Here is a 72,089-nt window from a genome sequence, read left to right as displayed (position 1 = left end):
TTTCCAAATGTCTTTCATTGAAATACTCAACCGTCTTCAAAAATAGCGCTCTAACCAATGAACTAATCAGGAGCTTTCTAGCATCAAGGATTGCGTTGTTCCAACTTTCCGCATGGTTGGTGGTCATCATTCCAAAATGTTTTCCTCTATCATATGCTAAAGACCAATTACTTAATGGTTTATGCTCAAACCATTCTGCCCTCATAGGTTTAACAATTGTTCCCATATAAAATCAAACTTCTTCTCTTGCACCTGAGCCAACTCAACTAACCTATTTTTCAATCCCTTTCTCCTATGTGCAATAGAAAAATTTGTAGCCAGGTGTCTAATGCAGAATCTATGATGGTCAAGGGGCTTGCACCATCCTGTCTGTTGCATAGCAGCAATAATCCCAGCATGTCTATCAGAAATGACACAAATCTCATGTCTCCTACCTGCCACAAATCTCATCAATCTATCCATGAACCACCCCCAACTAGAAATATTCTCGAATTCGACAATAGCAAATGCAAGTGGAAGAATATGACTAAAGTCATCCACTACCACAGCACTCAATAGTACACCCTGATATGGACCGTATAGGTGAGTCCCATCAATGCATGGTTTGAAAGCCCAGAAGAGTCTCTTGAATGTCACTTCTTGTTCCAAATAAAGACATAATATACTCGTTAACTACAAAACATTATATAAATATGAAAAAACATTTAAAAATGTATACGATACTAATATAAAAAAATAGAATACCTCTAAGCTCCCACAATCTTCCATCTCATCCTCCTTAAAAACCCAATCAACCTTGGTTCCCACATTAAAATATTGCAACGCTTCCATCACAAAGGGAAGGTCTTCATATGATCTTTCCCAAGATCCATGTTCTTTATCCATTTCTAGCTTTTTGGCATCTCTAATCTTCTTTCTTCCCGGTTGCTAACCAAAAATACTTTTCACCATGGCCATCAATACATTTTCCTTAACGTGGGATCGACTACGATTTGATCCTTAACTAGTTCAAGAATATCATGAGATGTCAAATTAGGATGGTCTTGGGTAACTGATAAGTGGATTTTATATCCATTTAGAACGTTTCATATCGGTTTAAGTTGATGATTTGACCTCAAGTATGTGGTGTTTTTAATGCATTTTGTGTTGAGTCTATGCAGGGCTTTAGTTGGAGGTAGGAATGGACTTCTATATGCTTTTATGAAGATAAAAGATCAAGAAATGAAGTGAGAGCGCTTGCGAGAAGATCAGAACGAGAAACAAGAAAACTGAAGAATTTTTTCCAGTAGCTAGGCGCGCCTGCGCTTGATCTAGGCGCGCCCGCACTAGGTCGGGTAGACAGAATCCTGATTTTAGTACGTTTTGGATATTCTGAGCGGCCAAGTCAACCTGGAGCATATAAATAAAGAAAATGAGACGAATTAAAGAACAAGGAACAAAGGGAGAACTCTGGAAAACCTAAAGCACACAAGACGGCTAAGAAGAAGAAGATTTAGTTCTACATCGTTATTTTATATTCTTCTAAATAGGCGATACTTTGGATGCTTGTTTCGAATTTATTTTCTAAACCATAATACTTTAATATTCTCTTGTAATATTCAGAACCTTTTTACTATCATGTTTTAATTGGAACCCATGATGACGAGCCGTTCGATTAGAACTGATCGTTATCGTGAGATTCTAACGGATTTATTTATGGAGTTTAGTAGTTGATTGCCTAAAGTTTTCAGTGTGTGATGAATTATTGATTTCCTAGTATGGTTGTGCTTAATCTTCTTGGATGCGTAGCTAACATCTAAGTTGTTTGTTAATCTCTATTGAATGTGAAAGTGTATATAGAGGTTTAGAACTTGACATGCTAGCATAGGTTTATGGATGTTTTGTCATGCATGATTCGTAGTGTAATTTTAACCATCTTACGTTGTCCTATGTGATCTCAATGGATAACTTGCTCTTAAACCGTTATGTTTTCAAATCTTATAGATATATAGGGTCTAAGCATAATTGGTGTCTGCTCAGCTTCTATCTAATTTGTGGATGCTGAGTAGTAGGGTACACGTATATCGAAAGATAGTGTGCACTGATTTCGTGTTATCTGATTAGTTATCATCACCGTCACATACTATGATTAAAGGCATAAACTCTGAATGAAGTATTTAATAAAGTTAGAATCTCATATTTTATTTCATATAAGTAACTTGATTTTAATCTCTTAGTTAATTCATTCTAGCATAATTACCTTTAGATAATCAAACTCAATTTGATACTTGTCTTAGCAGTGAATAATAATCATACATCGTTGCATAAGTGCACATTCCGAATTAAACCAATCTATGTGGAAACGAACTAAACTTAATCTTATACTACTTGTGACCACGTACTCTTGTGTGTTTTTGTGCGAACAAGGTTTTGACGCCGCTTCCAGGGATCGGTGTTAAATTTAGTTTATGTGCTTGTCATCAGTGGTCGTTAAAGTTCACTGACTCGGAATTATTTCTCTTACCAATTTTACTTTGCTTGTGTGTTTCAGGTATTCGAGCGAGCGTGTATGCGAACACGTTCTCAATCTCGTAAGGACACACTAAAAGAAGTAAAAACAGAAGTGATCATTATAATGGGAGAACCAGCAACAGAAACGAAATCATTGAAGGATTATTCTCAACCGAAAATAAATAACATTCAGTCTAGTATTGTCAGACCAGCCATTGCAGCTAATACCTTTGAAATCAAGCCTGGCACGATTTAAATGGTACAAAATTCAGTCCAGTTTGGGGGAGCTCCAACGGAAGATCCCAATATGCACATTAGGGATTTCATCGAGATCTGCGACACCTTCAAGTTCAACGGTGTTTCGGAAGATGCTGTGAAACTGAGACTTTTCCCATTTTCTCTGAGGGATAAAGCTAAGAGTTGTTTGCACTCTCTACCAGCAGGTTCTATTGCGACATGGGAGAATCTTGCTTAGAAATTTCTTACTAAATTCTTCCCTATGGCAAAAACAGCTATAATCAGGAGTGCTCTTACTCAATTTGCACAACAATCGGGAGAATCTTTATGTGAAGCTTGGGAGCGCTACAAGGAGATGCTTAGGAAGTGTCCTCATCATGGAATGCTTGATTGGATGGTAATCAATTGCTTCTATAACGGGTTGGGAGCACAGTCGAGACCCATGCTAGATGCAGCATCAGGTGGAGCCTCATGGGCCAAGAGCTATGAGGAAGCTTATGGGCTAATTGAAATGATGGCTGGTAATGAATATCAAAACCCAACTCAGAGACTGCCACAAGGCAAGGTAGCAGGAATTCTGGAGGTGGATACAGCTACGGCTATAGCTGCTCATCTAAAGGTGTTGACTATGAAAGTCGATTCTCTGACCAATTATAGAGTTCATCAAATATCAAGTGTTTGTGAGCTTTGTGTGGGGACACATGTGACGGATCAATGTGCTATATCTAGTGAGTTGGCATAGTTTGTGAGCAATTTTTAGAGACCACAACAACCAGTTCTTGCCACTTATCATCCTAACAACCAAAACCATCATAATTTCATATAGAGCAATAATCAGAGTGGTATGCAACATCCACAACAGCCTTATCAGCAGTTTGGAGCCAAGTCATTCAACCCTCCTCGTATTCAACAACAGTATGCACGAAGGCAACAATTTCAGTAACTGGTAATGCAATAACAATCTCATGGAAGTTATAACACCCTCCAAATCCGGGGTATAGATTTGGGGCATTATTAACAACAACTACCAACTATACCTGCACAAGCGGAATATAAATATAATAATTACCCCGAACTATCACTACTCAGGATCTTTTAAGGTTTGAGTTTGAAAAACAAGAATCATGCACTATACTTATTACAAACCCAACTAAATAAAACCTGTCTTAAGAACTCTCTTTATTATAAAACTTTATTCTATCTACAATTTCACTACACAATCTTTTATTCAGACTACACAAAACTTTTATTCAACCCAACATTACTACTTATCCTGCTACACCTGATCTGGCAATTCAAAACTCTCTTCGGAAATAGGAAGGAACACTCTTGGTATAAGAGGGTCCCGCTGCTTGACTCGCTTCTTGACAATGCGGGTCCTGATGGGTTTCATTCTCTACCTTAACTGTAAAACAATATGAATGACAATAAAAGAAATGAGCCAAAATTGCTCAACAAGCCTGCAACAATATATATAGATATATTATAAAAAGAGAGAAATAAATGAACCAATAAGCTGTTGGTTTGAACAACCATCTGTATCTGTATATGATAATAATTTGCCAACACTGGCGAGTGCCAAATGAACAAGACTGGAACAAGAACCAACATATGCACTATAACCTGCTGATCAGTCAGAATATAGTGCGGATCTATACCCAACTGCATAGACCCAACCAACATTAGGAGTACTCAGGCAACTATGGCCTATTAAATAATGGTCTGGGTAAAACCCAGCCCGTAAAGTAACCATCCAGTCCAAGGCTTAGCATCCGGAATAATCGAAATGCTATTGATATATCCCAACACCAGGATATACCAGACTATATGTAACAAGGGTAAAGGAATTGAAATATGGACAGGGAATTCAATAAATTGGGTAAATCAAGAATTGAAATGAAATGGAACAAGTGATAATAAGTAGGTAACAGTGTATATGAACAATGATTATCAAAGAGATTCGATACGATAGAAAGGAAATATAAATCACTATTCTGAATTTAGAATAGGGGAGAAACTTGCCTTGCGCGTACTTAACCTGGTTTATCTCACTGCCTTTTGACCCTAGCTTGTTCTGCCTTGCTAACACTGAACAAATCATGGAAAGATAGGTGTTTAGATAATTTACTACATACGTGTATCTTGAATTGATATCACGCAACCTTATCAGTCTACCCATGCGTTTCTATCTGATTCGCATATATATATATACATACATTTATACAGCACATCTATTCACATAATCACATAAAGCACGTAGCACGTAAAGCACATAATTAATTTCTAGATTTATAATTATTTTTAGAATCAATTCTGGGCTTATACTTGCATTACTAGTCGTATCTGATTTTATTATAATTTTTCGGGATTTATTCAACTCAGTTATACCCCTATTAGGCCTATGAACTATTAATTATCACAAGATCACTCTCTTCCGGAAGAAATTATAACTTACAACCATTTTTATTGGATTCATCTCATTTTTCTGAGTCTAGAGGTCTTCGTTTTGCTCAAATCGGACTAACGGTTTAATTATTATGAATTAAACAAGATTTAATTAATTAATAACTAATTATAAATAATGAATTATAATTAAATAATCCTTAATTATATTTTTAGATAATTATTTAATAATTATTGCATTTTAAAATAATTAATCCCTAATTATTAGGATTAATTACAATTTATTACACTAATTTACTAATTATTAATACTTACTCGATCAGATCGATTATTTACAAATAATCAATCGATCTATTAACGGATACGCTATTTATCGAATATCTACTATGTGCTCGAATTATAATCTAACTCAACGATTAATTACTCGTATAAATACGAGCTACTCGTAATCCTCACATAATTATCGAACTATTACATTATTACTGAAACTTATACGATTCGTTAATTAATTAACTATCGGTATTTAATTATACGATACAAATAATCACTACAATATTATTCGAATAACTATCGCTCGAATATTAATTCTAATTATCGAATTACTATTCGCATTATTAACTAATTATTAGATTATTAATCATATCACTTCATTATTTCTAATTCTTATTTGTTAATTAATTACCTAATTTATTAATTACCCAATTATTAATTAATTAGATAACTAATAAATAATTAGATAAATAATTAAATAACTAATTAAATAAATAACTAATTTTGAATTTCTAAATTAATAAAATAATTTAGAAATTATTAATAATAATTTTCAGAATTTAAATCTAATTTTTCTTAGATTTATGGAATTAATAAAACTGATTTATGTTTTTATATAAATAAAATAAATAATTAAAATTTCAGAAACATAAATCAGGAAATTAGATTGGGTTTTATTGGATCAAACCCGGGTAATTTTTCGGGTTGGAAACCGGGTTCACGGGTCGAAATTCGGGTTATCGGGTTTTTAAGAACAGCCCACCGGCAACGACGCCGGTGAGTTTTCTGACGAATCAATCCGGCCAAAACACGGCGATTCCAGGTCAATTCTTCTGGGGTTTCCTTCGCTAACACTCACAGGCCAACTTCCTTTCCTTCTTCATCGTCGTTCCATCGAGAACTTAGCCGGAAAGCTCAAGAACACAGTGGCGGCGTTAATTCTCCGGCGAGCACGAAACAGGGTCGATACAACGTCGTTTGGTTCGATTCAAGCCTCTAATTCATTCAAAATTTCATCAGCAATCCAACCATATCAATATCATGATCTAATAACCCTCGTAACGCATTCTCCGACCAAACCAAGAACTATTCCGGCCAAACTCCGTTTTGCTTCATTCGTACACAGAAATTTACAATCCATAGCTCAAAATAAAGCTTAAGGTATAAACAATCAAACCCCTATAACCACAATAACCTCAGATTCATACAAATACAAAAACGAACTAATTAAAACTTACATAAACCCTAGAATAATAACTAACACCTAGAGCAATCGTTTGTTCAATTAAATAGCACAAATCAACTGTAAACAAGTATATGAAACTATACCAAGCATCAAATTCAACCCAGAACCCCATAATCAAAAATCCCCAATTTCAGTCCAAGAACCCTAAAATACAAATTGATAATCTAAACAACAAAACATGAAATTGATGGTAGGAATAGAAAGTACAGATCAAGAGCTTTGTTTTGGTTACTCACATGATTGAATTGGACAACAGAATCACCTTCAAATCTAGAGATTAATTCTGCAGTTGTTCTTCACCCACAAACTAATTTCTTGATTTTTTTTCTGGATTTTTAATAATAATTAACTAATTAATTAATAATAAAACAGCTATTTATAGTACTGAAAATAATACCCCTAAATAAAATTAAGGGGCTAATTACACTCCTAATAAAAATATTTGGCCCCAATTTTTATAATTTTTGGGTATTAATATTGAATTTTTAAATATCCAATAAATACAAAATAAATACTAAAAATTCCCAAAAATTATGAAAAATACAAAAATACAAAGAAAAATGATATATGATAATTTCATGATCATATAAAAATAAAAATGTGATTTTTGTGGGGCTTTTGGTACCCGAAGGGGTCCGGAAAAGTCGTTTTTCGCGAAAAAGGTCAATTTGTAAAACGTCTAGGGGTTCAAAATAGCGATACGGTATAGGGCATTTTTGGTAAAATAGGGCCAATGATTTTGTTTGAAATACGGGCTTTTAAAACATAGTTTTGAGCTGTACAGGTTTTGATATAATATATATAACTGACGATAGAACACTCAATAAATATCCACAACACGTTTGTATCAGAACAAACAACACGTAACACATAGCAGTTAGGGTTTAATGACTTAACACATTTAATCACATAATAATACACATAATTTATCATTAGTATAATATAATACATACGTAATTCCTCGGTCGTTACAGAAGTGCTGGTCAATCTGCTAACGAAAAATCTGAATTGGAGGAATTGAGGCTAATATGTAAAAGCCAAGCGGTTTCGATCAAAACTTTGGAGAATCAAATAAGACAAATTGCTAATGCGCTACTGAATCGACCACAAGAAACTCTTCCTAATGATACGGAAGCTAAACCAGGCAAGATGGAAGTTAAAGAACAGTTGAAAGCAATCACTTTGAGGTCTGGAAAGGTCGTTAAACATCAAAAATCTGAATCTGGAAATTTTCGGCAGAAGCCAAGCGCTCCCGCGCTCCATACAGGCGCGCCTACCCCTGTACCAGAAATTATAAATTTTGATGATACAGCTGATCAGAAGGATGGCGAAGTGGAAATGAAAAAAAAATCTGCTGAACACACTATTCCTGAGCAGAATACAGGAGACAAACAGATCTATTCGCCTCCTTCATATCCTAAAAGACTTCAGGAGCAGAAGTTCGACAAGCAATTGCCAAGTTTCTGGAGGTTTTCAAGAAATTGCATATTAACATACCTTTTGCGGAAGCTCTAGAGCAGATGTCGAGCTATGCTAAGTTCATGAAGGGTATTTTATCTCGGAAGTTGAAGCTTGAGGAGTTGAAAATTGTTGCTCTAACGGAAGAGTGCAGTGCGCTGCTGCAACAGAAACTGCCTCCTAAACTTAAAGATCCAGGAAGCTTCACGATACAATACACCATTGGAGAGTTATCTTTCGACAAGTGTTTGTGTGACTTGGGAGCTAGAATCAATCTGATGTCATTATCTGTCTCCAGGAAACTTGGTCTGCCTGATCCAAAACCTACAAACATGTCCTTACAACTGGCTGATCGGTCCATCACTTATCCGCGAGGTATAGTGGAGGATGTCTTGGTTAAGGTGGATAAACTCATCTTCCCTGCTGATTTTATCATCCTAGACTTTGAGGAGGATAAGAAGATTCCTATTATCTTGGGAAGATCATTCTTAGCTACAGGCCGAACTTTGATCGATGTGCAAAAGAGAGAACTTACAATGAGGGTTCAGGATCAGGATGTCACATTTAATATCTTCAACGCAATGAAATTCCCTACAGATGAAGAGGAGTGATATAAGATAGAGTTGGTCGACTCTGTATTGAATTCGGAGCTTGATCAATTGCTAAGGTCAGATACCTTAGAGAGAGCCTTAACAGGGGGATCTGATACTGAAAACGAAGAAAGGGCAGAGCAATTTCAGTTTTTGAATGCATCTCCGTGGAAGAGGAAGTTGGATTTGCCATTCGAGTCTCTTGGATTAGCAGAACTGAAATATTCTCAGGAGCGTCTTAAACCATCTATTGAAGAAGCTCCCACACTTGAGCTCAAACCACTACCTGATCACTTGAGGTATGTTTTTTTAGGTGATGCATCTACTTTACCTGTTATTATTGCATCTGACCTTTCAGGTAGTGATGAAGACAAGCTCTTGTGAATTCTGAGAGAGTTTAAATCAACAATCGGGTGGACTATAGCAGATATTAAGGGAATCAGTTCTTCTTATTGTATGCACAAAATTCTGCTTGAGGAAGGAAGTAAACCTACCGTTGAACATCAGAGAAGACTCAATCCTATCATGAAAGAGGTGGTGAATAAAGAAATTCTTAAATGGCTGGACGCAGGGATCATATATCCTATTTCAGACAGTTTGTGGGTGAGCCCGGTGTAGTGTGTGCCTAAGAAAGGAGGCATTACAGTTGTGGCTAATGAGAAGAATGAGCTCATCCCTACTCGGACAGTCACAGGGTGGAGAGTATGCATGGATTATCGGAAGCTGAATAAAGCCACCGGGAAGGATCACTTTCCACTTCCATTCATCGATCAAATGCTTGACAGGTTGGCTGGTCACGAGTATTATTGCCTTCTAGATGGGTACTTAGGCTATAATCAGATTTGCATTACCCCAAAAGATCAGGAGAAGACCACTTTTACTTGGCTTTATGGCACTTTCGCTTTCCGTCGAGTTTCTTTCGGGCTCTGTGGAACACCTGCTACTTTTGAGAGATGCATGATGGCCATATTCTCTGACATGATTGGTATTAATGTGGAGGTGTTCATGGATGACTTTTCTATTTTCGGGCTTCTTATGATGAGTGTTTGCATAATCAGGGCTTGGTGCTGAAAAGGTGTGTTAAGACCAATCTGGTGCTTAACTGGGAAAAATGTCACTTCATGGTACAACAGGGTATCATTCTTGGGCATAAGGTATCTAGCAAGGGGCTAGAAGTGGATAAGGCGAAAGTGGGGGTTATTGAAAATCTTCCTCCACCAATCTTAGTTAAAGGAATCTACAGTTTTCTTGGTCATGCGGGTTTTTATCGGCGATTCATTAAAGACTTCTTCAAAATCTCTAAACCCTTGTGCAATTTGTTGGAGAAGGATGTTCCCTTCAAATTTGATGAAGAATGTTTAGCTGTTTTCAAGAGTTTGAAAAAGAGTTTGACTACAATACCTGTAATTACTGCACTTGATTGGGATGAGCCCTTCGAGATGATGTGTGATGCTAGCGACTTTGCAGTTAGAGATGTTCTTGGTCAGAATAAGAAGAACATTTTCCGTGTGGTTTACTATGCTAGTAAAACCCTTCATGGTGCTTAGATGAATTACACTACTACGGAGAAGGAGCTTTTGGCAATTATCTACGGGTTCGAGAAATTCAGATCTTACTTGCTTGGGACAAAAGTGACGGTTTATACTGAGTATGCTGCTATTAGATATCTGGTGTCGAAGAAAGATTCAAAACCTTGATTGATTCGATGGATTCTCTTTCTTCAGGAATTCGAGTTGGAAATCAAAGAGAGGAAAGGTACAGAAAACCAGGTAGAGGATCATCTATCACGTTTAGAAGATCAAGGTAAAGCTTCACAAGATAACACGTTAATCAATGAAACTTTTCCTGATGAGCAACTTTTTGGGGTGCAAGAAGAAGAACCATGGTTTGCAGATATTATGAACTATCTTATGAGTAATGTTATTCCCTCAGAATTTTTTTATGCTCAAAGAAAGAAGTTTTTACATAAAGTGAAGTGGTATCGATGGGATAGGCCGTTCTTGTTCAGACAGGGGGCAGATCAGATTATCAGGAGGTGCATTCCGTATAGTGAGGAGGGTATTTTGCGAGATTATCACGCCACTGCGTATGGTGGCCATTATAGTGGAGAGAAGACAGTTGCCTGTATTCTTCAGGCGGGATTTTTCCGTCCAAGTTTGTTTAAAGATGCTCATCAGTTCGTGTTGAGATGTGATCATTGTCAACAGGTTGGAAATATGTCTAAGAGAGACTAGATGCCTCTTAATGTGCTTCTAGAAATTGAAAAGTTTGATGTGTGGGGAATAGACTTCATGGGACTATTTATCTCGTCGTGCAACTATCAATATATTCTTTTGGCAGTGGATTATGTGTCTAAATGGGTTGAGGTTAAAGCCTTGCCAACCAACGATGCTAAGCTGGTGATAAATTTTCTTCATAAGCACATATTCACACGTTTTGGTACTCCAAGGGTAATAATCAGTGATGAGGGATCGCGATTCTGCAATTGCAAATTTACTGCATAAATGGAAAGGTATCGTGTGAATCATCGTGTCGCCACAGCTTATCATCCTCAAACTAATGGGCATGCTGAAGTCTCTAATCAAGAGATCAAGCGAATCTTGGAGAAGGTTGTGAGTCCGTCAAGGAAGGATTGGTCATTGAAGCTAGATGAAGCTGTATGGGCCTACAGAACAACATTCAAGACTCCTCTAGGAATGTCGCATTTCCAGTTGGTGTATGGTAAGGCGTGTAATCTACCTGCTGAGTTAGAACATAAAGCGTATTGGGCTTTGAAGAAGCTAAATCTTGACATGTCAACTGCTGGAGAAAAGAGAGTGCTTCAAATTAATGAACTCGATGAGTTTCGTCTACAGGCTTATGAGAACAACAAGTTATACAAGAAGAAGGTCAAGAGATGGCATGATAGGAGGTTAGTGCACAAGTCATTTGTGTCTAGTCAGCAAGTCCTACTTTTTAACTCTCGTCTCAGACTTTTTCCAGGAAAGCTTAAGTCAAGGTGGTCAGGTCTGTTCATAGTCAAGACTGTGTTTCCACATGGTGCAGTGGAGATTTTTGATAAGCATCTGGACCAAGCATTTAAGGTTAATGGTCAGAGATTGAAGCATTACTATGGTGATACGGCGAACCGCGAGGCGGTGACCGCCATGCTTGTTACGACTTGAACTCGAAGTTTCACGTCAAGCTAAAGACGTAAGACAAGCGCTTCGTGGGAGGAAACCTACACATTCTGAAGTATTTTTGCTTATAAAAAAGAAAAAAATGAGAATTTTTTTTCTATAGAAGCTGCGCGCGCCCGCGCCCTATCCCAAGCGCGCCCGCGCTTGCTCTCTGAAAAAAGACAGAAAATTCAGAAAAATAAAACACCTCATTCCTACCTGAATTCTACCCTAACCCTACCTATTATTCTACAGCCTTTATAACTCAACCCCTTCATCTATCCCTCGTACATAGTCACATCTCTATATACACACCCATTTTATATACTTACAAACCCTAGCTCTACATTCACTACTTACACACAATTCACACTCACTTGTTTGCTTATGGCACCTAAGAGAACAAAATATACGGGTAGTAGTAGCACTGATCTCTCTTCTACAGAGGATTCTAGTATGGGTGGTGATGAGAACAAATTCACTTCACCGGAGGCACAAGCGGAATTTGCTCGATTGATGTCTAAACCAGTGGCAAAGGAGAGGGGATTCTTGCCTACAGCTCAAGATGGGAAGTTAGTGGAGATGATTGCAGAGAAAGAGTGGGAGAGTTTTTGTGAGGCACCATATGCGGTTTCATTGAGCATTGTGCGGGAGTTTTATGCCAATGTTAAGACTGAAAAGAATGGATTTTCTGTGGTTCGGGGTTTGACTGTGGATTACTGGCATGCTGCTATTCGCTGGCTTCTGCATCAACCTGCGAAGCCTAGGGATGCTGATGATTGGGTGCGCAAGACCCGGGTTGATTTTGATTTGGACTATATCTTGGAGGAGCTATGTGTTCCAAGCACGGAATGGAAATTCAAGGTGGGCACAACTGAGCCGCTTACCTTCCCTGCTTCTGTCAATAACATGTATGCGAGGGCATGGAATTTTGGTGTTACGACGCATATACATTTCTTTGTACGCATTACCTTTTGCTTCCAAAATTGCTTTTTAGCCATTTTATTAGCAATTTGGAAAAACACTTTCTTTATGATAATTTTGGTGCCTGTTGGACATGACACTAGCTCCATAAAACACCCCTATTTAACTATACTTTCGTTTGTACATCGTTAACCCACCATTAAGACTCTTTATGATCCTTTACTTTTCTTAATGCCATTCTCAAAGCACTCCTAATTGAATTCGTCATGTTTCTCCACATTTGCTCATCATCATCCTCTAGCCTAAAATAACCCTCAAGCATGTTTCTAAATTCCAATATTGTTACTCCTTTTAAATCCCTCTAGAGGATATGTGATTTAATCACCCCCATTCATGTCGGTAATTTATTACGTATATTTAAATTTATGGCTAAGAAACAGTATTGAGATGCACATATTTTTTTTGGAAAAACCTAACAGTCTTGACAAAGTCGGATATCCCTATAAAAATAGGAAAATATCAATCCGGGTGGTATGACCTCCACTCCTAAAAGTAATCAGATGATCATCACGATTGTGAAAATAAAAAGTTAACAATCACTAACTCATGAGCTCTCGCAAATTTCAAAATTATCGACTCATTTGAATTCATAACACTGTATTCAAAACTTCCATGAATATTGTCGTAGTAGCCATCCTCATGTGGCCCCATGTGATTATTAATGTCAACACCTACAAATAAAAATTACTCTTGAGGAATACTTATAACCAAAGTATCAACAATCCGAAAAGTCATCGACTTAATATCGCCCAACCCAACTTAAGCCGGATATACTAAAATCACAGTACCAACAATTGCCCCAACAACTAGTCTAATATACAAAATTCGATCACCACATATTTTGATCTCCACAATATTATCATTTACTTCTAAAGATAACAGGATATCAACACCATTACGCGGTTTCACTAAAATTGAATACCACAATTTATACCCATTAGCCTCCTTCGTCCTTTCTCCTTTCCACTAAGTTTCTTGTATATATGCAACATCTACTTTCTTTTTCCGCAATACATCAACTAATTCTAAAAAGTTATCGGTCAAAGTTCATATATTCAAAGTAGCAAGTAATACCCGGCTCCTACCCAATAACCCTTCACCCTGACTCACCGGGCATGCCTCTCCGTACATTAGCCCTATGACAGTCCATAGATTATGACAATGAACATATATAAAATACAGAAGATACACAAATAAAAGGCAATACCGAAGGTGATTGTTGTAGATATAAGTTTTGAGAGAATAGTATAAAAAGCTTGTATTTCTCTAAATGTGGGTTACAGTATATATTGGATTACAGTTTATATGGAGTAATAAAATAAGAGCGAATTATACAAGGAAGGAATGAAGAGTGAAAAGATAACTATTCAAAATATATGTTATTAACTGATATGTTAGTTAGACTAAACTGTTCTTAATTGATACAACCTAAAACTGCAGAAGATAACAGCTAATATATATGTGATGAAATAAATCATATCTTAATCTTTTATATGCCCCCCGCAATATGGGCGATCCTTGTGTGGGACCAATCTTGAAAACGAGGAGCTCAAGACAAGGATAAGATAATGGTTTAATAAAAAAATCGACAATATGATCATTTGTAGAAACATGAATAACTCGCAAGTTACTAGTCTCAAGTTGTTCCCGAACAAAATAATATGCTAAAGTCAAGTGTTTCATCTTCGAGTCTTAAATGAGCAGCTCCTAAATTGTCACAATATATAACATGAGTGCCTTGTATAGGAAAGGCAAGCTCGCTAAGAAAGTTTTGGAACCACATTGATTCTACAGCAGTTGAAGCTACGACTTTATGTTCGACTTCGGTGAATTTTACTTTTTGGAGCTCCAAGTGATAGAATCTATTTTCCCAAGAAAGACAGCTTGACCCGTAGTAGGAGTATAATCATCTTTGTTGCCATCAACAAAACTATGAACTACAGGCGGGGAATCCCGAACAATATTGATTCGTGTATCATGTTTCAAACCTCACTAACAAATATAGCAATATAGAAGTAAGTGTATAAAGAATTTAGCAAGTTTAGGCCAAGACCACAATTAACAAAACATGCAGGAAAACAAAATCAGTAACTGAAATAACGAAGAGAGAAAGAAAGATGTACCCGAAACCATAGCTTTTAACAGTGACTGAAATAAAGGTTCACAGATACAAAATGCCAAGAAAAATGATCACAACTGAGTCACTTTGAAGAGAATATTGCCCCTACCTGCTGCGTTTGGGATGCGCACAATATCTCCACCAGGATAAAACAGCTCGGAGTTTATGTTAACAGCAGCAACAAAAGCTCCACTTCGACAAGCACCTCAGTCGCCGGAAAATATCAGCACTTCAGGACTTGTGGGAGAGAAATGCAGAGAGGTTGAAGAGAATGTAGTGTATATAATACATTCACTTTAACCTCTATTTATAGGAGAGGAAAAAATGAAACTGTCCACACACTTAATGTCTGAATTAAACTGCTTCATTAATGAAAAAATCAAAACTGATCAGATTTTGAATTCATTAATGAAAAAATCAAAACTGATCAGCTTTTGAATTTAAATTATTTGTAACAGCTTTTCACATTAACACCCACATTATTATCAGAACTTAAGTTAAGTTCTGATTTGATTCATCAGTACTTAAGTTCTGATTCTGATAACTTGTTAAGTAATGATTTTATTCATCAGTTCTGATTCTGATATCAGAACTTGTTACAGATCAGATTATTTGCAGGTTCAATATATTTAGACTAAGCCCACTAACAAAGTGACTTAGCCTATTTCAGTACCCAGCCCAATAATCCAGTCACCGATAAATAAATTCGAATTAAAATAATTCTCAAATAAATAAAATCCTCGCCCAGGTCGCCTCGTGTACGCGAGACGCCGAGACATTCGCCCAAATCGCCCTTCAGCCCGGTCCGGTCCGGTGCGGTGCGTGGCGGGGCGGGGCGCGCGTGTGTGTGTGTGTGCGCGTGAAGCACACAACAACACAATGGACCATCACACACCTTAGTAGTTGTATACTACTCATGTGGGTAATACCATATAAAGTACACAAGCCCCTTTATTTATTTCAATGTGGGACAAACATTCTCAAATTTTTCTAAGCTTTTCCAAGCTACTTTCAACTCTCATTTCATATGGATTTCATTAAGAAAATTCTTAAAACCATACATGAAAATTTAAGTTCAAATATCACTGAACAATTTCCAATCATTAGATTTTAGGATTAACATCAAGAACATAATTAAATTAAGCTCTAAAATCCTAATTTTCTAACAATCCCCCACAAATCCATACAGAAATGCGATCAATTTCCCATCATGACTTATTTTTCAGAGTCGGTACCCTTCCAGGTTTGAACCCTCCTAATTCCTCTACTTCAATGGCTATCGGACTCAGATGGAATGTTTCACCTTGAATCTTAATCCGTTTAGTATAACCATATTCCATAGACGGCGACAAGTCAAAGGTTATGGTGCCAATCTACGGCTTTGAGACATTAATGGTCATGTCTCGATCCTGTTCGTCGAATGCTTCAAGGATTAACCCTATCCTCTAATTGCGACCACACAATTACATTCGCTTAGCTGGGCATCTCCAGAGATATACTGCCTCTATCTCGTCAAATGACTTGATCCCATTCAGAGTTTTAACACTCTTGCTTTTCTGGCAGTGTCAGTACCTTCTAGGTTTACAGGGGATAGACTCAGATACTATAGTATCAACTATGTAGCAAAGGTACTACCAATTCATCCTTACAGCTTGTTATTACCCATTGAATACACTTCGAGAAATCTCCTCTCATGTGTATTGGGTTCCCACTGTTGATGAATTATGATGGGTTGACAGTCCCATCCCCAACCTTGACTTAAGGACCACTGCAGGTTCCAGTCCTTTAGTAAGAGGATCAGCTATATTATTCTGAGTTCCTATGAACTCTATAGCTATGATCCTATCAGTCACTAAACCCCTTATAGACTTGAGTCTAACTTGGATGTGTCTCTTAGTTTTAGCATTATGATTTTTACTGCTAATCTTGTCGATAGTTGTTCGACTATCACAGTGAATAGCAATAGCAGGAAGCGGTCTGCTTACTACAGGTATTGCAGACATAAGTCCATGTAACCATTCAGCCTCCGTCTCTGTGGCATCAAGTGCACACAACTCAGCCTCAAAAGTAGACCGAGTAATAATAGTCTGTCTGCTTGACTTCCAGGATATTGCTCCACCAGCCAAGGTGAACACGTATCCAGTCACTCCATTGGAACCAGACTTCTTAGCTATCCAACTTGCATCACTGTACCCTTCAAGCACACCAGGAAATCTCCTGTAGTGTAAACTAAGGTACATTGTGCCTTTTATATATCTAAGTACTCTATCAAGAGCATCCCAATGAGTTCTGTTTGGACAGCTTGTATATCTAGCCAATTTAGACACAGAATATGAAATATCTGGTCTAGTGCAGTTAGCAAGATATTGCAAGCTCCCAATAATCTGAGAATACCTTAACTGAGACACAGGCACTCCTGAAGTATTCTTGACAAGGGAAACTTTCGAATTATAAGGTGTACTAGTGATTCTACACTGTGAATAACCATATTTCTCAAGTATAGATTTCTCTATATAATGAGATTGAGTCAAGGTTATTCCTTCAGTGGATTGAACCAGTTTGATTCCAAGAATCACACTTGCCTCACCCATATCCTTCATTTCAAAATGACTTTTCAAGAATTCTTTAGTCTCGTTAATAATCTCAATATTGGTTCCAAACAGTAAAATGTCATCCACATATAGGCACAAAATAACACACTCATTACCTTTAACTTTAGTGTAGACACACTTATCACTTTCATTAATCTTATAACTGAAAGGCAATACAGTTTCATCAAACTTTTTATGCCAATCTCTGGGAGCTTGTTTCAACCCATAGATGGATTTGATCAACTTACATACTTTCCTTTCATTGCCTGATGCAACAAATCCTTCAGGCTGATCCATATAAATCTCTTCTTCAAGTTCACCATGAAGAAAAGCTGTCTTTACATCCATCTGATGGACGATAAGACCATGGACTGAAGCCAATGCTATAAGCATTCGGATTGTTACCATTCTTGCAACCGGAGAGTATATATCAAAATAATCAATTCCTTCCTTTTGATTAAAACCCTTAGCTACCAGTCTAGCTTTGTACTTATCTATTGAGCCGTCATGGTTCAACTTCCTTTTAAAGACCCATTTGCACCCAATAGTAGAACACCCAGGAGGGAGATCAACCATGTAATAACCCCAATTTTTGGAAAATTTTGAAACCCTTATGAATAGTGTTTTTGCTGAATGAGAAAACTTTTCATGCCACACTATGTAGGGGTTCTGTTATGGATATTCTGGGATATTATTAGTACTCTATGAAGTATATAAATGTATGTAAAGATCGTCAGAATCCAATTTCGAACACTTTGGTTTTTCCCGGAAATCCACAAGATACGGAGAGAATTGAGTATAAGGTAACAGGATAAAAAGGATTTAAATTAAAGGATTATAATGGAGGATCATAAAAAGGAATATAATGTATTGAGAAAGGTTAAGGGAACCTAAGTAATAAGATCCCGGGTATGATCCTTCAAACGATAAACGAGAACGAAAGTTAAGCGAACCGTATAACAGATCAGCGGTCATTAGGCAAACGATTAGGAAGTTAATCAAAGGGATTAGTGGGAATGATGTCATCCAACCAATAGAAAGAGGACAAGGAAGGGAGGATGACATCATGAGGATGATATAAGCATGACATGGGAAGGAAGGAGGTGTGGTTGAATGAGAACCACACAAATTCAAGGGCAAGAAGGTAATTGACTAAAGCAAGCACAAAAACCAAGCAACCAAGCCAAGCAAAAACCATTTTCATCAAAAATCAAAAGCAACCAAGGCTTGTTCATGAAGCTCTCGGGTGGTTTTCTTAAAAAATGAAAGTCCAAGCTCCTCCACTTACTATTTAGCAAGGTAATTATCTAAGCTTCCCCATGGATAGTTACATACTTCCTATAAGTTTAAGCTTCTAATTCCAAGCCAATCTTTTTCTATAAATCATGAAAGAAGATGGTGAATAGTGTTTTCAAGAACTAAAATTTGTGTTCTTGAAGTTTTGTTTAGAATAAGCTTGGATAAGGGCTTTAAAGGTGATTCCAAGCCATTCTCTTGATTCTCCACTCTCCAAGGAAGGTATAAACTACAAACCCTAGCTTTAGTTTTGAGTAATTAGGATTGAATGTGTTTGATATAGCATATGTGAAGCATGATGCTTGAATGGTTGAAGTTTGGTTGAGTTTGTAGAGATTAGTTGGTTTTGTTGCATTGTTGGAGTTGTAAATCTTGGTAATTAGTTAAAGAACCTAAGTAAAGCTTTTAGTTCATGTGAGGAATAAGTATAAATGGTTAATGTGGATTTGTTGGGGTTGTTATGATGTGATAAGGATGGATGTTTGTTGTATGATGGATTTGAGGTTGAATTTGAGGTTGATTTGGAATGGGTTTGAATGGTTTAAACATTGGTAATCGCGTAAACATAGCCGTCGTAACGTCCGATTTTCTTTGGACTGTTTTTGTGCATAACATTAGGACCCGAGAACCCCCTGCTAGATTGTGACCACTGCCATGTTTAGATAGCTCATGTTACGAGCTTCGTTTTGATATGTAGTTCGTTCGATTCCGATGCACGGTTTAGGAGAAACGACCGTTTTAAGTAACGGCGTTTCGCGAACGAAACTTTTCCCCTCGCCTTACTTTGAAACATAGGTTAAAGACCATAAAGGGTTAATTAATGTATGAAACATTTATGGTAAGTGTGTTAGGCAGTTGGGAAGACACTCGCGAAGGAATCGCCTTAAAACTCGTAAAGGTTAAATTATTAAAAATGGTGGAGCCGAGGGTACCCGAGTGACTTAAGCGAATCAGTGAGCGCAAAACGAGCGTTAGAGTCTAAGTTAGTTAAAGTATAGATTTACAAGTGACTTTGGTTTAATTCCAACTTACTTGTTGCTTATAGGTTACCAGACTCGTCCCGAGCCATTCGTAACCCCCAGTCGCTCAGGCAAGTATTCTATCCGTTATACTGTTGTTGTGATGTATACACTTGTATATGCATTATCTTGCGATAGATGCATGTTGGTTATTTAGCAAATTCTTGCGATATATTGTAGCATGTGATATGGTATATATGCATGCCTGTTTCATATTCTTGAAATATAAATCTGTTGGTTCAGTTGATAATACCTATGCTAGAGGATAGCGGTAACTTGCATATACCCTTAGTATAGGGACCCAAAGGTGAAAATATTTTCTAAAACCGGGAGTCGAGGATCCCGAGTAGATTTTATATATATATGGATATGGATATATATTTATATATATTTATATATATATACATATATATGGTCATATTTTTCAAAACTATTAATCGAATAAGGTTTATTCGATAACTTTAACTTTATTTTATTATTGAATATTATTTCGAATATTCATTCGAGGGCTTATGACTCGGCTTATTTATTTATTGAATATTATTTCGAATATTCATTCGAGGGCTTATGACTCAGCTTATTTATTTATTAAATATTATTTCGAATATTCATTCGAGGGCTTATGACTCAGCTTATTTTATTTATTGAATATTATTTGAATATTCATTTGAGGATCTATGACTCCGATTATTTGCTGAAATATATTTTTTATTTTATTAAAGAATAAGGTGTTAATAATCAAACTTATTTTCGATTATTCAAATAAAGATAATACTTTCATATAAGTATATCTTTGGTTATTTAATACTCGTTTCAAGTATAAGTTTTAAAACTTCTACTTCAATTATTTTTATAAAAGATTATTCTTTATGGGAATATTATTTAAATAATAATATTCAGTCATTTTCTAAATATTCTGGGGACTGATTTACTTCATTAAATCAGCTTTACTCCAAACACTCTATAAAGTGTTTTCGAGTCTTCAAAATGATTTTTAAAAGTTAGAGCGGATCCCAAAACTCAATTTTATATTTAAGATCTTCCTTTTTAAGGGGATTTAAATAATCGCTTAAAACCTGAGGGATCCGGCTCTGTGGTGTATTTTACATTCGCAACAAGGTTGCAGTTTTGGTAAATGAATTGATTACTTACCCAACGTTCGGGAAGTAAGTCCATCTATTGAGTCGGCATAAGCAACATGGGCTCAGTGGGCGTCCATGATAGTGTAAGTGGCTCAGTGGGAGTCCATCAAATGCATAAGTGGCTGAGTGGCAGTCCAGCATAAGGTCCTAATTATGACCAGGGTGATGACCTGTGGGGAATTCGTCCATCTACTAGTAGAAAAGGTTACTTATGGGTATCTTTGCCTGATCAGCAAGATATCTGGTTTATGCCAAAGGTTTTCTTTTCCTTCCAAATTCCTTGGATATTGCAACTCTGTTCATACTTTACATAACAGAGGTTCCAGGAAATGTTTTAGAGATATATATATGTGGATATATATATCGGGACTAAATAAAGTATCTCATAACTTTTTCATTCAATAATATTTCAAAGATTGAATCTATTCAAATCTTGCCTTGTAGTCTCATCTATGTGATGAACTTTTGAAACTGGTTATAACTTGAACGGTGGTAGTTCAAGTAGTATTGGGAAAGATATAAGTATATTGGGGTATTTGGTAACCTCATCTTTTAAACTTATATCTAATTAATAATTGTCTTATGAATGACAAAGATTTTCAGAAAAACGTTGAGACAAGGTTAGATATATGAGATCACCTTGCAACGATATTTTTTTATATATACAGTTATACACTGGGATTTTGTGTATATTATGCATGGAAGAGGACTTCCAAGATTTTGAAAAGTATATATGTATATATATATATATACTGAATATTTTGCGACTTCATCGCATTAAGATATCAACTTGGTTCATTTCTTTTGACCAAGACTTTCATGAGTATTATGAGTAGGCTCATATATTGTAAATCATTATACATATTATTTTGGTGGGCTTGCTGCTCACCCTTGCTTTATTTCTTCATCACACAACAACAGTTAGGAAAGATGGCCAGACTCCAGCAGACCCAGCGCAAGCGCGTGGGAAGCGTTCCGCGTCTTCCCGTTGATGTTGTAGCTGCTATAGCTGCAGAGGTAGATCTATTGTAGATCAGACCATCTACTTTTGAGAATCAATTATGTATAATTATAACTTGTGGCAGATAATGGCAATTAACTGTAAATTTATCAAGTAATCATTTTGGGTTGTAATAACTTTTAAATTGTGGATTCAAAGACTTGTACTTATTTAAATTTCATCTCTGAGACTATAACGGGTTGTGGTGTGTGTTAGCGTGGGGTCACAGCATAAGGTTAGTATTATTAATTAAGTGAAGTGATATTGTGGAAAGAAAGACCGTGACGACCCGGATCCTCGACCCCGGATCTGGGGGTGTTACAGAAATGGTATCAGAGCTAAGCGTTATAAACCTCAGAGATGATGGGACGTTAAGATAATAAGTTAACTAAGATAATAAGAACTCTTGCCAAGTTCATAGTCGGGCTACCTAACGTAGCACTGACAGTTAAAACCCTTATGGGAACCCTTATAAATATCGTGATAGGAGCGTAGTTCGTTATCGTATATAGTAGCGGGACTCCGAACCCTGAGGTTGAGGAGCAACAGCGCGATGATGTTTATTACTAATTGGAGATCGGATTGTGGATCCGATAGAGTGTCCTAATGCAGGACCGGATGATGTTGATATTGAGAATGTAGCGGTTGAGGATGTTGTCCTAGAAGGGATAGTTGCTGAGAAGGATTCCATGGAGGATCCTGACAAGAATGAATAAAGGACCACTGATGAATTGATGACCATGGTTAGGTCGACTACCAGAGGTAGGATTGGTTGATCACTACCGGAGGTTCGTTCAAGTTTGTAAAGATAGTAGCCCCCTTTAACGTGGCTTACTCGTAAGACTGAGAAGTTTGAATGGACAGAGAAATGCGAGAACAGCTTTCAAAAAAAAAAAAAAACTGAAGCAGAGGTTGGTGATGGCCCCTATGCTGGCGTTGCCGGATGGAAAAGGAGATTTTGTGAAGTGTAGTGATGCTTCACACAAGGGCTTAGGGTGCGTGCTTATGCAGCACGGTAAGGTAATCGCGTACATGTCAAGACAATTAAGGTAGTATGAAATTCGATATCCCCGCTCATGAGCTTAGGCTCGTGGCAATAGTTTACCCTAAAGATTGGAGGCACTACTCGTATGGAGAGAAGTGCGAGAATTACCTAAGCCATAAGTGCTCTAGTACATTTTCGCGTAGAAAGAGCTCAACATATGCCAGAGGAGGCAGTTAGAGCTAATCAAGAATAATGATTGGGAGATTCTTTATCATTCGGGGAAAGCCAATATGGTGGCTGATGCCCTTAGTAAAAAGGAGAGACTCAAGATGATAATGTCTTTGGGAGAGTTGATAAGAGATTTTGAGAAAATGGAAATAGTAGTGAAGGTAACCGGAGCCGGTACCGAAAAGCTGTTTGAGATTGCAATAGAGACCGAATTATTGGAAAAGAGCATATTGTGCCAGAAAAAGGTGATGAATGAAGGCAGAGAGCCAACAAATAAATATGAGATTAATACTGAGAAAGATGATAAGGGAATAATGAGGTATTCCTACAGAAATTGGGTTCCAAAAGTTCAAGAGCTTAAGGATGAGAACTTAGATGAGAGCCATAGTTTGAGGAATAAGATTTAGGGCAAACCCTGAATGTGATAGTCAGGGAGGTTGCCATCAAGAAAGAAAGAACCCATAACATAATAGAGTGGAAAACAAGGTTTTTAATGTATAAGATAACCCCGATTATGGGGGAAGGTTGAAACATTTCATACCAAGGAAACAGAAAGTCGAGTAAGGAAAGGAGACCCGAGACGGTACTCCTATACGGCAATTCATGGACCTGTCTAAAAAGAACTTAGACTATTATCCCCAACCACCACCCTGGGGAGACAGTGCGATGGGAAATTCTTTCATGACCTTTAAGTCGCTAAGCTCTCAGAGTTCCAAGGAACAAGCTGACCCAGTCGAGGCAAGAGCCTGGCTAAAGGAAATAGATGAATCATTTGAGATTCTAAATGATTGACGAACCATAAAAGACTGTTTTGTCACTTACCCTCCCAAGAGAGAGACCACCCGCTGGTGAAAGGCCAAGGAAGGCACGGAGCAAGAGATTATAATAAACTGATTAAAGTTCAGCCAATTGTTTTCGGGAAAGTAATTCCCAAGGTTATGGAATAGTGTAAAAGCTTTAGAGCCAGAACAAAGGCAGATGAGTATGATGAATTATGAATCTAAGTTGTAAAAGTTATCAAGATTCGTTCTGAAGACACGAATCCAGAATGACGGGATGTTTGAAATCAATGCTTATATTGTGATTGATTTGTGAAATAATGATAAGAGAAAGGAAAATAAAAAGAAACTGAAGTGGAAAGGAATATAAAGGCAATAGAGTTTGAGGAATGATAAGGGAGTTGGGTATGAGGAAACCCTAAAGACTCATAGCAATAGAAATAGAAAAGTATGTAATCGACAGGATGATGGTCCACCATGAGTTAAAATTGATGGTTGAAGGCATAAGAGATACATATATTGTACCCCCTTTAAGTTGGGAGGATTCGAGGAAACCTTGAGATAGTTCGAAGGATAAATATTGAGACACGGATAGACTGAGGAGACAAGAAAGTAAGAAATCAGGAAAAATTGGATGAAGGAAGTGACCTTCAATAATGTAAAATGTAAGACCGGTGGCTCGATACCCAGAAAGGGAGACGCCAGATATGGGAGGTATCCCAACATTGAGGTGACTGTTGAGATAAACAACAAAAGTAAATAAGGAATTATTAAGAAGAAGTTCACGTTGAACATGACCAATATCTTCCAGAACATCCATGTTATCATTACCAAATCAGAAAAGAAAAGCGGATGACCATTGTTATCTTTTGGAGGCCATATGGATTGACCTCAATTTGAATAAGGATGCTACTATGAAGTTAGGTATAGACTATCGAGGTGGGAATGATGAATAAGATAATCTATCAAGGATATATGACTTGATTTATCCATGGAAGGACGCAGGTACCTTTTAAAGGTGGAATTAAGGATAGAACATTGGTAACTTAAAATGAATCCTAGGGGACTGCATAAAGGTTGGCATGTCACCCTTGATAGGGACAGTATGAGTTTTGACAGTATGATTGGGAAAGGGTTAAGGTAACAACAACCTTTAAGAATCAGTGGAGAAATTTTTTTCAGAAGTATATAGACAATGGTTCTAGTATTAGTAAATGGTATTGTGATATGCCCTGTATCTAGGGAATACAGGAGGAACGATTGAAGGATAACCTTAGAGGTTTTACAAGGAAAAAGGTAATATTCAAAATTCTCAAGAATAGAAATGTTGATAAAGGAAATATGACGTAATTATAATGGTGCCAAGAGGGGCACGTGTTAAACCACGAGAAAGTATGGATCGAACCAGTAAAGGTCAAAATTGTTCAGGGCAATTAGGACCTAAGACAAAAGATGTTCTAAGTACGATCGAGAGTCAGTCGTGACAGTGATTAACCTCTAAAGACTGAGGCAATAACTTATGGAAAAATGGTGATTTTTTTTTCTCATCAGATTTTAAGAAAAGCATTTTCACATAAGCTGTGATTGAAATAAGGTAGAAAATTTATTTGGAGGTGGTTAATGTGACATTGACTGTAAGGAAATTTTACTATCAGGAAAGGCCAAAGAGGTGGCCGACACTTTAAAGGTAAGAGGATAATTATAGGCGCTCGTGCGAGAGGAATACAGTGATGATGGTTAAAGCTGTGAAGGTTGTATTATGGTTTGGAAGATTGACATTCCTTCTGATGACTGTGCAATACCCGACCGTAATAGTAGTTGGTAAAGGTTTAATTCGCGTAATCGCCATGAACGGGCTATCTATCTTAGGAGGTCCTATCTTGAGATAAGCCAGGACCATGTTTCAAAAAAAAAAAAAAAAAAAGACTAAACAAACCTTTGAGTTAAGTCTTCTATTGAAGGCATATGATTACGAATGGTATTAACCTGCTATCGTTGCTTTGATTGAAACTCTTCTGCACTTTTATCTGCTTCCTGTCATGAAGGTACGTCAGAGTTTGGAGTGTTCTTCATGAATTGTGATTGGTGGTTATGTTAACTCCTTAGGAGAATTAGATACGAGATGTATGGACTCCGTATGGTTAGTTATTAAGATTTCGTGGAAAATGAATGACTACAGTGGGTCAGTGGTGGACCATAGTAAGGCAGCAATGATTCTGCGAGTAGTGAGCTGATTACAACCATGAGAGTTGTATTGGAATGATTCTGCGAGTAGTGAGCTGATTACAACCATGAGAGTTGTATTGGAATGATTCTGCGAGTAGTGAATTATTATTCTTTCTTATCAATAGAGAGTCGTATTATTATACGAGGAAGGTTGCGGTGCAAGCATAGAATTCAAGTAACGATGATGTCTAGAATGAGATCCCAGATTCGATTTTCGATGTCGAGGGAGTTTCAAAGGTAATTGTGTATAAGCTCGAGGAAGAGCATGGGTCCATAGAATGATGGACGGGATAGCGAAAATATTTAGGCACGTGAAATGCGATGCTATAATACTTGATGTTGATATAAATGCATATATGTTTTGTTCTTCTATGACAACCCTCTATAGTTCAGAGGTAGGTTCCAAGCCAGATATTTTGTGGCAGTATATTTTTTTTATATATACAATTCTCTCCGGTTCGTTCTTTTCTCTTCTTTTCATTTCATGTAAGCTGAGAAGAACAACCCTTCCAGAAGGGGAGGTATTGCCGAATGACTATCTATCTGTGTGATAGAAGCCGAGTAGGATACCAGCTATTGTTTAATTGCTTGTCAAGTACTAAAGGCTGGCCACCTTCTGTACTAACTATGCGATATAACAAGTGTTCATGATCATAGTGATCTCTCAACAAATTCCTTTACTTCTATTTGATTAATCAAACTTTGGAAAATAGAAACAGCTGAAAAAGGAGTAATAAAGTTGTGGTAGTATTCGAAATGGAAACACATTCATGATACTAAGGTTGACGTGGTTATTAAAAGGTTATAGAACGCTAACGAGCAAAAGTATAACCAGTATAATATTAGGAACGGAAGGTGATAGCGATTACGAACTGGAAAAGAATGGGTATTGAGAAGCAAAGTTCTAATGCTAAAAGCTATAGTGAGAGTCTGTGCAATAGACTTGAAAGAATTTGGAATGATCACTAAATTCGGATTGAGTTATCTTACGACAATAGATCATATGTCATTATCGAGATGTCGCCTTATGAGATCCTTGAGGGAAGACAATGTCGATCTCCCTTATGTTAGGATGAAGTCGTAGAGCGCAAGATGCTCGGACCCGTAGTAGTCCAAAGGACCAAGGATATGATAGATCTAATCAGAGGACGGCTGGTAGTAGCCCAAGATGGACATGATAAGTATGTTGATTTGACACGCAAGGATAAAGAGTATGAAATAGGGGACCTAGTAATGTTATAGGTATCCCTTGGAAAGGATTGATGAGGTTCGGAAAGAAAGGAAAGCTAAGTCTACAATTTGTTGGACCCTTAGATATATTAAGACGTTTGGGAAGTTAGCATATGAGCTAGCCCTAACCCCGAACATGTAGCAGGTCGTAACGTGTTTCAAGTATCAATGTTAAGGAAGTGTAATTCAGATGCCAGTCAAATAGGGGCATATGAGTGCATAGATATGTAACCCGACGTAACCTATATGGAGCAACCAGGAAGGGTTATAGAGTGAAAAGGGACAAGTGCTTAGGAGAAGGGTTATCAAACTAGTCAGAGTTTGATGGTAGAACCACAATGTGGAAAATTGACTCGAGAGTTAGAAAGTGTAATGCTAAGAAAGTATCCCCATTTGTTTTCTATCTGATTCCGGGACGGAATCCTTTTAAGGAGGGGAGACTGTAATAACCCCAATTTTTGGAAAATTTTGAAACCCTTATGAATAGTGTTTTTGCTGAATGAGAAAACTTTTCATGCCACACTATGTAGGGGTTCTGTTATGGATATTCTGGGATATTATTAGTACTCTATGAAGTATATAAGTGTATGTAAAGATCGTCAGAATCCAATTTCGAACACTTTGGTTTTTCCCGGAAATCCACAAGATACGGAGAGAATTGAGTATAAGGTAACAGGATAAAAAGGATTTAAATTAAAGGATTATAATGGAGGATCATAAAAAGGAATATAATGTATTGAGAAAGGTTAAGGGAACCTAAGTAATAAGATCCCGGGTATGATCCTTCAAACGATAAACGAGAACGAAAGTTAAGCGAACCGTATAACAGATCAGCGGTCATTAGGCAAACGATTAGGAAGTTAATCAAAGGGATTAGTGGGAATGATGTCATCCAACCAATAGAAAGAGGACAAGGAAGGGAGGATGACATCATGAGGATGATATAAGCATGATATGGGAAGGAAGGAGGTGTGGTTGAATGAGAACCACACAAATTCAAGGGCAAGAAGGTAATTGACTAAAGCAAGCACAAAAACCAAGCAACCAAGCCAAGCAAAAACCATTTTCATCAAAAATCAAAAGCAACCAAGGCTTGTTCATGAAGCTCTCGGGTGGTTTTCTTAAAAATGAAAGTCCAAGCTCCTCCACTTACTATTTAGCAAGGTAATTATCTAAGCTTCCCCATGGATAGTTACATACTTCCTATAAGTTTAAGCTTCTAATTCCAAGCCAATCTTTTTCTATAAATCATGAAAGAAGATGGTGAATAGTGTTTTCAAGAACTAAAATTTGTGTTCTTGAAGTTTTGTTTAGAATAAGCTTGGATAAGGGCTTTAAAGGTGATTCCAAGCCATTCTCTTGATTCTCCACTCTCCAAGGAAGGTATAAACTACAAACCCTAGCTTTAGTTTTGAGTAATTAGGATTGAATGTGTTTGATATAGCATATGTGAAGCATGATGCTTGAATGGTTGAAGTTTGGTTGAGTTTGTAGAGATTAGTTGGTTTTGTTGCATTGTTGGAGTTGTAAATCTTGGTAATTAGTTAAAGAACCTAAGTAAAGCTTTTAGTTCATGTGAGGAATAAGTATAAATGGTTAATGTGGATTTGTTGGGGTTGTTATGATGTGATAAGGATGGATGTTTGTTGTATGATGGATTTGAGGTTGAATTTGAGGTTGATTTGGAATGGGTTTGAATGGTTTAAACATTGGTAATCGCGTAAACATAGCCGTCGTAACGTCCGATTTTCTTTGGACTGTTTTTGTGCATAACATTAGGACCCGAGAACCCCTGCTAGATTGTGACCATTGCCATGTTTAGATAGCTCATGTTACGAGCTTCGTTTTGATATGTAGTTCGTTCGATTCCGATGCACGGTTTAGGAGAAACGACCGTTTTAAGTAACGGCGTTTCGCGAACGAAACTTTTCCCCTCGCCTTACTTTGAAACATAGGTTAAAGACCATAAAGGGTTAATTAATGTATGAAACATTTATGGTAAGTGTGTTAGGCAGTTGGGAAGACACTCGCGAAGGAATCGCCTTAAAACTCGTAAAGGTTAAATTATTAAAAATGGTGGAGCCGAGGGTACCCGAGTGACTTAAGCGAATCAGTGAGCGCAAAACGAGCGTTAGAGTCTAAGTTAGTTAAAGTATAGATTTACAAGTGACTTTGGTTTAATTCCAACTTACTTGTTGCTTATAGGTTACCAGACTCGTCCCGAGCCATTCGTAACCCCCAGTCGCTCAGGCAAGTATTCTATCCGTTATACTGTTGTTGTGATGTATACACTTGTATATGCATTATCTTGCGATAGATGCATGTTGGTTATTTAGCAAATTCTTGCAATATATTGTAGCATGTGATATGGTATATATGCATGCCTGTTTCATATTCTTGAAATATAAATCTGTTGGTTCAGTTGATAATACCTATGCTAGAGGATAGCGGTAACTTGCATATACCCTTAGTATAGGGACCCAAAGGTGAAAATATTTTCTAAAACCGGGAGTCGAGGATCCCGAGTAGATTTTATATATATATGGATATGGATATATATTTATATATATTTATATATATATATATATATATGGTCATAGTTTTCAAAACTATTAATCGAATAAGGTTTATTCGATAACTTTAACTTTATTTTATTATTGAATATTATTTCGAATATTCATTCGAGGGCTTATGACTCGGCTTATTTATTTATTGAATATTATTTCGAATATTCATTCGAGGGCTTATGACTCAGCTTATTTATTTATTGAATATTATTTCGAATATTCATTCGAGGGCTTATGACTCAGCTTATTTTATTTATTGAATATTATTTGAATATTCATTTGAGGATCTATGACTCCGATTATTTGCTGAAATATATTCTTTATTTTATTAAAGAATATGGTGTTAATAATCAAACTTATTTTCGATTATTCAAATAAAGATAATACTTTCATATAAGTATATCTTTGGTTATTTAATACTCGTTTCAAGTATAAGTTTTTAAACTTCTACTTCAATTATTTTTATAAAAGATTATTCTTTATGGGAATATTATTTAAATAATAATATTCAGTCATTTTCTAAATATTCTGGGGACTGATTTACTTCATTAAATCAGCTTTACTCCAAACACTCTATAAAGTGTTTTCGAGTCTTCAAAATGATTTTTAAAAGTTAGAGCGGATCCCAAAACTCAATTTTATATTTAAGATCTTCCTTTTTAAGGGGATTTAAATACTCGCTTAAAACCTGAGGGATCCGGCTCTGTGGTGTATTTTACATTCGCAACAAGGTTGCAGTTTTGGTAAATGAATTGATTACTTACCCAACGTTCGGGAAGTAAGTCCATCTATTGAGTCGGCATAAGCAACATGGGCTCAGTGGGCGTCCATGATAGTGTAAGTGGCTCAGTGGGAGTCCATCAAATGCATAAGTGGCTGAGTGGCAGTCCAGCATAAGGTCCTAATTATGACCAGGGTGATGACCAGTGGGGAATTCGTCCATCTACTAGTAGAAAAGGTTACTTATGGGTATCTTTGCCTGATCAGCAAGATATCTGGTTTATGCCAAAGGTTTTCTTTTCCTTCCAAATTCCTTGGATATTGCAACTCTGTTCATACTTTACATAACAGAGGTTCCAGGAAATGTTTTAGAGATATATATATGTGGATATATATATATCGGGACTAAATAAAGTATCTCATAACTTTTTCATTCAATAATATTTCAAAGATTGAATCTATTCAAATCTTGCCTTGTAGTCTCATCTATGTGATGAACTTTTGAAACTGGTTATAACTTGAACGGTGGTAGTTCAAGTAGTATTGGGAAAGATATAAGTATATTGGGGTATTTGGTAACCTCATCTTTTAAACTTATATCTAATTAATAATTGTCTTATGAATGACAAAGATTTTCAGAAAAACGTTGAGACAAGGTTAGATATATGAGATCACCTTGCAACGATATTTTTTTATATATACAGTTATACACTGGGATTTTGTGTATATTATGCATGGAAGAGGACTTCCAAGATTTTGAAAAGTATATATGTATATATATATATATATACTGAATATTTTGCGACTTCATCGCATTAAGATATCAACTTGGTTCATTTCTTTTGAACAAGACTTTCATGAGTATTATGAGTAGGCTCATATATTGTAAATCATTATACATATTATTTTGGTGGGCTTGCTGCTCACCCTTGCTTTATTTCTTCATCACACAACAACAGTTAGGAAAGATGGCCAGACTCCAGCAGACCCAGCGCAAGCGCGTGGGAAGCGTTCCGCGTCTTCCCGTTGATGTTGTAGCTGCTATAGCTGCAGAGGTAGATCTATTGTAGATCAGACCATCTACTTTTGAGAATCAATTATGTATAATTATAACTTGTGGCAGATAATGGCAATTAACTGTAAATTTATCAAGTAATCATTTTGGGTTGTAATAACTTTTAAATTGTGGATTCAAAGACTTGTACTTATTTAAATTTCATCTCTGAGACTATAACGGGTTGTGGTGTGTGTTAGCGTGGGGTCACAGCATAAGGTTAGTATTATTAATTAAGTGAAGTGATATTGTGGAAAGAAAGACCGTGACGACCCGGATCCTCGACCCCGGATCTGGGGGTGTTACAAACCAACTCCCATGTTCCATTAGAAACAATAGAGTCAATTTCACTCTTAACAGCGCCCTTCCAGTGCCTTGACTCAAAAGAATCCATAGCTTGCCGGAAAGTTAAAGGTTCGTCCTCGATATTGTAAGTGATGAAATCACCTCCAAAATCCTTGACTACCTTTGCACGCTTACTTCTCCTTGGTTCCTCTAGTTCCTTAGGAATAGAGCTACTACTAGGTTCCGCCCCCACATTTGTCATCTTTTCCACATGATCAGGAATAGAACTTGATGTGTGAGTAGGATCTTCCTCAGAAGTCGTTTCAGGTATTCCAGTCTTCATAGGGTAGACATCCTCAAAGAATGTCGCATCTCAAAATTCAACTATCGTGTTTGCCACTATACCATCTATGTCAGATTTTAACACTAAAAATCTCATAGCTGTAGTGGTTTGAAGATAGCCCAGAAAGATACAGTCAACAGTCTTTGGACCTAGTTTCTTTCTCTTGTGTTCAGGAACAAGCACCTTAGCAAGGCACCCCCACACACGAAGATACTTAAGACTAGTCATCCTGCCTTTCCATAACTACAAGGGTGTTTTATCCATGTGTTTCAGAGGGACTCTATTCAAAATATGGCAAGCCGTATTTAGAGCCTCTCCCCACATGTATTTAGGCAACCCAGAGTTAATAAGCATACTATTAATCATATCTTTAAATGTTCTGTTCTTTCGCTCAGCAACCCCATTAGACTCAGGTGTGTATGGTGGAGTAACTTCATGAACTATACCATTGTTTGCACAAAATTCATTAAAAGCATTACTCGTATACTCACCACCTCTATCAGATCTCAACCTTTTAAGTAACTTACTAGTTTGTTTTTCTACTTCAGTTTTATATATAATGAATTTACTAAGTGCTTCATCCTTATGTCTAAGTAAATAAACATAACAGTATCTACTACTATCATCTATAAAAGTAATGAAGTATCTAAACTGGTCCTTGGTCAACACACCACCAAATTCACAAATATCAGTGTGTACTAAATCTAACAAGTCTGAATCCCTAACAACGTTATGAAAAGGTTTCCTTATCTGTTTAGCAGACACACATACTTGACATTTAGAATTATTTTCTATGGTATATTTTGGAATCAACTCTAAGTTCATCATGTTCTTAAGAGCACCAAAGTTTAAATGACCTAGTCTAGCATGCCATATATTTGAGAATTCAATACAGTTAACAGTAGGAATAACATTATTATTCAAATTTCCCAAAACGGGATCCGCATTAATAACAAATAAACCATTTGACAAGTAACCCTTGCCAAAGAATGTACTAGTGTGAATAAGAACTACTTTATTACACTTGAACGAAATTTCAAAACCACTAGAAACTAAACAGCTTCCACTTATTATATTTCTACGCATGTTGGGAACATGATGCACTCTCGTCAGAGATAGAATACATCCTGAAGGGAACTTCAGATCCACGTTTCCAACTCCATGTACTTGAGCAACACTAGCATTCCCCATCTTCACAGTCAGGCTATGACTCTGTTGATAAGATACAAATAAACTAATATCAGCACAAATATGTACATTAGCTCCAGTATCTATCAACCATTCATTTGACAGATAGGTAGAAAATATCACAGGGTTGTAGGATACATACCGGTCAACGTCGGTTTCAGAAGCCGTAGCCTCACCAACAACCATGTTCACTACAGGCCCACTTGCGGTTCCGAGCACAACATTTGCTTGCGCTACCTCGGTTTTCTTCGCTTTCTTCGTAGGGCAGTCCTTACTCCAGTGCCCAACCTGCCCACAAGACCAGCATGGTTTGTTTGCCTTGGGTTTCTTGGCCTTGTCCTTGTCACTCTTAGGTTTATTACTATTAGCTTTCTTAGCAAAAGCCTTCCTCTTTTGTCCTATAGTTGCTATGTTTACCTTTGAGGTACCGTGTTCAGTTGGCATCACATGTCCCTGTTTGGACTTGTGTTGTTCTTGCACCGAGATGTCCAGCATAAGGTTGGTCCAGGTGATCTCTCCTTTCTGTCTTTTCAGGGAGAGAGAGAACTCTTCCCAAGACTTCGGGAGTTTTTCAATCACACTCATCACATTTAACTTCTCCGGGAGATTCATTCCAGACTCCTTCAAAGCATGCACTATCATCTCGAACTCATGCACCTGCTCAGTCATGGACTTATTGTCCACCAGCTTGAACTCGAGGAACCTTGCCACAGAATACTTTTCTAGACCTTGTGAGTCAGTATTATGTGTCTGGTCCAACTTCTCCCATAAGAGTTTTGCAGAGTAGGCATCAGAAGAATAGACATCAAACAAAGTGTTTGTTAGTGCCGCCAGAATGGCCGCTCTAGCCACTCCATCCTTCTCAGCCCACTTCGCAAAAGCCTTAACTGTGTCAGCCTTCTCTTGATCCACTACTGGTTTCTCATATTCCACAACCGGCCACAGACCCTTTATAGTCAGCCACAACTTCATCCTTTTCTGCCAGCGAGAAAAGCCAATGCCACCGTTGAATTTCTCCGGTAAACCGGTTAGTTCAACAGCTTGTGGGAAACTATAGGTGGTCCAATCAATGGCCCCAGCAGTTGCACCCGAACTGCTACCACCACCAACGATAACCTCACTTTCGTTAACCATTATGCTAAATTCTATATAACTAATATTCTCTTCAAGAATGTTGTAAACCTCACTAACAAAATATAGCAACATAGAAGCAAGTGTATAAAGAATTTAGCAAGTTTAGGCCAAGACCACAGTTAACAAAACAAAACATGCAGGAAAACAAAATCAGTAACTGAAATAACGAAGAGAAAAAGAAAGATGTACCCGAAACCATAGCTTTTAACAGTGACTGAAATAAAGGTTCACAGATACAAAATGCCAAGAAAAATGATCACAGCTGAGTCACCAGGCCTTGCTCGAAGTCCTGGCTGCTCTTGAAGAGAATATTGCCCCTACCTGCTGCGTTTGGGATGCGCACAATATCTCCACTAGGATAAAACAGCTCGGAGTTTATGTTAACAGCAGCAACAAAAGCTCCACTTCGACCAGCACCTCGGTCGCCGGAAAATATCAGCACTTCAGGACTTGTGGGAGAGAAATGCAGAGAGGTTGAAGAGAAGAGAAGAGAATGTAGTGTATATAATACATTCACTTTAACCTCTATTTATAGGAGAGGAAAAAATGAAACTGTCCACACACTTAATGTCTGAATTAAACTGCTTCATTAATGAAAAAATCAAAACTGATCAGATTTTGAATTCATTAATGAAAAAATTAAAACTAATTAGCTTTTGAATTTAAATTATTTGTAACAGCTTTTCACATTAACACCCACATTATTATCAGAACTTAAGTTAAGTTCTGATTTGATTCATCAGTACTTAAGTTCTGATTCTGATAACTTGTTAAGTTCTGATTTTATTCATCAGTTCTGATTCTGATATCAGAACTTGTTACAGATCAGATTATTTGCAGGTTCAATATATTTAGACTAAGCCCACTAACAAAGTGACTTAGCCTATTTCAGTACCCAGCCCAATAATCCAGTCACCGATAAATAAATTCGAATTAAAATAATTCTCAAATAAATAAAATCCTCGCCCAGGTCGCCTCGCGTACGCGAGACGCCGAGACATTCACCCAAATCGCCCTTCGACCCGACCCGGTCCGGTCCGGTGCGTGGCGTGGCGTGGCGGGGCGCGCGTGTGTGTGCGCGTGAAGCACACAACAACACAATGGACCATCACACACCTTAGTAGTTGTATACTACTCATGTGGGTAATACCATATAAAGCACACAACCCACTTTATTTATTTCAATGTGGGACAAACATTCTCAAATTTTTCCAAACTTTTCCAAGCTACTTTCAACTCTCATTTAATATGGATTTCATTAAGAAAATTTTTAAAGCCATACATGAAAATTTAAGTTCAAATATCATTGAACAATTTCCAATCATTAGATTTTAGAATTAACATCAAGAACATAATTAAATTAAGCTCTAAAATCCTAATTTTCTAACATATCAATGGTTCCATAGAGATAATGCATAAGACGTCTAAGGGCTGCCCAATGAGAGTAGCGTGGTTGGTGCATATAAGAGACAATTTGTCCGCAATATAGAATTCAGGAAATGGTCTTCATCTAACATTTTGATATTTTAGAGTGTTTTTCATCCATAAATGGGTTTGAGTGAGGGGGAGTGATAAAATAATACTCCCTTTATTTTTAAATAATTATCGTTTGACTTTTTAGCGCACATATTTAGCAGTTTTGACTGTCTAGTTAAAATTATCATTTTTAAATATTTTTTCTGAACAAAAATATCAATACAATATTTTAATTCACAAAAAAAAAATTTAAAAAACAACAATTTTAACTAGGTGGTCAAAACTTATTAACATGTATATCAAAAAGTCAAACAATTACCATTTAAAAACAGGGGGAGTAATATAAAATAATGAAAGGACCTTTATTTCCATGATCCATTTTAGTTTTGTATGATTGTAAATGAATTTAAAGTATTGAACTGCTATAAATTACTCATATAAAATTGGAAGCGGAGTACATAAAAAAGAAGAGATAATAGATTAATTGAGATGTGTATGTGCAGATGCATGCATCCGTTTGTTAAAAAACAGTAAAATATGACCACTAGTACGACTAACAAGCCCACAGGAAAACCAGACATCTGTTCTCCTGGTTTACACTACTACTAGCTAGCATTTAGATATGTACCGCCAGGCAGGAATTCAAGTTGCTACCACTTCAAACTTATTATTCTACGACTACGAGTTGGTCCAACCATTCACTGTACTTTGTAATCCACAAGTTGTAATATGTACAAAACTAAAATAAAACCTTATTTCACCCCCCAAAACTGGAATAAATTTACTGGTTTAGTAATCTTATTTTGGATTATAACTTATCTAATCTTATTTTGAATTATAACTTATCTATTAATATTACTATTTTTTTCTAATTTATTGAGCATATCAGAAGTCGAACTCTTAAAATCGAACACTAGACAGAAAGAAGAACAACTACTTGACCGAACAAACAGTTTGTTGGCCCACAAGGAGAATTCAAAATGAACCCTTTTAAAACAAGTGAATGTGATTAAGAAAATGGAGCATACCTCCGGCTGATATATATATAATTCACACAGACAGAGACAGAGTATATTTGATTATCGACATTTGGCAATTTGCGCCCAAATTACACAACGGCGGATCCAGAAGCCTAACACAGTAATTCTACGGAAGCAATAGACAACATCCACGTTACGCCTCAAACTGATGACTTGGCAAGCTTACCTACATTGTTTTAGATTTTCTAGATCTGTACATCAACCAGGTGCTTAAAGTCAAGATTAGTTCCCTCTGGTCATATTTCTTCTGCATATACACTTTCCCTGTATAATCATCTTTATACGTAAGCTATGGAACAATTCATAGTATCCAATCTGTTCATCACCCCACTTCAACTCTCAAATTTATTTCATGTCAATCGTTTCATTTCAATTTCATACTTTAGCACTGCAAAATTTTTAATAAAGATGATGATATATATTGTTTTGTTATCATTCTTATTCCCCTTAATCGAATTAGAATTTAATGATCCGGCCATGCAACAAAGGCCAATTAGATTGCCTGACTGATAGTATTACAAAAATAGTAAATGAAATCTTAACAAACTAACACACAAGACACTAAACAAACGAGATTAATTCATGTAAACATACATAGACGTCCGTACAGTTTATGTGCAAAACTTGGACTCAAAATACTCCACGTACAGAAACATTCATACGGTCATACGACGGAAGAAGAAACGGCGGCGGGTACGAGAGGAGCTTGAGAAGGAGACAAGGCGAGGAAGAGAAGGAGTGCGAGCATGAGAATAGGTACAAGTAGAAGCGACGACGGCGGAGGAGGCAGCGGCGGCAGAAGAAGCGGCAAAAACAAGAGCAAGGCGGTGAAGAAGATAAGAGTGAATATTATGATAATTGCTTTGAAGCTAAAGTGGTGTAACATCAAACTTGTACTAGTACCAGTACTAGTCTTCTTCAAATGCTTATGGGCTTCAGGTGATATTAAAACTCCACGTCTTCTATCATCAATATGATGATACATTTGAAAATACATAAAGCCTCTATGAAAATGGTTATGAGGTTGATGGGTTTTTAAGAGCCGAAGGGGGCATTGTTTCTGTATTATACTGGTCCTAGTTGGTTGCAAGGGGGAACAAGTGGGGTATGCATGGGATCATTTACGAGTGAAGACTTGCGACGCCCGTACAAGTTTCCTTTCTCGTCTCTCTTAATGCTTCCGATTGTTTTATTATATTTGATTCGGTAAAACTTTGCTTTTAAACTATATATCCTTCAATTTTTTATACCATAAGATCCTCCTTCTCATTCATTCATTGGATGTGGAGGTTAGAAAAAATTGTAAATTAATAAAAAACAGCAAAAAGGAATTGGGCGGAACTAATTAATATTGAATATAAAAAGTGAGTTTCCCGAAAAATTACTTGGAACAAAACTTAAGCGAAAGCAATTAAATTAATTATTTCTTCAATGTATAATTGGAGTAAGGGGATTTTGGTGGTAATGTTTGGTTTATCTTGGATTGCAAGTGCTAAAGTATGGATATAATATAGACTATATTTATTTCATTTATTCTATTATTCTACTATTATATAATTATATCTAATAATCTGTATAACAAATATAATAGATAATTAATTAAGAAATTGAACTATAATTATAAATTCTCATATATTAAAAGTATTATATTATATATAAGCCGTTTGATATTGATGTTGTGGACAGTTACAACAGTTTTTTACTGAAATGCAGTCAGAAAGTTATTCGGTAAATTCTAAAAGCTCATATCTGGAAAAACGCTTTTTGTATAAAAGCTGCTTAGCGAAAGCATGTCCCCTTACTTTTGGAAAAAACTGTTTTCAGATTTTGTATAAAATAACTATAAGTTTCACCATCAAACCTTCTCAAAATCATTATTTTTATACATTATATCTCAAACTATGTATAAATTAAAAAAATTACCAAACATTCATTTAATTTTTATGACAACACTTTTTTCACTAGCACTTTTTCTCACAGTATAGCAGTTTTCAACGGCACTCCCAAACCTCCCATTTTAGGATGTCTTTCTAATTGTTATTTTCAAAAATAGTAAAGTTTGTATAATGTAAAAACTAACTACATCTACTACTTCTCTATGCTACACCCATTTTATTAATTGGTCCCAACTTTACTCCCTTATTTTAACTTTCATATACTATTTTATCATTTTTCTTAATCTCCGTTCTCAACTCAAAAGTAAACAAATAGAAGAGACGGAGGGAGTATAATACAAACAAAAATTATCTTAATAAAAATAAATATAAGTAATAATGAACAATTCTTTTTTAATCGGGTTAAAGTTGTATCATTTTTTTTGAAAAAATATTGGAGTGGGTAGTTTGATTTAAAATATTTTTGAATAAATAATTTTTATTTGTATCTTATAAAATAACAAAAATATTTAGATTATTTAGGTAGAAATATTACATTGTTTTATTTCGTTTTGTAAAAAGGGAAAATTACGAATTGTCTTTTAAAAAATTTAGAGCACATGAGGCCTCAAAAACATAAAACGGGGAATACATATAATAATAAATAATAAATCTATTACAATTCAAAATTGAAATACAATTATAATTAAATATATTATAGATTATATTTATTACATTTATTCTATTATTTTATTATAATATTTAATATTCTGTATAACAAACAAAATAGGTAACTAATGACATTGAACTATAATTATATATTCTTAAATGATATAAAATAATGCTAAAAATGTTATATATATAATACAAGTAACAATTATCTTAATAAAATTAAATGTAAGTAACAATCAACAAATAATTTATTAACCGGGTTAAAGTAATATTACTTTCGTAAAAAAATTGAAATGGGTAAATTTGAATTAAAATATTTTTGAATAAATAATTTTAAAGAACACATTTAGATTAAATTTAGATATAAAATATAAAACTAGGAAACAATATAATAATAAAAACTCTTACAATTCAAAATTGAAATACAAATATAATAAAATACATATAAAAGTACTATGACAATTAGATTTAAAGTATTTTTTTCAAAATTATTATTAGAATAGAAAAAATTGTAAAATATTATTACAAACTTTTTCAATCTTTAATCAAACTCCTGAAAAAAAATATAGATAAAAGAAAAATAATTACGTAAATATATTATGTGGTATGATTAAAATATTCTCCTTACAAATTTATAATGTGAAAAAATCAGACAACAAAGAAATAAAATAAATTATAACACATATATTATATTTAGGCTATCTAGGTCAAATATAAGAATATAATAATAAGTAAATATATAAGTATAAATAGTATAATTTTTTAAAAAATATTATTTTCAAAAAATATAAAAAAATTTAGGGAATAAATTTTTATATCAAAACTTAGTTAAAAAATATTCAAAAAAATTATATAGAAAAATGATAATTATCCCGTCTATAGCACGGGTACATGGCTAGTATTGATGTAAGCTGATTTTTGTATTACAAATTTTTACTATTTTAAAATATTTATAATTGACCGGTCATAAAAAAATTATATACACATAAATTTGACAAAAAGTTTTAGTTATTACTTTACTTCAGTTTACATTTGAAGTACATAAAATAAAATACACTAATACGGTTTTTAGAAGTACACGAGTACCCCCAGTACGAAAATAGGAGTAAACGAAACAGACATATTTATACTTAAATTTCAATTTTGTAATATATGTGTATATTTTTTTAATTATATATAATATTATACGTATATATGATTTGATGGCGTATATATTATATTTTATTCATTTTTCTTTTAAAAAAATAAATGTATAATTAATATATAGTATTAATTATAAAATATAAGAAAAACTTGTACTTAATTTCAGTTTTTAAAAAACAACACGACATGGAAAGTATCAATATACGAACTCAGGAATAGACAAATTTAAATGGATTCGTAACATATACAAAACAATACATAGAACTACACAGACATGAATGAATAGATGGTCTTTCGAAAATCTAATAAATACGTTTCTTTTAGCTTTAAAGACATAATAAATTTATTCTTTATTCTTTCTTAATAAAATAATTAAACCAAGTATGCAGCTACATTATTTTACATTCAACTTCCCAGCTTTCTCTTTCACTGTAGGCAGTGTAATTTCCTTTCCTCGTCAGGTAGGTTAGGTTCATAGTACCAAGGACTTTCTCGTAATTTTAAATTGACAGGCTCTTATACAATCTGTCCGATGTAAAAGAGCCCTATTATATGCCGCCCCCGATGTAGCCAAAACCAATGTTCGCCCAGCTCAATCTACTTAACCTTGTTATCGCGGTACAGTTTTTTTTCATGAAAAATAGATTTAATATAACAAGAAATCGTACGATATTTATACAAATAATTGAGTCGAATTATTATATATATAAAAATCAAATTGCCGGTCTTCATCCAAATTTTCGTGCACAGACCATCAAACTATATGTTGAAAAAGATATATTTTATATATATCTGTTTCGTCACAATCACAACGCGTTTGACTTATCGATCATAAATATAATTTAATATAAATTTTCATCATTAAATAAGATCCGGTACTCATAATAAATGAGAGACCATTAAATAAGATCCAGTACTCATAATAAATGAGAGAACAAACACACTCTCATCAAAGAGAGAAAAAAATTGAAATTTTAAGTAAAAATTTTTGATTTGAAAAAATGAAAGTTAAAAAAAGATAATCATTTCACTCTCGAATTCAATATGTTTCGTTAAAGAAAACTCAAGTTTCGATGATTAGATTTAAAAATAAACTAAACAAATTAAATAGATAAAGATTGTTCGCTGAAAGAAATGATTATTGAAAGAAACAAAATAAAATAAAACAAATAAAAGTATTTGGGGATTTTTTACAGAATAAACCGAGAAGCCTGCAAAAAGTAGGCTGATTTTTGAGAGAATGATAGGGTTTTTACTAAATAGAGTTTTCACTGATATTTCGTAAAATTTCTGTTGACGGAGGAATCTGGTAACAACAAAGTTTGAGGTTTCTCGCCGGAATTAAGATCTTTGATGGTGGTTTTTCGCCGGAAAATCAAGCGGTGTGAGGTGGTTGTGTGTTAATTGGTGGCTAATATTGATTAGGGCAAGTGGTGGCTCCTTTTCAGCTCTCAACTTTGTACCCCTCTCAATGTGCCTACGTACCCTTTATATAGGGATCAAGTCTGACGTAGTTCTTGGGGAACAAGAAATCTAATGGGATTAGACTTCTTATTCCTAGGCCCGGTAGAAGCCCATCCAGAATCCATCTTCCACTAGATTTAGAAATGTCCAACTATGAGGCCCAACTGCAAAGGCCCAAGGCTCGTCCGTAATCGTAGGACTTCACAGATAATGCATCTCCCTGCGCAAGGATAATACTCCGCTACAGCTATCTCCCTTGATTTACGGACGCAGGTACAACCACGGTTCACCCCAAATGCCTGTCCCCTGAATGAGGATAACCTGCCAGATAGCAAGACATGTGATCCCAAACTCTTGGGTGCAAAGTGAAGGATGACTCCAAAGTTCTCCAACAAGGACACCTGTTGAATATAAGAACAGAGTTCCCAAAGCACACACCAAAGTTAACCACGCATCCCCAACGAGGACACCCGTTGAATACAGGAGGAGGCCTTCAGTCATCAGGCATACCCTTGGAGGCCTTCAAGCTTTTCACGGACATCTCCCTCCTTGACCGTCTCAAGGAGGGAATTCTTCAAAGAGTACCTGCAACAAATATGTTAGTGGAAATAACCCTCCAGTGCTCCTTTCCATGCATGCCTTGTTCCAATCTCACCCTTGAGAATGCATTTCCCACAAAGATGACGCGTCTTGGGCACTAGGAGCGTCCTTACCTTCATGAAGTTTGTATCTTTCCCAACAATCACCTCTTATTTCGTCCCACAGAGATAGGACGCGTCCTGTATTCCTAGGTGCATACTTCAATCTTCTTCGCCAATGAACCACTTTTTCAATCATTCTCACCATGGTGGACGCGTCCTAACTATATGGCCGCGTCCTGAGCTCTCCCCATACAACGTAACGCCGAGTTTGACTCTAATTAACCCGCGTTTGACCCTCATTAATCCAATACCAAAATTTGGGTATAACAACTACCCCCAAATTCCATTTGCAGTTGAAAATAAAATTGGAATTTTACTTAGAATCCACAACCAAAATTTTGGATTGGCCCTCTCATCAAGACGCGTCTTGGCCCCTGAACGCGTCAAAGCTTTATACTCTCAAAATCGATCGTTACATGACAGCTGTTGCACACGTCATCACCCCCTTCTCTATAAATACCCTAAAACTACACATCATTGTAACTTTCCTTTTTTATCTCTCAAAAACCGCCACCGTCGCCGCTTCAAAGCTTCAGGTCCAATACTCTGACGATTCAACCGTCCATTGTTCGATTTCTTTCAATCAATCAATTCTGCAACTCACAAGGTACGTAAACCCTCTTTCATTTCTTCATTTCTTTGACTAAATCGGCCGTAATAATTAATAGACTGTTCGTATGATCCTCTTTCTCCGTGAACTGTTCTTCACTCCCTTTGTGTATATATATGTGTATGTATATAATAATTTCCATATTTTGCTTCGTTGATTCCTGATAAGTGGTATTTTATATCACTTAGAACGTCTTAAAATGGCTTAAATTGGTGTCTTGAAATCAAGTATTTTGTGTATTTGATGCGTTTTTCTAGTGTTTATGCATTTCAGGGTATTAGTTGCATTTCGGAGGAGGAATCATCAAGAATAAGCCTTGGCATGTGTTCACCATTGCGAGAGGAAAAGAACGGGCAGATTACGGCGAAGAAACGGAGCAAACCTGGAAATTTTCCAGTAGGGTCCTGCGCGCCCGCGCAGCAGCCTTGCGCGCCCGCGCAGAAATGCTGAGCGGCCGCGCAGGGTCGGGGAAAATAATATATTATTTTAGACTTCTACTTCTGTTTGGCTTCCAACTTCTATGTAATCTGAGTTTTATGGGACTATTATATAAGTAGATTTGAGACGTTTTTCACAGGGTATTAAGAAGGGATTATGTTTTAGATTGTGTTTTGCAAGAAGCGAAGGAGATAAGGAAGAAGACCGATTTAGCACACAGCAACGAAGAGGAAGCATATATTCTTGTGATTCTTGTTTCGTTGTAACGTTGGATGCTAGTTTTCTTGCTTTGACTTATTTACTCTTGTGACGTACTCTGTTTTAATATAAGTAGTTTAGTTGTTATTTTCTTGTGTTCGTTTATCATGATTTCATATGAACCCATGATGGCGATAAGTTCTATTTTGGGCTAATCGTGATCATGGGGTTGCAATGGATTTATTATGGAATTCTTTAGTTAATTGTTTAATACTTTAGTGTGTGATGATTGCATGATATCTAGTATAGGTTGTGCGTATTCGTCTTATGTGCATCGCGAACATATAAGATAGGGTGTTAATCTCTTGTGAAGCGACAGTGGATCTTGAGGTTTAGAACTTGCCATGCTAGCATAGGTTCATGTACGTTGTGCATGATTAGTGGGTAACTCTAACAGTTTTATTTGCCCTATGTAATCAAAAGGAGTAACTTGTGCTTAAATCGTTGTGTTGTCAATTTCTGTAGACATATAGGAACTCAACATAATTGATGACTATTCAATTTCTATCTTAATTGTGGATATTTGGTAGAATGGTATTAGTACAATGAAAGTTGGCTTTTATCAGTTTTGTGTTATTCGATTAATATCATCACTGTCACATGCTAAAGGTAATAACTATGGCTATAGAAGGAAGTAATAATGAAGTTGTGATCTCATGAGTGTTTTATTATTGATAAATTGCAGTGTTAGTTAAGTGGTTAATTAAGTAGTTAATTATAGTTAATATTTAATCAACAATTTTAAGTGTTATTATCTTAACATTGAGAAGTAATCATACATTGGTGAGTGAGTTAAATTAGACAATAACTTAGTCTGAGTCTCTGAGGGAACGAACTAGAAAGTATTCTATATTACTTGCGAACGCGTATACTTGCGTGAATATTAGTGCGTGATTTCGCCCTAACAAGTTTTTGGCGCCGCTGCCGGGGACTCGGCGTATTTGTTTAGTTTATGTACTTACCATCATTGGTCATTAGGACTCAGTGATTAGGACGTAGTAGTTAATTACTCTTTTCGGTTGTGTTTCAGGTACTTTAGTGCGTTTATGCAAACTCGTTCTCGTGCTCGCAAGAGGACCTTAGATACAGCTGAGGAGAAAGACGAAGTTCTTGATATACCGGAGAAGTTAGATTTTGAGGATTCGGATTCAGGAACTGAGCAGAAAGAACCAGTAAATATGGGAGATCATATTGTTCAAGCTGATCCAGCTCTTATGGATTTTTCTCGGCCTAAAATTGATGACATTCAGTCAAGCATCCTTCATCCGGCTATTCAAGCTAACACCTTTGAAATCAAGCCGGGCACTATTCAGATGGTGCAGAATTCTGTTTCTTTTGGAGGAGCGGCAACTGAAGACCCCAACATGCACATAAGGAATTTTGTCGAGATCTGCAGCACTTTTAAGTATAATGGCGTGACTGATGAGGCTATCAAGTTGAGGCTTTTCCCATTCTCACTGAGGGATAAGGCTAAAGAATGGTTACATTCTGAACCAGCTGGGTCAATCACTACGTGGCAAGATCTTGCGTAAAAGTTTCTGGTGAAGTTTTATCCAATGGCAAAGACTGCTGCTATGAGGAGTGCTCTTACTCAGTTTGCGCAGCAACCTACAGAATCTATGTGCGAGGCTTGGGAACGCTACAAGGAAATGTTGAGAAAATATCCACATCATGGAATGCTGGATTGGATGGTAATCACTGGTTTTTATAATGGTTTGGGGGCTCAATCTCGGCCCATGCTCGATGCACAGCGGGAGGCGCCTTATGGGCTAAAAGCTATACTGAGGCGTACAATCTTATTGAGACGATAGCTGCAAATGAGCATCAAAACCCAACTCAGAGGATGACATCAGGCAAGGTAGCAGGTATTCTGGAAGTTGATGCAGCCACCGCTATTGCAGCCCACCTCCAAGCGCTATCAATGAAGGTTGATTCTTTGGCTACGTATGGAGTTAATCAAATAGCTATGGTTTGTGAGCTTTGTGCAGGTTCTCATGCTACGGATCAGTGTTCTCTTGTCAACGAATCTGTTCAGTATGTGAATAATTATCAGCGACAACAGCAGCCTGTGCCAGCGACCTATCATCCTAACAACAGAAATCATCCAAATTTCAGCTGGGGAAATAATCAGAATGCTATTCAGCCACCATATCAGCAAGGAGTGAGTAAACAGTTTAACCCACTTGGATTCCAGCAACCACAGAAGTATGCTACAAGACAATCATATCCTCAACAGGGAAGTGCAGTTGCACCTACTAGTGCTGATTTTGAAGAACTTAAGTTGTTTTGCAAGAGTCAGGCGGTTTCTATCAAGACCTTGGAAAATCAAATCGGTCAATTAGCCAATGCAGTGCTCAATCGTCAACCTGGCACTCTTCCCAGTGACACGGAAGTACCAGGCAGGAAGGAAGCTAAAGAGCAAGTCAAGGCTATTACCTTAAGGTCTGGAAAAGTAGCTGATGCTGAAAAGGCAAAAGAAGTCGAAGCTGAAGTTCGAGATGAAGAATCTAAGCAAAGGGAGAAAGCGGCGGAACCAAGGAAGACTACTGTTGAACACACTCTGCCTGAGGCTAATACAGGGGAGAAACGGCTCTATCCTCCACCACCTTTTCCTAAGAGATTGCAGCAACAAAAGCTGGATAGACAGTTCGGGAAGTTTCTGGAGGTGTTCAAGAAACTTCACATCAATATACCTTTCGCTGAGGCTCTGGAACAAATGCCTAGTTATGCGAAGTTTATGAAGACTATTCTTTCAAGGAAGGTGAAACTGGATGACCTTGAAACCGTTGCTCTCACGGAAGAATGCAGCGCGGTTCTGCAACAAAAGTTACCACCAAAACTGAAAGATCCAGGAAGCTTCACCATTCCTTGCACCATTGGAAATCTAACTTTTGACAAGTGCCTTTGTGATTTGGGAGCAAGCATTAATCTGATGCCGTTGTCAATCTTTAAAAAGCTGGACCTACCTGATCCAAAATCCACATACATGTCGCTACAATTGGCGGACCGTTCCATTACTTACCCAAGGGGCATAGTTGAGGATGTGCTCTTCAAGGTGGATAAGCTCTTCTTTCCTGCTGATTTTGTTATTCTGGATTTTGAGGAAGATAAAAAGATTCCCATAATCTTGGGGAGGCATTTCCTGGCAACTGGCCGTACCTTGATAGATGTGCAAAAAGGAGAACTTACTATGCGGGTTCAAGATCAGGATGTGACCTTCAACGTATTCAAGGCAATGAAATTCCCTACAGAAGATGAGGAGTGCTTCAAAGTGGATGTGATTGATTCTGCGGTTACTTCGGAACTCGATCACATGCTAATGTCTGATGCATTGGAAAAGGCCTTAGTGGGGGAATTTGACAGTGATGATGAAGATAGCAACGAGCAATTACAATATCTGAACGCTTCTCCCTGGAAGCGAAAGCTAGATACACCATTTGAATCTCTTGGTACTTCTGACCTCAAGAACGCTGAAGGGAAGCTCAAACCATCAATAGAAGAAGCGCCTACCTTAGAGCTCAAACCATTACCTGAACACTTGAGGTACGCCTTTTTAGGTGATTCATCTACGTTACCTGTTATTATTTCAGCTGACCTTTCAGGTAGTGAGGAAGACAAGCTCTTAAGGATTTTGAGAGAATTCAAATCGGCTATAGGATGGACTATAGCAGACATCAAGGGGATAAGTCTCTCATATTGTATGCATAAAATTCTGTTAGAAGAAGGTAGTAAGCCAACTGTGGAACAGCAGCGAAGACTGAACCCAATCATGAAGGAGGTGGTGAAGAAAGAAATTCTGAAATGGCTAGATGCAGGCATCATTTATCCTATTTCTGACAGCTCGTGGGTGAGTCATGTACAATGTGTTCCTAAGAAGGGAGGTATCACTGTGGTCGCAAATGAAAAGAATGAGCTCATCCCTACTCGAACAGTTTCAGGATGGAGAGTATGCATGGATTATAGAAAATTGAACAAAGCCACAAGAAAGGATCACTTCCCTCTCCCTTTTATTGATCAAATGCTTGACAGATTGGCGGGACATGAGTATTTTTGTCTTCTGGATGGGTATTCCGGCTATAATCAGATTTGTATTGCACCAGAGGATCAGAAAAAGACTACCTTCACTTGTCCATTTGGCACATTTGCTTTTCGTAGAGTTTCGTTTGGGTTATGTGGCGCCCCGGCCACCTTTCAGAGATGTATGATGGCTATATTCTCTGACATGATTGGAAATAACGTCGAAGTGTTCATGGATGACTTCTCCGTCTTTGGACACTCATATGATGAATGATTGAATAATCTGCGCGCCGTACTCAAAAGATGCGTGGAAACTAATTTGGTGCTTAATTGGGAGAAATGTCATTTTATGGTGCGTGAAGGCATTATCCTTGGGCATAAGGTCTCTAGCAAAGGTCTGGAGGTGGACAAGGCCAAGGTGGGAGTCATTGAAAATCTTCCCCCACCTAATTCAGTGAAAGGAATACGTAGTTTTCTCGGTCATGCGGGTTTTTATCGACGATTCATCAAGGACTTTTCAAAGATATCTAAGCCGTTGTGCAATTTACTTGAGAAAGATGTGCCTTTCAAATTTGATGATGAATGTTTGGCAGCATTCGAGACTCTGAAGGAGAGTTTGATCACGGCACCAGTTATTACAGCACCAGATTGGACAGAACCGTTTGAGATGATGTGTGACGCGAGTGACTATGCAGTAGGTGCAGTTCTGGGACAGCGCAAGAAAAATCTCTTCCATGTGGTCTACTATGCGAGTAAGACTTTAAATGGGGCCCAATTGAACTACACCACTACTGAGAAGGAGCTTTTGGCTATAGTCTTTGGCTTTGAGAAATTTCGATCTTATCTGCTTGGTACGAAAGTGACAGTATTCACTGATCATGCAGCTATTCGCTATCTGGTTTCTAAGAAGGATTCGAAGCCGAGACTCATTCGTTGGGTGCTTTTACTTCAGGAATTTGAGTTAGAGATCAAAGATAGAAAAGGTACCGAGAATCAAGTAGCTGACCATCTCTCTAGGTTGGAGAATCCCGATTCTACTTCACAAGATAGGACGTTAATCAATGAATCTTTTCCGGATGAGCAGTTGTTTGCAATTCAGGAGGAAGAACCATGGTTTGCAGATATTGTAAACTATCTTGTCAGCAATATAATGCCTCCCAATTTGACATCCGCGCAAAAGAAGAAGTTTCTGCATGAGGTGAAGTGGTATATGTGGGATGAACCATATTTGTTTAGACAGAGAGCTGACCGGATCATCAGGAGATGTATCCCGTTCTGTGAGACGGAGGGGATATTACGAGACTGCCATTCCACGGTTTATGGTGGACACTATGGAGGTGAGAAAACGGCAGCTCGTATTCTGCAAGCAGGTTTTTTCTGGCCCACCTTGTTCAAGGATGCTCATCAGTTTGTTTTAAGGTGTGATCGTTGCCAAAGAGTGGGAAATTTGTCAAGGAAGGATGAGATGCCATTAAATGTGATGCTTGAAGTCGAGGTCTTTGATGTATGGGGAATCGATTTCATGGGGCCTTTTATCTCGTCTTGCAATAATCAGTACATTTTGCTGGCAGTCGATTATGTCTCAAAATGGGTCGAAGTTAAAGCTTTACCAACAAATGATGCAAAGGCAGTGCTAAATTTTCTTCATAAGCAAATTTTCACAAGGTTTGGAACACCTCGGGTAATCATAAGTGATGAAGGATCGCATTTTTGCAACCGTAAGTTCACTTCTATGATGCAGCGTTATAATGTGAATCATCGAGTAGCTACTGCCTATCATCCGCAAACAAATGGTCAAGCGGAAGTGTCTAACAGAGAGATAAAGCGCATTCTAGAGAAGGTTGTTTGTCCATCAAGGAAGGATTGGTCTTTAAAGCTCGATGAAGCTGTTTGGGCTTACAGAACAGCATACAAAACTCCACTTGGGATGTCACCGTTTCAGTTGGTGTACGGTAAGGGATGTCATCTACCGGCGGAGCTTGAGCATAAGGCCTACTGGGCATTGAAGAAATTGAACCTGGATTTAGATGCAGCTGGTAAGAAAAGAATGCTTCAACTTAATGAACTTGATGAATTTCGACTTCAAGCGTACGAGAATAACAAAATGTATAAAGAAAAGGTGAAAAGGTGGCACGATAGGAAGCTACATCCTAAGTTGTTTGTGCCAGGGCAACAAGTTCTGTTATTCAACTCTCGGCTCCGGCTTTTTCCTGGGAAGTTGAAATCAAGGTGGTCTGGACCTTTTATTATCAAAACTGTGTTTCCACATGGAGCGGTGGAAATTTTTGAGAATGATTCGGACCAAGCATTCAAGGTTAACGGTCAGCGTTTGAAGCACTACTATGGGGACATGGCAAACCGAGAGGTGGTTAGTGCCATTTTGTTGACTACGTGAGAAAGGAACGGAACGTCAAGCTAATGACGAAAAAGAAGCGCTGCGTGGGAGGCAACCCATGAATTGTTGTTACAGGAACCCTTAGAAGTTAATAACCTATCCAAAAACACAAAAAAATCAGAAAACAGGGGCTGAAAATTTTTTTTTCCAAAGACCCTCTGCGTGCCCGCGCAGCTATGCTGAGCGGCCGCGCAGCTTGCTGCGCGCCCGCGCAGAAATGCTGAGCGGCCGCGCAGGGGTCGAGTTCCAGAATTTTTTTTTTACAGTTCAGAAAAAAAAAAACAAAAACACAAAAACCCATTACAGCCCATACACCCTCGAATTCTTTTCCCATTACCCCATGATTTTATCCCTCAACCCCACTCCTAATCTAATTTAACCTACTCCACACCCTATATATACATACACCTATCCTACATATCTCCCACAACTTCCTACACTTAAACCCTCTCATAAACATCAAAAATCAGTTCTTACACACTTTTATTCACAAATCAATGGCACCCAAGAGAGCACGCACTATTGACAGCAGCAGCACAGTCCCTACTGCTGATTCATCAAGGGGTACTGCTGCGAGGCCTCGGTTAACTGACAGAGCCGCGGAGGAGGAGTATACTAGGCTGTTGGGGAAGCCGATTCTGAAGGAGAGGGGGTTTTTACCATCAGGGAGGGATGGTGAGTTGTTGCCCATGATTGCAGAGAAGGGGTGGATAGCTTTTTGTGAGTCACCCGAAGCAGTACCGATGAGTGTTGTTCGCGAGTTCTACGCGAACGCGAAGGCTGAAAAGAATGGGTTTTCTGTAGTTCGGGGGCTGACGGTTGATTATCATCCTGCGGCGATTCGCCGAGTGATTGGACAGCGAAAGAGGAAGCCCGAGGAGGAGAACTGGAATGAAAAGACTGCTGAGGATTTTGACTTGGATTTGATTTGTGCGACTCTCTGTCGACCGGGCACAGCTTGGAACCGCAGTCCAGCCAATAATGAGTATCGTCACTTTTCGGCGATCGCCATGAACAGGTATGCCCGTGCTTGGAACGCATTTATATGTGCTAATATCTTGCCTTCTTCACATGCACACGAGGTCACAGTTGAGAGAGCACAGTTGTTGTGGGGAATTCTGAATGAGGAATACTATGTGGACCTTGGTGAGTTTATCTACCAAGGAATTCTGAAGTTTTTGAGGGGAGCAAAGCATATGAACATCCCTTATGCATCCACGGTTACAAAGCTATACCGTGCAGTAGGAGTGAACTGGCCGGCTCATGAGCAGTTGCAGTTGCCAGCAGCTCCTATAGATTCTGGCACTCTGAATGGGATGCAGGAGTGGACCGGTGGTGAGCCTGAGGAGCATGGGCTGGGTTATCGTCTTCCCGGAGGGCGTCCAGCACGAGGTGCTACTATGGCCAGGCCAGGGCGTGGTGAGGCTAGTTCTTCGAAAGCTCAGGAGGGTGCTGGGATGGGTGATGCCCAGTATAGGAGGCTTTCACGGCGGATGGATGCCATGTATGAGACGCAGAGCAGGTTTGCTCAGGAGCTCACCCTTGCGTTAGGGACTGCTTTTCGAGGCCTTGGAGCTGATATCCAGTGGCCAGTTTTTGGTGAGGACTCTGCATACCCGCCGCCTGATACTCCACCCACTGAGGGTGATGATGATGATGACTCCGAGTAGGTATACCCTGTGTTCCTTTCTACTACCTTCACTGGGGACAGTGAAGATTTTAAGTTTGGGGGTGGTAGTTAAGGAATATTTTGTGTGTGCCATATAGTTTTTTTTATAGCTTTATTTGTTGTCATATCATATAGCTCATGCATATACCATGATCCCTTTTGCAATGATTTATCGACTGAATTGTGATATTGATGCGAGTGTAGTGATAGCATTAAAGTGATATTAAGTTGTGTAGGTTGATATGCATGCTAGAAGCACTTGTATTGTCACTAAGTCTTAGAGAATGCTGAAGGACTAGATTGTTGTTATGATCTGATTATTTTCGAGGATAATCTATTTATTATGCTTAGAATTTGATAATAGGTTCTTAGTGGTAAAGGCATGAAAAAGAAAAAAAAATGGAGTAAAAATGGAATTTGTTGCTAGTTATGGCTAGGCGTCAAATGGCTAGTAGCCGGCTCGCATGTTATGCGAGTAGTCTAGGGTTGAGCAAGATGGAGCGAAACGCACTTGCTCAGAATAAAAGAATAATAAAAAAAAATATTTTGCGTAATTGATCAAGAGTGGGCTCTTTGGTATTCGAGTTATTAAGTTCTTAAGGGACTTTGTGCCTAGTGACCTAAGGCTTTTAGAGTCTGGGATCCGCTAACCTAACGCTCGTTACATGGATACCATTGTATAAGTCTTTTGTGGACCTCACTCACTGCACGGTCAAATAAGCATTTGCATTGTAAATAAAAAGCACGATTCCGTAGTAAGCTCTAGAGTTCTTGTAGTGTTGTATATCACTTTGTGCCTAGAATTTTTATTCTTTGTATAATCGTAGGATTGCCTTGAGGAAAGTCTAGTCATAGTAATTGGTCTAGTTCCGAAGCATATCTGTTAAGCATTTGCACACACCACGTTTCTGGCGGTATGTCCGTTTGCATGAGTTTCTTGATCTTTAGTGTCTAACTGCATTCGTTGAGACGTGACAATTTGATTGGTTGATTGTAGTAAGGGGGATCGTTGCATTTTCATATAGATTGCATTCATGCATATTTTTATTTGTTTTTGAGTCTGTGACGCTTGAGGACAAGCATCGATTTAAGTTTGGGGGTGTGATAAGTGACATTTTATATCACTTAGAACGTCTTAAAATGGCTTAAATTGATGTCTTGAAATCAAGTATTTTGTGTATTTGATGCGTTTTTCTAGTGTTTATGCATTTCAGGGTATTAGTTGCATTTCGGAGGAGGAATCATCAAGAATAAGCCTTGGCATGTGTACACCATTGCGAGAGGAAAAGAACGGGCAGATTACGGCGAAGAAATGGAGCAAACCTGGAAATTTTCCAGTAGGGTCCTGCGCGCCCGCGCAGCTATGCTGAGCGGCCGCGCAGCAGCCTTGCGCGCCCGCGCAGAAATGTTGAGCGGCCGCGCAGGGTCGGGGAAAATAATATATTATTTTAGACTTCTACTTCTGTTTGGCTTCCAACTTCTATGTAATCTGAGTTTTATGGGACTATTATATAATTAGATTTGAGACGTTTTTCACAGGGTATTAAGAAGGGATTATGTTTTAGATTGTATTTTGCAAGAAGCGAAGGAGATAAGGAAGAAGACCGATTTAGCACACAGCAACGAAGAGGAAGCATATATTCTTGTGATTCTTGTTTCGTTGTAACGTTGGATGCTAGTTTTCTTGCTTTGACTTATTTACTCTTGTGACGTACTCTGTTTTAATATAAGTAGTTTAGTTGTTATTTTCTTGTGTTCGTTTATCATAATTTCATATGAACCCATGATGGCGATAAGTTCTATTTTGGGCTAATCGTGATCATGGGGTTGCAATGGATTTATTATGGAATTCTTTAGTTAATTGTTTAATACTTTAGTGTGTGATGATTGCATGATATCTAGTATAGGTTGTGCGTATTCGTCTTATGTGCGTCGCGAACATATAAGATAGGGTGTTAATCTCTTGTGAAGCGACAGTGGATCTTGAGGTTTAGAACTTGCCATGCTAGCATAGGTTCATGTACGTTGTGCATGATTAGTGGGTAACTCTAACAGTTTTATTTGCCCTATGTAATCAAAAAGAGTAACTTGTGCTTAAATCGTTGTGTTGTCAATTTCTGTAGACATATAGGAACTCAACATAATTGATGACTATTCAATTTCTATCTTAATTGTGGATGTTTGGTAGAATGGTATTAGTACAATGAAAGTTGGCTTTTATCAGTTTTGTGTTATTCGATTAATATCATCACTGTCACATGCTAAAGGTAATAACTATGGCTATAGAAGGAAGTAATAATGAAGTTGTGATCTCATGAGTGTTTTATTATTGATAAATTGCAGTGTTAGTTAAGTGGTTAATTAAGTAGTTAATTATAGTTATTATTTAATCAACAATTTTAAGTGTTATTATCTTAACATTGAGAAGTAATCATACATTGGTGAGTGAGTTAAATTAGACAATAACTTAGTCTGAGTCTCTGAGGGAACGAACTAGAAAGTATTCTATATTACTTGCGAACGCGTATACTTGCGTGAATATTAGTGCGTGATTTCGCCCTAACAATTCCTGATTGAATGTTCCTAGGGTTTTACTAAATATCCCCAAATTAGACATTGTCAATTGAGATTCCACTGTATTTCCACTATAATGGACGCGTTTATCAAGTAAGGCGCGTCATGTTGTTGATCGCATGATTTACTCATCGTAGTTTAACTTGCCCCAACAAAAGTAGAGTAGACGCGATATCAAACTAGGACGCGTCATATTGTTTTTTACAATAGGTTTTCTAGGACGCGTCCTAGCATAAAATCTTTTTTGCACCTTTCTTTTTTATTACCTTACTTCTTTTCTTTAAGACATGGACGCGTCCTCAAAATATTCTTCCTTCTTTTTTCAGCTGGAGGACGCGTCTTCTTCCCCTTTTCATCCTTTTAAGGCTCTCAACAAGCGCATAGGGATATACTCTCCTCCTCCAACTTCTTTCCTTCCTGAGCCTTCTGAATCTCATAGGACTACTCCCTTTCTTGAGGTGGAAGCGCGCGTCTGTGAATTTCTCAAATCAAAATTTTCGATCATGGCAGATTCCAGTTCCGAATCTATGGATCACGTCCCTATAAGTTCCAGGATGGGAAAAAGAAAATTAAAACGTAAAAGAACTCCAATTCTCAATACTAGGTCAGCCATCGGAAACTGGTCTGACGATGAGATTATCCCCACAACTAGTCAACCGCCTTCTCGTGTGATTGTTTCTGAGGAGGACGCGTCTCCTGCTCAGGACGCTTCACCTGCTGAGGGTGCGTCCTCTCGTCATAGTGAGAGTGAATTTGGACAAAGAGCTCCTAATCCCGACAAATATACCATTCCCCCTCAAAAATCTGACACCCCACTTGAACACTGGGAACCGGAAGATGTAGAACTTGATTTTTACTGGAAAGAGCTCGGGGATCTTCCTGAAACAGAAAAGAATGTCTGGAGAAAGAGAGAGAATAAGTTACCTTGTGTTGGAATGAATTCCACAGCCACAAAATTGGAGATTGGCTGAAATATGAAGTACTATGACATGGAGGGAATCTGGGCGCGTCCTTTGTGCAAGATGAGGCCTCATCTCTTCACCATGGAGAATCTGAGGATTTCCAGGATGGTGCTCACCCCCAAACTCATTTCCCTGGGTGTGGGCGCGCCCTTGTAAATACATCAAGAAAATCTTAAAATGGTACGATGTATCCCCTATCCAACTCTCTCCCAACTCATACAAACTGGCCTGGGCCCTGTACATCATGTACCACAACTTGGAGTTGGGAGCGCCCTCCATGAAAGAATTTAGCTACTTCTTCAGCATCAGGAAATTTATCCCAAGCTACCACTTTTTGGTTGTCAACAAGTGGCTAAATAACAAGGGCTTCAACGAAGGCAAGGTGAGCCACGAGAGGTATTGGAAGGAACCATTTTTCTACGTTTATGACGTTAAGAGGGGTCATGTACGCTTCAACCTGAACCCAAGTAAGTATTGCACTTAAGGACGCGTCTAGGTATACCAGGACGCGTCTACTTAATTATCAAATTTTTATACGCCTTTTAACAACTCTCACTCTTCTCTCTTAGATAAAAGAATACAAAAAGAACTCACAGGAAAGAGGAAATAGAGAGCAGAAAAAGTACTAAGATACGCTGAAAAACACTTCAATCTCAAAGAAATGATTACAGAAGCTAATTTGAAAAATATTTTGTCTGCAGGGGTTGGATCCATCTGTAAGTTTCGTGAGTTTTATAATGGAAAACCCGTTCTCACAGCTTCTGAAAAAGCTAGAGGACTCAATGCCACAGAACTAGTCCAGCTGGACATTAGCAGAAAAGTAGACTTAGAACAAGGTAATATAGGACACGTCCTTGGATTAAGACGCGTCAAAGTTCTTTCTTAATTCTGATTTATCTTATGTTTCCCAAAGTCCATGGGACGCGTCTTGATTATCAGGACACGCCCTCTAATGTTCCCTCAGGACGCGTCTTAAGCTCCACTTTTCAACTAAAGCTATAGTACTTGTCGTTCTCCCCACACATGATACAACTTGTAACGTATCACCCATGCATTCTTAAATACGTAACGAACACCTGGTTGAAGCCTTCATAATCCATGTATTTTGTATCGACGCGTCATCTTATCAGGGCGCGTCAACCTTGTGATATAAATAGTTCTTGATGTGCACATGAAGCCAATGTATCTTCCTTATGTTTTCTAATTAGAAATATGCATGTATGTCTTCTTTCATTTCATCATAAATCTATTTAATGCAGGACGCGTCCACATTTCTAGGCGCGTCCAGAGCTAATACTTCACATATCTTTTTTTCAGACATGAATTATGTTCCAAAAGGATTTGCTATTGGAGCTTCTAAGAAATTGAGAGCCAGGAAGCAGGCTACTGTTAAGGCAGATCCAAAAGTCAAAGATCTTTTTCCTGCTGTGACTTCTTCCCCTTTACCCAAGATCATTGAGACTAATGTGTTGAACGTATCTGACAAGGAGGACGCGCCATCTAAACCCCAAAAGACGGTTCCAGATGACCAATCCTTTGTCATCAGATATCTGGGCGCGTCCTCATCTGGGACTTTCACAGAGGATGAGGTAAGAGGTTGGGCTTTTAGAACTGATCAGCAGACTGAGGAAGTCATAGTGAAAGCAGCAGCTCAGCTTCACCTGCACGCAAGGCAAAGTGCCAACATGGCTACCAGACTTAGGGCGCGTCTTGCTGTCATGGATACTGCAAAAAATGAAGCTGAAGATAAGATCAAATCTCTGCAAAAAATTATTACACTGCTCACAAAAGAACAGGATGCTTAAATCCTTCAGTTGAAACAAGACAAGGCGCGTCTTGATGGTGAAAAGGCACAGCTCGAAGGCAACGTCACCTCTGTGGAAAAGGCTGTGGAGAGCGTAGTCACTCTAAATTTTACCATGCAATTAGAGCTTGATACTATGAATGATGACAGACTGCATGGTTGGAAAGAAGAGAAAAAACTTGTATATCAGAACGGGTTCACAGCTGGTTTTGAAGAGTGGTGCTCTGGGTACATAGCTAATGACCCAGAATACACTTTTTCCAAGTTTGATGAGGATACCCAAAAGTGGGTAAATGATTTCAAAATCAGGACGACAGACTCAATCAAGAACAAAAGGATCATCTTAGGCCTGGAAGAGGATGACGCGTCCCTTGCGCCTTCTCCACTTCAAACTCAGCCTCCACCTTCCCCAAAAGACTAAAACAAGCCTCAGGACGCGCGCCCTGCCTAAGACGCGTCTTATGTCTATTTATGAACTTTTTTATTTAAACTGTCTCAAGGGTGCAGGCCTCTTATGTCTATTTATGAACTTTTTTATTTAAACTGTCTCAAGGGTGCAGGCCTTTTTAATCCTTGCAAGTTGTAAACTTATGACTGTGTATTTGTTGGATGATGCACTTTGATTTCTTAATTTGCTTGTCTTTACATCTTTTAAACATTTTTATCATGTGGGTGTGTCCTCGTATATGGGCGCGTTCAACCATTTTTTTTTAGAAGACAAGAATGCTGGAGTGTTGCAATTATATAAAATCCCAGATTGGGCGTGTCTCTGGACGCGTTCTTCCTTTTTATCAAAAATCATCTAAGTTTCCTATGTTGTTTTCTCTAGTGAATTATGTAGTGGGCGCGTCTTCTTAGTTAGACACGCCTTATATTTTGTAAAATCTTTTTCCAGGGATAAAATTACTTCATATTATTAACTCCATTTCAAAAAATGTTAAAAGTAGAGCATTACCCCGAGAGGGCGCACCCTATTAAGAGGAGCGTCAACCTCAACCATGGGCGCGTCTTATGTAACGTGGGATGCGTCGTGTCAAAGTAAACAATATTTCAAATGCCATAGATCATAGCTTTTATTGAATAATGCGCTCTGTAACGCCATCCAAATCCGGGGTATAAGTCTGGGGGTTACTAGCTAATCATCAAACATGTACAATCTGATTAACAAATAAAAAAGAAATGAATCTAAACCCCTTTAACACTAACGAGGATCTTTTTAGGTTGAAGTATGAAAACAAGAATCACTAACTACTTTATTACAAACCAAATTCAAAATCTTACAAACTCTCTTTATTACAAACCATTGTCTAACCAGTTTTAAACTAATTTCATCTTTTATTCAAACACACACACTAACTATCTGCACTCCACCTGTTCGGGCAACTCAAAACTTTCTTCTTGGATTGGGATCAACACCTTGGGTATGAGAGGATCCCGAGGCTTGACCCGCTTCTTTACCACTCGAGTCCTGATGGGGTTCATATTCCTTCTTAACTGAAAACAATAAGGTGAATAACAACAAAAAGGGGTGAATCAAAAATTGCTCAACAATTCCATAAAATATAAATAGTGTTTAAGAAATTTAAGTGAAATGGTAACCTGGGTATATCTGCAATGATATAACCCCACGAGAGTAGAAAGAAGGCCATTACTGGCGAGTTACAATTGAATTAAACTGGACACAAGTTCGCATCTATACCCTGTTGATCAGCTATATACGGTGCAGATCTATATCCCACTATATAGATCCCGTCAGGCACCCATGCACTACGACACATCTCAAGGATCCGGTTATGTCCCGGTTCTTAGGATTAAGTAAACTTAATCCCCAAAAATATCACTATCCAGTCCATGGAGTAGCAACCGGAACAATCGGTATGCTTTGATATATTCTAATCACCAGAATATATCAATATTCGTGAGTAAAAATTGGAATCTGAACAATGAATTCAAATGAAAAGGAGAAATCAAGAATCGAAATGAAATATGAACAAGAATCAAAAGAGTGCAAGTGTGATAAGAATCTGAAGAAATTTCACTATTCTGAAATTAGAATAGGGGAAAAACTTGTCTTATGCGCGATTCACTACAATTATGTCACCTTTGTTTATCACCGACTCAACCTGCCTTGATGGCTTAGCTTTTGTTAGATAAATAGACTGGTTTAGTCATTTAGTACTTCAATTACGTCTTGAACCGACTTCACATTGCTCATATTGTTTACCCATGGGCTTATGACTGACTCGTATATTACATATTAGCAAGTAAGACTCGATTAGCCGCATAATGCACATAACCACATAAGCACATAATCATTTTTATAGTTAAAAATAATTTTTAGAATCAAAATCGACTCGTTGATCGCTCAACTGATCATTATCTGACTCGTTTCCTATTTTTTCAGAATTTTTCGGACTCGTCCCGGCACACGATTCGACTGATAATCAAATAAATAACAAAGTCAACTAATTTCTAAAAGAAATTAGGTCTTAATATTATTTTTAAAGAAAAAAATTCATTTTTCGGACTCAAAGGGATTACGTTTCGCTCGAATCGGACTAACGGTCTAATTAATATTAATTAATCACGGATAATTCAATTTATTATTCAATATAAATAATTATTACTAATTTTTAAACCCTAAAATAATTTTTAAATAATTATTTAAGAAAAAAATCAGAATTAAAAATAATTTTTCTATAATTTTTGGAATTAAAATAAATTTATTATGATTTATTGAAAATTATTTAATTAATTATCATAATAATTAATCATTTTTAAATAGTTAATAAATAATTAATAAATAATTAATAAATAATAAATAATTGAGAAAATAATTAAATCTGATTTTTAGAAAATATTTCAGAATTATTTATAATATAAATCAATTAATTAATTAATTAATTAATCAATTTATAAAATAAATAAATCTGATTTTTATAATTAATAAAAATTAAAATTAAAATTAAATCCAAAAACATTTGTCAGAACAGAATCTCTGACAAAACGGATCAAAACCGGGTTCAAAAAACCGGGTCAAACGGGTTGGGTTCCGGGTCATGAAGAACATGACCGGAAATTACCCAGAATCCGGCCACCGGCCAACCAAAAATCAGGCCAAAACAACATCGTTTGGTACGGTTTTGAGTCCAAACCATTCCAAATCACTTCCACAACACAACCACACCGTTCAATCGTCGGAATCATCCCTAGATACTATTCTCCGATCAAACCGACTTAAAACTCCCGCCAAACTTCGAATTTCTCCATTTGTACATGAAACTTAACGTTCTATAGTGCAAATCAAAGCTTACAACACGTATAATCAAAGCCCTAACAATTCAGGAACCAAATATTCACCAAAATCAGGAAGCTATGTTTTGAAAATTGAATATAAACCCTAATAATCGAATATTACTATCCAGGTATCGTTTGTTCAATTAAACACCATGAATCGATTGCAAATAACATCAGGAAGTTATATCAATCATCAAAACATCATAATAACCCTAGAATCAAAAAACCCTAATTCGAACATAAACCCTAGAAATCAAAAATCAAAAACTACGAATTAAAACATGAAATTGATGCTAGAAACAGAAAGAACAGATCAAAACCTTCAATTTGGGTACTTGATTCACACGATTTGATGATGTAATCATTGAGAAATCACGGCATGAATTCCTGACCCGACCCTGTTCTTCCCGACCCGATTTCAGAGAATTTTGTGAATTTTGCAGATTTTTAATGATTAATTATAATTAATTAAATAAAAATTAGGCTATTTATAGTAGTAAAATTAATACTCCTAATTAAAATTAAGGCCCTAATCCTACATTTTTTAAAATTAATAAGCTCCTAATTTTATAATTTTTGAGTATTAAAATTTAATTTATAAATATTTTATATATGCAATATATATGCCAAAATTTTCCAAAAATTGTGAATACAACAAAAATACAAAGAAATGGTATAAATAAAAGTCCTATAATTTTATAAAAATAAAAATATAATTTTTTTGGGATTTTTAACACCCAATGGGGCCCGGAAAAGTAATTTTTCACAAAACGAGAAAATTTTATAAAATACCTAGATGTTCAGAATAATGCGATGATAAAAGCCGTTTGATGAAAAATAAGGCCCATTGTTTTATTTGAAATACCTGCTTTAAAATCATGATTCAGGTCGTAAAACGTTTGAAATGAAAGCTATGAATGCAAAATAAAATATCTGAAAAATATCTTAACAATACCTGGACAACACAGAATGGACATAACACATAGCAATTAGGGTTTGACAGATAATTCCACATAAATAGCACATTAACACACATAATTTATTATAATTATGATATAATACAGACGTAAATTTCCTAGACGTTACACGCTCTAGTGTCAAAAGTGCACCAGTCCCACGGCTACTATGCTCTGTGGGGAACTTATTAGAAAATACGATCCTTTAACTAGTTGTAAGGTAAGTAGTACATGCACTACCCCCTAGGCTAGGAGGAATTTTATTGCTTCTAGCCTATAATCCAGGCACAACCCTAAATATATAATTGAAAGTGTAAACATAATATGTAAGGGGCCAAAGCCGCACCTTACTAATAATACTTTCGGAGATGCTCCGCATTCCATACTCGTGGAACCAACTTCCCTTCCAAGTCCTCAAGGTGATAAGTACCCTTCCACAAAATTTCTTTTATCTTGTAAGGTCCTTCCCAATTAGCTCCAAATACTTCATGCTGTGGATTCTTTGTGTTTGGCATCACCTTCCTGAGTACGAAATCCCCCACCTTCAGTAGCTGTCCCTTTACCTTCTTGTTGTAGTACCTTACAGCACGCTGTTGGTATGCCGCAAGCCTCAGCTGAGAATTTTCTCTTGCTTCTTCCAAGAGATCCAAATGAAGCCTCTGCTTAACCTCTGCATCTTCCTCAGTGTAACGATCTCTACGAAGCGACCCTGAGCCAACCTCCACAGGAGCCATAACATTATACCCGTAAGTCAGCATAAATGGAGTCTCCCCTGTAGTAGATCTTGGAGTAGTGTTGTAGGACCACATCACTTTTGGGAGTTCTTCGGGCCAATTTCCTTCGCGCTCCTCCACCTTTGTCTTAAGGGTATGCTTTATTATTTTATTCACGGCTTCTGTTTGCCCATTGCTTTGAGGATGATAGACCGCTGCAAATTCCTTCTTAATTTTCAGATCCTCACATAACTGTCGCAACTCCTTGCTATCGAACTGCTTTCCACTGTCAGATACAAGTTTGTAAGGAATTCCAAATTTGCACATGATAGAATTGAAGACAAAGTCTTTAATCTTCTTCGCGGTGATAGTCGCCAACGGCATAGCTTCTGCCCATTTAGTAAAATAATCAACCGCAACCACTGCATACTTGACATCTCCTTTAGCCTTAGGTAATTCCCAAATAAGATCAATCCCCTACATGACCAATGGCCTTGGGCTCACCATAGGCGTCAAGAGTGTCGCTGCCATAGATGAGTAATTCGCAAAGCGTTGGCAGCAATCACAGGCTCTAACGAAAGTTGCGGCATCCTCCTTCATAGTAGGATAACAATAACCTCGGCGTAAAACTTTCATCGCCAACGAGTTACCCCCTGAGTGATTACCACAAATTCCTTCATGTACCTCCCTTAAGATGTAGTTTCCCTCTTCGTTATCGACACATCTGAGCAGCGGTTGACTAAAGCCCCTTTTATGTAAAACTTCATCATATACCACATACCTTGCAGCCTGGTAGCGGAGTCGTCGATCCTTGAACTTATCCTTAAAGAGCGCTCCTTTGTGGATATAAGTAAGGATGGGCGTCATCCATGTTTCTTTGGGAGCCTCGTCTACTTGCATCACCTCTACCTCTGGGATACTAGAAATCTCCTGAATTTCTAAGGATATAATCCCCAATAACACAACCTCATGTTGGGATCCCATTTTTGCCAGGGCATCCGTGTTGCTGTTCTTTTCCCGTGGTACACATTCCAGCCTAACCTCTTTGAACTTTCCAATCAAATGATACGTGCACCTCAAGTACAATTCCATCTGCGGTCCCCGAGCTTGAAACCCCCCATTTACCTGGTTTACCACCAACTCTGAGTCGCTCTTCGCAATTAAGTTCCGTACACCCATTTCCAAAGCGATCTTTAGATCGTTGATCAATGTTTCGTATTCCGTATCATTATTTGTCGTATAGAATTTGAAGTGAATTGCACTCATCAGATGATGGCCTTTCGGAGATACGAGTACTATGTCTGCACCTACTCCTCTATTTAACTGCTCCATCCACATGCAAAATCCACCAAGGATGTGAAAACTCCTCTAAAACCTCCTCAGTAGGAGGGGGATGTAACACTACCAAAGCCTTATCATCAACTGCAGAATCAAATTTCAACAAGAAATCAGCTAAAGCCTGCCCTTTAATCATTTTACGGGGCATGTATTCCAAGTCAAATTGTCCCAACTCCACAGCCCATTTCAACATTTTCCCCGATGATTCTGGCTTGTGAAGGATTTACCGCAGAGGATATATTGTACGGACTTCAATTTTATGGGTCTGGAAGTATGGGCGTAGCTTCCTTGACGCAAGGATCAAGGCATAAACCAGCTTCTCCATACTTGTATAGCGAGTTTCAACATCGTGCAATCGCTTGCTCACATAATACACTGGCAACTGTTGCACATCCTCTTCTCTTAATAGCACATCACTGATTGAATACTCAGAAACTGTAAGGTATAGGATTAGGGATTCCCCATCTAATGGTTTTGACAACATGAGAGGGTTCCCCAGTTGTTCCTTGATCCTCCTAAAAGCCTCCTCACATTCTGGGGTCGATGCAAAGTCATTCCCTGCCACTTTAATTAACTTAAAGAATTCTTTGCTCCTGTCAGATGATTTAGAGACAAATCGGTTCAACACGGCGACCCTTCCAGTCAAGCTTTGCACCTGCTTCACACTGGCGGGAGATTTCATGTCTAGCGGTGCTTTGATCTTTACAGGATTAGCTTCAATTCCCCTATGATTGACGATGAACCCAAGAAACTTGCCTGACTCCACACCGAACATGCACTTCTGTAGATTCAACTTCATGCGAAACCTCCTTAGAATGTTAAACATTTCCATCAAGTGCTTGACATGATCATTTGCCTCCTTGATTTTTACCAACATATCATCCACATATACCTCCATGGTTCTTCCAATCTGACTTGAACATCATGTTCACCAACCGTTGGTAGGTTGCGCCAGCGTTGATCAATCCAAACGGCATCCCTATGTAACAATATAACCCTCTATCAGTGATGAAGATGTATGCTCCTGATCGGGGCCGTACATGGGGATTTGATGATAGCCGGAGTATGCATCCATAAAGCTTAACAAGGCATGCCCTGCCGTCGCGTCAACCAACTGATCAATTCGTGGGAGCGGAAAACTATCCTTTGGGCAAGTTTTGTTGAGATCTATGAATTCTACACACGTTCTCCACTTCGTATTTGGTTTTTTCACAAGCACCGAAGTTGTAAGCCATTCGGGGTAAAAGGATTCTTTAATCAAACCAACTTCCAACAGTCGATCTACCTCTTCCTTTATTGTTATCGCCCTTTCCCCGCTCACCGGGCGTCGCTTTTGTCGTATGCCCGTGCAATTAGGGAAAATATTCAACCGATAACAAATTACCCCTGGGTCGATCCCCACCATGTCTGAATGACTCCATGCGAAGACATCGAGATTTTTAATCAGAAAATGGGTAAGCCTTGCCTCATTTTATAACTTAGTTGAGATCACACCTTCAAAACCTTGCTTGGGTCATCTTTATCGACCGGAACATATATTGTGTCCTCGGTCAGCCCCGTTTTCTCGGCAGGTATAGGGATCCTGGGATCCAGATCAAAATCAAAGTCCCGGGGGTCCTCTACTTTCATTCCTACATTCGAGGGCGCGTCTCTATATGTGGGAGCATCCACCTCTGGACAAGGCACGACTTTATGCATTGCAGGTGTGGAGGGCGCGTCCTCATTTTGAGGAGCATCAACCTCAAGTTCATTTCCACTTTCCAAGGGCGCGTCCTGCCTTTGAGGAGCACCCACCTTGAGGTTACTTTCCAGACTCTGTAAAATCTCACTTCTTCCTTCCAACTTTTCTCCATTAACCTCCTTTCGCACAATCCCTTCTGTATCATTCACCGCGATTTCCTCCACACTGCGGATACTCGAAACATTCCCTAATATCAAAGTAGGGGTCTCGGTGACATGAGTTTCTTCTTCCTCTGGATCTTCCACAAAATAATAGGCATGAACCTCTCCACTTGATTTTTCCTGAATGTCCGCCGCATCTTCAAATGGAAGACCTTTTCCCTCATACCTTCTCCTGCGAAATTCTTTAACCGCCTTGTGATAGCAGTCGCGTGATTCATATTACGACCCTCTCATACTGCCCATTCCGTTAGGCGTTGGGAACTTTATCATCAAATGACGTATAGAGGTTATCACCCTGAATGCTCGCAACCAAGGTCTGCCCACCAACACGTTGTGTGCAGAGTTTTGATCCAGCACTTTGAAGTCTATTATTTGAGTGACAGATTGAGCTCATTCCCTAAGTGTGATAGGAAGCCTAACCGAACCCATAACTCTTACTGCCTCCCCAGTAAAACCGTAGACGTGTGCGTCTTCAAAATTCATGTCACTGTCCGGGAAATCCAATTTCTTGTACGTGCTGTAATACAAGATGTTCGTACAGCTCCCGTTGTTCAAGAAGACTCGATGCGCGTTCATTGCCCCAATAAGCATAGTTATTACCAGCGCATCATTATGGGGATGATGTACCCACCTTGACTATCTCTCCCTGAACGTAATATCAACAGATTCCCCTTTGAATATTTTTGGAGGTCTATCTTCCAAGCTATAAATGTTGGTGAGTAGTGGGTGTCGTGCCTCTTTTGCATTCCTTTCCAACGCCCAATTGCTATCAACAACAAATGGATGTCCTCCGAAGATTGCCCGAATACTTCCGACCCTTTGGAACTTAACCTCCGCTGTTTTTTCGACATCCTCTGCCTGTGTAGGATGCCTTTCATCATTCCCCTTGTCATCGTTTCCTCTGCGTCATTTCACCTTTTCAATCCACTCTCCCAGATATCCAGCCTTGATCAATTCTTCAATTTCAACTTTTAGGTGACGACACTCGTGGGTATCGTGGCCGGTAGACTCATGGTAATCGCAATATTTTTTCTTGTCTCTACTCTGCCACGAAGTCAGACGGTCTGGTTTCTTGAAAATTCCTATGTCCTTATTCACCTCAAAGATGTGATCAATGGATGCTGCTAGCGGAGTGTAATTGCTTACCCTCTTTTCATAGTTTGACGGTGGACTCCACTCTCTCCACACGTTCACTCGTTCACCCTATTAGGGCTTCGGGCATTCCGCCGATAATCTGGACTCACGGACCTGTCTTTCCTCTTAGCTCGACCCTTGGATTTGTGGTCATTATCATTTTTCTTTGTCTCGGCAAGCGATTGTTCAATCGCTTTGAAGTATTCCGCATGTGCAAGTACATCAGCTAACGATGCAGGGTCATTTCCTTACAGGTGTTTCCAGAAAATCTGTTCCCACGCGCAGACCAACTATAAGAAGTATTTTCAGTGTCTCTTCAGTCGCGCCTCTTATCAGGGTAGACTCTCATTGAACCTTTTGAAGTATGAAGTCAAACTTTCCCCTTCCTTCTGTTTCACATTGGCCAGTGTGGTAACAGATGGCGTATACTTCACCACAGCCTGGAACTGAGTTAAAAATAAAGTTTTCATCTGTTCCCAAGATGTGATCACCCTTGGACCAAGTTTTTGGAACCAGTGTTGAGCACCTTCTCTAAAGGTGGCCGCCAGAAGACGGCACCGTGCCAAGTCCGGTACCTGATATACATCCATCTCAATGTTGAAACGTCCCAAGAATTCCACGGGGTCGGAGTTTCCATGAAAGCGCAAGTCATTGGTTGTGTTCCTGTATCCCGCAGGGAGCTGCGCTTCCCTCACGACAGCAAAGAAAGGGGATGGAGCTTGTGCAGTTGTTGTCATCCTACCTCCTTCAAGATGGTTGAGCAACCTGTTAAGATCATTCAAATTAAAAGTTCTTACTCCAGGAATGGTTTGAACGTTGAGTTATTGGGGTTGCTCCATAACTTGTTGTTGTTCCCCTTGGTTACCCCCGGGTGTACCAGTAGATCTCGTCGCCCCTCGCCCTGAGGCTGCAGCTGTGGTATATTATCATCCTGATTTTGAACATTCCCTTGCGCACGAGGTTCCTCTTGGCCGCGTCTCGATATTTCATTGTTGTTTTGCAACCTTTCTTGAATTTGGACGTCGTCCCGGTTATGAGGACGCGTCCTGAATCCGTTGCCTGTAGCACTGTGAGAAGCCACAGGAACAACAACATGCGCTTTATCAGTTGAGGGCGCGCCCTCTTGTCTCCCAATATATGGCGCCCTTCCATGTTCGTATCCCATTATTCCTCGCCCATTCCTTTGATAGCCGCGACCGTAATTTCCAAACCTTCCTCGCGAAGGGGCATGCTCGTGCTCGCGGTGCCGCACCATATCATCCCTCGGGTATGTAGGGGGCACACGCGTTGTATCACGGGGCCTCATTTCTCCAGCGTTCCCTTCCTTTTGCCATTCTACCAGCAATATTCTCAGAGCGCCGTCTTCCAACCTTATGCCAAACCTTCTCTTTAAGGTTGAAAAATCTCTCATTTCCTCATCTTGATTTTGAATATTTTCAGCACGACGACGCTCATCCATCGTACGCCCAGACCTATGTGGGTGTGGTACAACCTGATTACCAAGACGAGGCCTCTCTCTGTCGTCAGTGTCCTCATCGACAAGCTCCATAATAGGCTCTACATCATCAGAATATTCCAAGCGCCACTGAGTGATTCGCGGGTTTTCTCTATTGGCCTGAACACGGGCATCCTGGGCATCTCCCTCAACTACATGTGCTTTTCCCATGGCGTGGCCACGACGGGGTAAACGACGACCCCTCCTCATTTTGCGACGCTCCACCGTACTCAGCCTCGAGTGAAAGTTGTTCAGAGTATCCCCCATACGGTACAACTGCTCCAAGATATCAGCGTTGCTGATGAGAACTGGAGGCGATCCTCCCACATCTGGAGCTCTCGGAGGATCTGCCATGTTTTTGGGCACGTAGGGTTCATGGCGAGTGTAGCCTCTCTCGCCCTCTCCTTCAGATATGCTATCACTTCCATCATAAAAACTTCCATCATGATTGTAAGACATGTTTTCCTTCCAAGACTACGATCTTAATCAGCACCCCTCCTTCTAGCGCCAATTTGTTGACGGAGGAATCTGTTAACAACAAAATTTGAGGTTTCTCGCCGGAATTAAGATCTTTAATGGTGGTTCTTCGCCGGAAAATCAAGCGGTGTGCGGTGGTTGTGTGTTAATTGGTGGCTGAGATTGATTAGGGCAAGTGGTGGTTCCTTTTCAGCTCTCAACTTCTTACCCCTCTAAATGTGCCTACGTACCCTTTATATAGGGATCAAGCCTGACGTAGTTCTTGGGGAACAAAAAATCTAATGGGCTTAAACTTCTTATTCCTAGGCCCGGTAGAAGCCCATCCAGAATCCATCTTCCGCTAGCTTTAGGAATGTCCAACTATGAGGCCCAACCGCAAAGGCCCAAGGCTCGTCGGTAATCGTCGGACTTCACGGATAATGCATCTCCCTGCGCAAGGATAACACTCCGCTACAGCTATCTCCCTTGATTTACGGACGCTGGTACAACCACGGTTCACCCCAAATGCCGGACGCGTCCCTGTCCCCCGAATAAGGATAACCCACCAGATAGTAGGACAGGTGATATCAAGCTCTTGGGTGCAAAGTGCAGGATGACTCTAAAGTTCTCCAACGAGGACACCCGTTGGATACAAGAACATAGTTTCCAAAGCACACGCCAAAGTTAATCTCGCATCCCCAACGAGGACACCCGTTGAATACATGAGGAGGCCTTCAGTCATCAGGCATACCCCTGGAGGCCTTCAAGATTTTCACGGACATCCCCCTCCTTGACCGTCTCAAGGAGGGAATTCTCAAAGAGTACCTGCAACAAATATGTTATTGGAGATAACCCTTCAGTGCTCTTTTCCATGCATGCCTTGTTCTAAGCTCACCCTTGAGAATGCATTTCCCACAAAGAGGACGTGTACTGGGCACTAGGCACGTCCTGACCTTCATGAAGTTTGTATCTTTCCCAACAATCACCTCTTAATTCGTCCCACAGAGATATGATGCATCCTGTATTCCTGGGTGCATACTTCAATCTTCTTTGCCAAGGAACCACTTTTTCAATACATTCCCACCATGGTGGACGCGTCCTAACTACATGGGCGCGTCCTGAGCTCTCCCCATACAACGCAACGCTGAGTTTGACCCTAATTAACCCGCGTTTGACCCTCATTAGTCCAATATCAAAATTTGGGTATAACACTTTCTCGTTCAGATGAGAGATTTAAAGTTTTAAAGAGCTTCTGAACTTATTTTAAAGTTTCAATTTAAGTAAATGTTCTAATTATTATTTTTTATTTAAAAGTTTTGTTAAGGCCTCTGTCGGATATGCTCTGAACACGCAAGAACTTTGTCGGGGGACTGGACTTGGACATACGTTGTTGACCAGCAGAATTAAAATGACAAAGTAGATAAACTATTAAGTTTTGGTAGCTGGTAAGTGGTTACAATTAATTTGGTTTTTGTTTGTATAATTTTGGTTGCCGTAATTGTTGGTCAAAGACCCTCAGATGACAAAGAAGGGGGTAAATTCAACGTCCCTCGTAATCACAAGGAAAGAGGGAAGTTAGCATCATTGGAAAGAGTCAAATCGTATTGTCAAGTTCATCCACGACACAAATATTCATATTATTATACATCAAATATAATATGATATTCGTCGATATGTGCTTCGAAATTCATATGTAACTCTGGATTACTTACAATATTCAAGACTGACTCTACATAGTGAAATCACATACCCATCACATTCACATTCAGGCCTTGCAAACTGACCATTTTATGGTAGCTATATATTTTATGTGTTAAAAACTTGAAAGGCTTTAAGTTTTCCCGAATTTCACAATATTCCTTTTTTCGAAAAATGGGTATTGTTATAATTATAATATATATATAGATTATAGGTAGGTAGCCCTGCAAACTGCATTGTAAAAAAGCTAAAAACTGACAGCATCACAGACCAAAATGGAATTACGTCCTCGAGTATGAAGAATTTAGTGGTGCACAAAGTGAGAAACATAACCATTGAACATGGACGCTTTATTACATTTCTGTCCTGCAACCTTATCATTACCGTCCTATATATGTTCTTTGCTTTGTAATACTCCACACTATATTCATGCGTGCTATTGCTCCCATTTTGTAAATAATTATAATAATAAATACACCACACTAATATCTAACCTTTTTTGCCGAAAGCCCGTCCGTACTTTGTACAATAGTTGATTTCTTTTAATTAAGTTTTTTCTAATATGTACTCGTGAGCACATAAACACTTAAACATATATTGGCAAAAGAAAAAAAAAATTAAAATGATACATTTTTATTAATTTTCTACTCAAAAAATAAAAGATTTCCCCTGAATTTTAAAAACTACAACTATTAAAAAAATTTACACTCATAAAAGTTAGTAATTAACGTGCATTGATGAACACACGCGAAAAAAAGATTTTAATTATAAGAAATATTATTCTATTTTTTATATGACGTTTAGACTTGTGTTTTTTCATATGATGACATGATTAAAATATTTACACTTATAGTAAAAGTTACTCCCTCTTTCACATTGAATTCTATACATTACTTTTTGGCACACTTTTCAATAATCCTTTAAAACATAACTCCATATATTTCTTAATTTTTTTTTCTGAATAAAAGTTTTATGTTTAAACTTTTATTCAATTTTTTTTTAAAAAAAAATATTATGAAACTATATATTATAGAAGCCTAAAAATATACGTATATAATAAACGTAGAGAACCCGGTGGGACGAAGATAGTAGTAAATAACGTGACATGATTAAAATATTTACACTTATAGTAAAAGTTAGTAAATAACGTGTATTGATTGACACACACTAAAAATGCTCTTTTTAATCAAAAGCGATACTTCATCTATTTTTTTATATGACGTTATACTTCTATTTTTTTATATGATGATTATATTTGTAT

The 72,089-nt window shown here is 37.9% G+C and overlaps 2 protein-coding genes and 2 non-coding genes across 4 annotated transcripts; 2 read left to right on the top strand and 2 right to left on the bottom strand.

Annotated features, from left to right (window-relative positions):
* Nucleotides 1-3,004: 3,004 nt before the first annotated feature.
* Nucleotides 3,005-3,111, bottom strand: LOC141694469 (small nucleolar RNA R71). Its single transcript, XR_012563774.1, has one exon. It is a non-coding gene; the product is annotated as a small nucleolar RNA R71 (small nucleolar RNA).
* Nucleotides 3,112-8,166: 5,055 nt separating this feature from the next.
* Nucleotides 8,167-10,241, top strand: LOC141691875 (uncharacterized). The gene is made up of 2 exons (XM_074496627.1): nucleotides 8,167-8,479; nucleotides 10,048-10,241. Exons 1-2 carry the CDS (start codon nucleotides 8,167-8,169, stop codon nucleotides 10,239-10,241), a joined length of 507 nt encoding a protein of 168 aa, XP_074352728.1.
* Nucleotides 10,242-11,198: 957 nt separating this feature from the next.
* Nucleotides 11,199-11,858, top strand: LOC141691874 (uncharacterized). Its single transcript, XM_074496626.1, has one exon. The coding sequence runs from the start codon at nucleotides 11,199-11,201 to the stop codon at nucleotides 11,856-11,858; it is 660 nt and encodes a 219-aa protein (XP_074352727.1).
* A 34,131-nt stretch (nucleotides 11,859-45,989) lies between these two features.
* On the bottom strand, nucleotides 45,990-46,096 carry LOC141694345 (small nucleolar RNA R71). The gene has a single exon (XR_012563660.1). It is a non-coding gene; the product is annotated as a small nucleolar RNA R71 (small nucleolar RNA).
* Nucleotides 46,097-72,089: the final 25,993 nt, after the last annotated feature.

The sequence above is a fragment of the Apium graveolens genome, chromosome 10, assembly GCF_009905375.1.
Source record: "Apium graveolens cultivar Ventura chromosome 10, ASM990537v1, whole genome shotgun sequence".
NCBI lineage: Eukaryota > Viridiplantae > Streptophyta > Magnoliopsida > Apiales > Apiaceae > Apium > Apium graveolens.
This window is presented reverse-complemented; position numbering and strand designations above follow the sequence as displayed.

Excerpts from the sequence above, each read along its gene's own strand:
- LOC141691875 (XM_074496627.1), top strand. The coding sequence starts at position 8,167 with ATGTCGAGCTATGCTAAGTTCATGAAGGGTATTTTATCTCGGAAGTTG. Across the intron at positions 8,480-10,047 it reads GTCCATCACTTATCCGCGAG|AATGTTTAGCTGTTTTCAAG; the intron begins GTATAGTGGAGG and ends AATTTGATGAAG.
- LOC141691874 (XM_074496626.1), top strand. The coding sequence starts at position 11,199 with ATGGAAAGGTATCGTGTGAATCATCGTGTCGCCACAGCTTATCATCCT.